At 33.9% G+C, this 72,089-nt stretch overlaps 6 protein-coding genes across 8 annotated transcripts in view; 4 read left to right on the forward strand and 2 right to left on the reverse strand.

Moving 5' to 3' along the window:
- Window positions 1–5,575: 5,575 nt before the first annotated feature.
- On the forward strand, window positions 5,576–11,007 carry LOC132068140 (protein EIN4-like). Its single transcript, XM_059461622.1, has 2 exons — window positions 5,576–8,026; window positions 9,847–11,007. The coding sequence occupies exons 1-2, from the start codon at window positions 6,272–6,274 to the stop codon at window positions 10,387–10,389; spliced, it is 2,298 nt and encodes a 765-aa protein (XP_059317605.1). The 5' UTR covers window positions 5,576–6,271; the 3' UTR covers window positions 10,390–11,007.
- Window positions 11,008–19,033: 8,026 nt separating this feature from the next.
- On the forward strand, window positions 19,034–27,505 carry LOC132068141 (serine/threonine-protein phosphatase PP1-like). 3 transcript variants are annotated; one of them, XM_059461623.1, is made up of 5 exons: window positions 19,034–19,398; window positions 23,553–24,112; window positions 24,940–25,158; window positions 26,839–26,923; window positions 27,153–27,505. In XM_059461623.1, the coding sequence occupies exons 1-4, from the start codon at window positions 19,224–19,226 to the stop codon at window positions 26,914–26,916; spliced, it is 1,032 nt and encodes a 343-aa protein (XP_059317606.1). In that variant the 5' UTR covers window positions 19,034–19,223; the 3' UTR covers window positions 26,917–26,923; window positions 27,153–27,505. The 3 variants fall into 3 exon arrangements, with proteins under 3 accessions (XP_059317606.1, XP_059317608.1, XP_059317607.1); XM_059461625.1 differs by lacking the exon at window positions 26,839–26,923 and having other exon boundaries at window positions 19,037–19,398; window positions 27,095–27,505; XM_059461624.1 differs by lacking the exon at window positions 26,839–26,923 and having other exon boundaries at window positions 19,047–19,398.
- Window positions 27,506–30,796: 3,291 nt separating this feature from the next.
- Window positions 30,797–33,931, reverse strand: LOC132066851 (phosphoenolpyruvate carboxylase kinase 1-like). The gene is made up of 3 exons (XM_059460050.1): window positions 33,407–33,931; window positions 32,059–32,413; window positions 30,797–31,363 (listed from the first exon to the last, which is right to left on the reverse strand). Exons 1-3 carry the CDS (start codon window positions 33,833–33,835, stop codon window positions 31,308–31,310), a joined length of 840 nt encoding a protein of 279 aa, XP_059316033.1. The 5' UTR covers window positions 33,836–33,931; the 3' UTR covers window positions 30,797–31,307.
- Window positions 33,932–39,418: 5,487 nt separating this feature from the next.
- On the forward strand, window positions 39,419–42,623 carry LOC132066852 (phosphoenolpyruvate carboxylase kinase 1-like). The gene is made up of 3 exons (XM_059460051.1): window positions 39,419–39,888; window positions 40,680–41,034; window positions 41,921–42,623. The coding sequence occupies exons 1-3, from the start codon at window positions 39,460–39,462 to the stop codon at window positions 41,968–41,970; spliced, it is 834 nt and encodes a 277-aa protein (XP_059316034.1). The 5' UTR covers window positions 39,419–39,459; the 3' UTR covers window positions 41,971–42,623.
- A 1,566-nt stretch (window positions 42,624–44,189) lies between these two features.
- LOC132068142 (inositol phosphorylceramide glucuronosyltransferase 1-like) lies at window positions 44,190–53,267 on the reverse strand. Its single transcript, XM_059461626.1, has 10 exons — window positions 52,724–53,267; window positions 49,823–49,943; window positions 49,430–49,615; window positions 48,342–48,505; window positions 47,762–47,869; window positions 46,713–46,850; window positions 46,528–46,635; window positions 45,475–45,742; window positions 45,265–45,388; window positions 44,190–44,539 (listed from the first exon to the last, which is right to left on the reverse strand). Exons 1-10 carry the CDS (start codon window positions 52,955–52,957, stop codon window positions 44,398–44,400), a joined length of 1,593 nt encoding a protein of 530 aa, XP_059317609.1. The 5' UTR covers window positions 52,958–53,267; the 3' UTR covers window positions 44,190–44,397.
- Window positions 53,268–69,694: 16,427 nt separating this feature from the next.
- Window positions 69,695–72,089, forward strand: part of LOC132068143 (transcription factor MYB15-like) — a 2,592-nt gene continuing 197 nt past the window's right edge. Inside the window, exons 1-3 of the mRNA XM_059461627.1 lie at window positions 69,695–70,007; window positions 70,432–70,561; window positions 71,642–72,089. The exon at window positions 71,642–72,089 is cut by the window's right edge and continues 197 nt beyond it. Of these exons, the coding sequence (XP_059317610.1) occupies window positions 69,875–70,007; window positions 70,432–70,561; window positions 71,642–72,047 (669 nt within the window). The 5' untranslated portion in view covers window positions 69,695–69,874 and the 3' untranslated portion in view covers window positions 72,048–72,089. The remainder of the gene's footprint in view (window positions 70,008–70,431; window positions 70,562–71,641) is intronic.

Consider the following 72,089-nt stretch of genomic DNA (forward strand, 5'->3'; position numbering starts at 1 on the left):
GTTGCCCTACTATAGTTCGTACAAGTACAAAACTGATTAAGTACTACTCAACATATATATGTCGACATGCATGCTACATGGGGCATGCATCGAAAATTGGATTACTTGTCCAACTTGAATTGTTATAAGGTTAAAAAATATTCGAAGCTTGAAGAAAATGGTCTCTATAATTCAATAGACCTTTATCTATAAAATTAAAATACTTTATATATTCACAAATAGAGTTTATTATGTAGTCATTTCACTCAATATTCTCCAAGATTATCAGTGGGATTAATTAATGACTAAATTCACCTAATAAATTTATAGATATTGGTAAGAGTCCATGAGTAATAGTAAACTTTTCTATATCTTTATAAATGGAAATGAAATTAAAGAAAACGAAACTATTCAAGTCCTTACAAAGTAGGCAGTCATATATTTTACATTTGACATTGAAAGTTCATAGGTATGACTGATCACTGTCAAACAATTATTTTATTAGGATATTAGACCTCGTGATGCTTTTAATCATGCAATCATTTCTACTAATAAGATATATATAAGTAGTCTTTAATATTCTTGATAAATATATTTTAAATTAAATTCAATTATGATTTCATGACAATCAGATTTGATGTTGTTTGCTTTATGTTATTGTTGCTATTAACATTTGAACCCTTGTAGTACATAAATACGAGCAAAAATATAAATGTTGCACTATTTCCCAAAAGTATAAATATTTAATTCATATATGATTATGTAAAATATGACCTAAATTTGGCCATTTGTGATTTTTTGTGTGATGGCCAAGTATTAGTGGAACCAAAATAAAATGTTCTTGAAGTCAAAGAATAAAGAAAAAGGATCAAAGTACTTTTATTCTTTTATTTATCTGGGGAGCAGTCTCGTTTCTCTTAAAAAAATAACATCTTCTACTACCTTCGTCTCTATAAGTCCCATTCTCGCATACAAATCTTTTGCCTTCTCTTCTTAAGTTAATTTGTAGCAAGTTAAATGAGTTTAATATAGTCCATAATAGTGTCAAAAATCAAATTAATAGGTTCGGAGGAACCCGTATTTAGGCGTATCAACCTTTATTTTTACCATATGAAATTATATGATAGCTAGTCGACCACTCAAGTAACCTCAATTTTGTTTGTTTGAGACGGCAAAAGTCATTTTTCCTTCAATATTCACCACTGATTAGATGTTATGACCCTTTTTGTTTGAGATGGGCTTAAAAGAAGCAATATGATTAGTAAGGCTCATGTAGCCGATTTTAACGCACTTGGAACTGAGAGATAATTGATGTTGTATGATGTTAGAAAAATAGGTTTCAGAAATGAGGAAGAAATAATCCGGTTTTGATAGAGTAATTTCTGTCCTCAAGGAATTTAAACCTCCCCCTTTGTTGCTGCATGGATAGTGGCAGAATTTCTCTAGGATTTACAAAGCCAACGAAATTCAAGTTTCAGCAATTAACTTGATTATTTCCCATAAGAACAGAATATTGTGATTTGTAGTGAAAGCAATAGAGAGAAGAAGTGAAAGCATGTAATTGTACACACTTTGTTTTGAAGCAGTAACATAGTACCTGTAGACTTTGTTCGCAGCAGACACATCTCGCAGCAGACACATCTGTTCGAAAAAGCTTTTCGCAACAGACACAACATCTTTTAGATTAATTTTTTTCTGAAAAGAAATGACTTTTTTTTCTCTGAAAAATATCATTTCTTTTTTTCTGAAAAAAGTGACTTTCTTTTCTTTGAAAAGAGTGACTTTTTTTTTTCTTTAAAACAGTAACTTACTTCTCTCTGAGTTAACTTAACAACACTAACTAATACAGTATAACATAAGATATAATGCAGTAAATATTTAGAATAGCCATAATTACTCTTCTCTTTAGCTAAAATTGTTAATATATGGCTGAATTTTGCCATTAGCTCATTGCTTAGGTCAAGTTGTGGAAATTACTATAACACTAATTTCCTTGTAAGATTCCTAGAATTGGGATGAGGTTAATAATAGTGGCTGCTGACTATCTGGAAAAGTTCATACTAGATTCAGTGTATTTGCCTTAGCTAGTTAGTTTTACATCTAGATTCAGTGCATTTGCCTTAGTTTTTACATCATGCATGTCCAATCAATACAATCAGTGTTGGAACAAGGCTGTACATAATAAAATGCGGCAATCTCGGAATAAATTGCAGGATTATTATATTCTGCGTTTGGTTGGTGGGATAAAAGATAAATTAACTTAAATGGTGCGGATTAGCTATCCCATATTGAAGGTGTGGGATGACTAATCTCATGAAATATTATTGTGTATTGCATCCTGCATGCCTAACGAGCCCTAAATTCTTACGTGCTAACGATGTGAAAAATATTTTATACACTAATTAGTTAAATTAAACAACAAAGTAATCTTTGTAATAATTATCGATTGATAACCTGAAAAAGAATGATATTTAATCTACTATTTAATATTGGTCTTGAACTATTCAAAATAAGATAACTTTGTCCATCGATTTTATTTTTGGCCCAAAAATTATCCTGTCATTAGCCAAGCAGCTCACCTTTGCCCCTTCATTTCAGATAAAAGAGGACTAATTAAGTTTGCCTTGGAACAATTCGAAATAAGGTAGCTTTTTCAGCCATTTTCATTTTTGTCCAACCGTTGGCTAAGTAGCTCACGTTTTCCTTGAAATAATTGGAATAGCATAATTTAACTTCGCCATAATGCCAAGTGTCAGAAAAGGTCCAAGAAATCTCGTTAATTAAGTCTAATATTATGGACGGGATGAATATAATTCTTTCATTCTTAACCAAAGTTCTAGAATCCGAGTTCTTGGGTATGAAAGAAGCTTGGGTAGGGAGTTCTTCCCCTTTTAATGGGCCTTATGGCGCAAATTCGAATTAGTCAGGCTCCAATTTGTATTGACAGTTTGACACTAGGTTTAAAATAAATATAAAATGTTTTAAATTTAAGTAAAGAAGGATATTAGACAAGTATATAATTTATCGAGAAACTGAAAATAATAAACTTCTTATTGTTAAAAAATCTCATATCTTAACCCCACTTTATAGTACTCACGTTAGATCATGTGTTTATAACAAGACACACACATATGATGTATATACGCTTTTGTCGAAGTTTCTGTTGTGTTGTCCTCTAAATTGATCACGTATTCCATCTGATTTTTTTGGTCATACATTGCTAAAGTTTTGCTATTGCAAATATTAAAGCTTGACGTCTTCTTTCAAAATAAAAGAATAAAAAATAAAAAGAGTAAAAAAGTGAAAGAGGACAAAATATAGCTAAAAAAGGATGGTAACAGCTGCCTGTTTCCAGAATCTGTAGGTTTCTTCCACCGTCTCTTGCTTAAACAGTACTTCTTCGGATTGATTTTAATAATAAAACTAATAAATTTTGTAGTTTTAAATGAAAGTGTATATACCTATTCAAAACAATTTTAAATCTCGTGGTCTTGAATATGTTATGACATTCTAATAAAGAAGTGTTATTAAAAATAAAATGAGAAAGTTGGAGAGAAGTCAATCAAACATATAAACATTACAGATTCAAGTTCGGAATTTTATCATAATCCATTTGGTTTATTGGATTAGAAATATATTATTCCTAGCTACTTCTTTAATCAAAGTATTAGCACATATACGATTGTACGCCAAAAACTAATAAGTCCGGATGAACCCATAAGTTATTAATTAGAATTGCTCCCATCTATAGAAGCCAAGAAAAAAATAAAATTTAATTGCATGATTCCATTCTCCTTCCAACCAGTTAGTCAATTAAATGAATAATAATTAGTAAAAGGAGTAAAATATATAATTGGTTCAAAACTTTGAAAGGCTAGATGCTTCATATTCTTTCTAGCACGATCAAATTGGTAAATAATTTGATATTTGACTTTCATCCTTGGATTTTTTTTTATGAACCAAATGGCAAACACTTCTATGTTCTGCGGCGGTGGATGTAATATTTTGTACACATGATGCATGGTTTGAAATTATATATATGTAAAATTATAAAGGTATATATTTATTCCAATTTAAACTCTAGCTGAATGTGTAACTAAAAGTAATGTTCACATTGATAGTTAAAAAGATTGAAAAGCTCAAAATAAAATATACGAAAGTTTTTAATGGCGTGAGATTTTTTTAAAAACTCGTGTTGACTTAGCCCAAAAATAATAATATAACAATATGTTAAAAATACTTTTGGACTGATTTAGCCTTGATCTAGAATTTCAAAAGTTTGAGTATTATGAATATGATGGGATGATGGCTTGGGGCTCAGTTTATTACATTTACCGTGCCAAAGGTAACTTGGATATTCACGAGCATAAGAAAAAGCTAGCTTTTAGCTTCCGTGGCCATAAATGCTAATAAGCCACGTGAAATTTAGTTGGACTAAGAGATCCATGGATTGTCATAGCAGGCTATATGAAACTAAATTTGAGTGAAAACTTTTATTCTGTGCTTTGTCATAAACGAATTCAAAATTTAAAGTTTATGATTTATAATGATCCCCAATTAATGAACTTTTTGATAGAAATATATGATGTTCGCAAAAGCTATTGAATTTTCGTAAACCTATAAACTATCTTGTAATTCGTTCGCGCCTCACACAATTGACACTAATAGTCTAAGGATTCTTTTTATTTCACAAGTTAGCAGACCAAAAACATACATTTTGAATCCACCAACTTGTGAGACAAAAAGAACTCACCCACAGTGTCCCTATGTGTGACGCAAAATAAAGTTTTTCAATTTCGAAATAGTATCAGACACGGTTAAGAAATAAAAAAAAAATATATATATAAACATGTTTAAAAATATAAAAGATTGTTTTCCTGAAATTCACACCCTTTATTGGAAAGGACAACGCATATATAAAATTTAAAAGCTACCACAATTTGACTCAGCATATTGAATATGTCTCTTTGTATTCGGTCATCAAACAATTGGAATTAAAGCTTACGTATACAGCTGAGCTTTAATGGAAAACATTCAAGCCCCATAGCCAGAAAATTGAACCTTTTTTAAAACAGCAAAGCAGTTTTGTTTAGCCCTTTGGTTTAATAAGAACATTGTTTTTGTTTTCAATGGAAAGTGACATACTCCCTCTGACTGTAACAATTTACGTGATACATTTTTTTTTTTTTTTTAGTTTCTGTTAAAAAATAAGATATATTTTTATATTTAATAATAATTTAATTTAAAAAAAATTACCTTTAATTAAATGACTTACAATCACACACATGATATTTGTGACTTATTTTATATTACAAATTTTAAAAAAAAATTATAAGTTAAATTATATCACATAAATTAAGCCGGAGTAGTTTTGGAGAATGGAACAATGTCTAGGTTCTCTTCATGTTGTGGGCCCCACCATTTAAAAACAAAAATCTTTGTATTTTTTTTACTTTTTTATTTTGCTTATTGATCTTCCTTTCTTGGTTATCTTTTCTTGATGATTTGTTCATAGATTTGAACATTAATATAAAGGTCAGTTAAAGGTTTGCATTTATAGCACTGTAGCTTACTTGAAATTGATTTTCTTACAAGATTCTTTTTATTTTTTTGTTTTTTATCATCATTTAGATTATGGGGTTCTCTCTTTTTGTGTAAAGATTAGAGCTTTATGCTCTTTTAGTTAGTTTTCCAACTAATTTCCTTAAGAATTTCTTGTTCTTGAAGTGTAGAAAAGAGGATAATCTTGGTAATTTTTTATATGATTTTGGGGTTCTCTCTTTTTGTTCAAAGATTAGAGCTTTATGCTCTTTTGTTAATTTTCCTAGTTTTTTCCTTAGTAATTTTTTGTTCTTGGAGTGAAAAGAAAAAAAGTAATTGAGGAAGAAGATAATCTTGGAGTATTTTTCTTCAAAGATCACATTTTAATGAATTTGGGGTTCTATCTTTTGTTCAAAGATTAGAGCTTTAAGCTCTTTTATCAGTTTTTCAATTTTTTGCTTTCATAATTTGTTGTTCTTAGAGTGCCAAGAAAAAGAAACTAATTGAGGAAGAAGATAATCTTGGAAAGATATTTCTGGCTGAGCAACTTCTGTTTGATTTGGGGGTTGAAAATTTTTGATGCTTTGGTCAAATGGATATGTTAGATCTTGAGGCATATAAGTATGTGAAAGATCATTTTTTGTTATTTTTTGTTTGGCAATGAGATCTCACTGGTTATTTGCCTTTCATGTTGATTGAGTTGAGGCATTGATTTGAAGGGAGTCTTTTCCAGGTTATAAATATTGTAATTATGTTAAGGTGGTTATTTCTGGGATTCTTGATTTCTTTGTTCATCATATCTGTTATAGCAACTGATAATGAATTCACCAATTGTAACTGTGATGAAGAAGGTATTTGGAGTATATACAACATTCTTGAGTGCCAAAAAGTGAGTGATTTCTTGATTGCAATTGCTTATTTTTCGATACCTCTCGAATTGCTTTACTTTATTAGTTGCTCTGATCTTCCATTCAAATGGGTTCTTGTTCAATTCATTGCATTCATAGTGCTCTGTGGATTGACTCATTTGCTCAATGGATTGACTTATAGTGCTCAACCTTCATTCCAATTGATACTGTCGTTAACAATCGCGAAAATCCTAACCGCACTTGTTTCTAGTGCAACTGCAATCACCCTTTTGACCTTGTTCCCTCTTTTGCTCAAAATTAAAGTTAGAGAACTTTTTTTGACTCAAAATGTGTTGGAGCTTGATCAAGAAGTTGGGATGATGAAGAAACAAAAAGAAGTGTATACGCAAGTTCGAATGCTGACGCGTGAAATTAGGAAGTCGCTTGATAAACATACTATATTGTACACTACTTTAGTTGAGCTTTCAAAGACCTTGAATTTGGAGAATTGTGCTGTTTGGATGCCAAATGAAAGTAGGTCATTGATGAACTTGACACACGGGTTAAGCCCCGGTTCTGCTGTAGAATACCATCGTTCGCTTCCAATTGATGATCCGGATGTGTTGGAGATAACCAAGGATAAAGGAGTAAGGATTTTGAGGCGAGATTCAGTTCTTGCAGTTGCGAGTAGCGGAGTTGGCCCCGATGATGAGCGATGTACTGTCGCAGCGATTCGGATGCCGTTGCTTTGTGCTTCGGATTTCAAAGGCGGAACTCCCGAGTTGGTTGACACTCGTTATGGTATTTTAGTTTTGGTTATTCCGAGTGGAAACGATGATTGGAGCCGTAACGAGATGGAGATAGTGGAAGTAGTTGCTGATCAGGTGGCCGTGGCATTATCCCACGCGACGGTTCTCGAAGAGTCTCAAGTAATGAGGGAGAAACTAGAAACGAGGAATGTTTTGCTTCAACAGGCTAAGGAGAACGCCTTGAAGGCGAGCCAAGCGAGGAATTCATTTCAGAAAGTACTGAACAACGGGATGAGACGGCCAATGCACTCGATTTTGGGTTTGCTTTCCATACTTCAAGAAGAGAACACGAGCTCATCTAACCAGAGGATTATTATCGAGACAATGGTGCGAACGAGCACCGTTCTGTCGAATTTAATAAACGACGCAATGGATATACCCGAGAAAGACGAAGGAAGATTCCCAGTAGAAATGATGCCCTTTCAGCTGCATTCGCTGATTCGAGAAGCTTCTTGTCTTGTTAAGTGCTTGTGTGTTTATAAGGAATTCGGCTTTTCTACGGACTTTCCAAATTCTTTACCTAATCTGGTGATGGGCGACGAAAAGAGAACGTTTCAGGTCATACTTCATATGGTGGGGCATTTATTAAATATCAGCTCCAGAAGGGGCTCCATCGTATTCAAGGTTATTCTGGAGACAGGAACCGAGGGCGGGAACGATAAGCTTCGGCGAACAAGAAGACATAGTGTATTTGATGAGCATGTCACCATAAAATTTGAGATTGAAGTTAGTTTTGAAGGTTCTCAAACAGATAGCTCATTCTCGACTACTCACTTTGGTGGAAGGAGGTATAACAGCAAAGAGTTAAAGGAAGGCATGAGTTTCCGCATGTGCAAAAAGCTCGTTCAGGTAAGCATTCTATTGTTCTGTTTTTGAATTACTCTTTTTTTTTTTGGGGTTGAAAGTACTTTACGTGATTAGAGCTACTAAACCTTATAAGATTTTGCGATTTATACTGACATCTCTGGTGTTAATATATTCGTGGAATTGAACCATGTGAAGGGATTAAGGAGTTATTCTGACTTGCATGCTATAGTTCTCACTTGTCGGTAAAAATAATGAAGTGTGTGTAGAGTTAATTTAATGGGGAAAATATCACAGCATAATATAATTCAAGTTGTTTATGGAATTAGATACAAGAAGTGCATAAAACTGAAGTTATTATGTAACTGTGCCAAACATTTGTAATATCCCAAAATGGCAAGTTATTATGTAAAAAGGGGAGAGAGGAGGGTAGGGGCGTATATATTTCTGGAACTGTACTTGAGGGTCAGATTGCTTGCAAGCTGCCTAATCAATAAGACCAAGAGTTGCAAGCAGGCTTGGTGAAATGATGCCTACTTAAGAGCAATGTAGTGGACTTACTTGTCTGTATATTTATGTGAAATAAAAAGGGTTGAAAAAAGAAGTTGCTAGGTGCACTCATACGACCTCAAACTTCTCTAATTAGTAGTTTAATGTGAGTAAACCTTTGGCCCAATGGTATTGTGCATTAGGACTATTTACTCAAATGATCCATTATCCATCTTGACTGGTGTTGTAGGGTAGTTTTCCAGTGCACGTGCTATTTCTTCATTGATTTTTCTGACCAGTCTTGACATCTTCAGATTGCATAGCTGAGGCAGGGGCGGATGTAGGTGTTGTCGAGGGTGTTCACCCGAACACCCTCGGTAAAAAATTACAATGTATATATAGGATAAATTTTCTGTTTTTATGTACATATATTAACTTTTGAACACCCTCGGCAAAAAATTACAGTGTATATTTTTTTTGATTAAGCACCGGGTGTCCGAGTCTCTTTGAGCCCAAACTAATTAGCCTCGGCAAGGAGTTTCCCGCAAGTGCACCACGGTTAATTCAGGGTTTCCCCAGTCCGATGGCCCTCAGAAATTGTTTGCACCCAGCGGGTTTCGAACTTGAGACCTTGAAAGGGAGCACCCCAAAAATTACAGTGTATATTTAGCTTCTTCTTTTTTCCGAACACTCTGAATGAAAATCCTGGATCCGCCACTGAGCTGAGGTCCTTTACAACATCACAAAAATCGAGAATTTGTTTTGCTTTTTGTACCAAACTCTCATAGGAAGTCTATGGTTTTAAATTTAGAAGGATTCTCAGCATTGCATGATGCTCCTTTTCCAGGTAAATCCTTGGGAACAAAATCCGTATTAAAGCCAAATTTTCGCTGTGATCATTTTATTGTGTTGGTTCTTCTACCACCTATCCTGGCTGGGAACTCAAAGTTCATTTTCCCCTTTTGGCATCAGGTTGTACCCATGTTGGATCCTCCAAGAATGCACTACTTTGGAGGATCCAACATGCACCCGACAGTATTTTTGAATAGCCCCAGCAACATAGCTAAGTGTTGTCCTTTACCTTAACAAGATCACAAAAACTAAGAATTTGGGCTTTATGTTTGTTTCGCTTTTTATACCGAATGGGAAGTTGATGTTTCCCCTTTGGCATCAGGTTGCATCCAATAAACTTGATTAATTTCCTTCGATTTCTGCTTATTAATCACATGATTTTTCTAGATGATGCTCATGGTGAAGAATCTGAACATGATAATTCTTTGTTCTTTTGCTTTCAGCGGTTACATCTTTCTTTAAAATGGCGAGTCGACGCTCTTGTTTATTCTGACATGCAATGTTTCTGCATATAAAATTTGCAGATGATGCAGGGAAATGTATGGATGCCCTCAAATACCGAGGGCCATGCACAAAGGATGACTCTTATTCTCCGATTTCTTAAACAGTCATCATTCCGGAAACACATGTTTGAACTTGCAAATCCTTTAAAGGAAGTAATTTCCAGCTCAATGTTCAAAGGCCTCCAAGTTCTACTCGCTGATGAAGACAACGTAAACAGAATGGTAACAAAAAAGCTGCTTGAAAAACTAGGTTGTCAAGTAATTGCTGTTTCGAGCGGTTTTCAGTGCCTAAGCGCGATGGGCCATTCAACAACTTCTATCCAAGTTGTCATTTTGGATCTTCACATGCCGGAAATGGACGGATTTGAAGTGGCTATGAGAGTTCGGAAATTCCATAGCCGTAGTTGGCCATTGATCATAGCTCAATCTTCTACTTCAGAGGCACAAGTATGGGAGAAATGCTTACAGGTCGGAATCAACGGTCTCATACGAAAACCTGTTCTCTTGCAAGGAATGGCTGAAGAACTTCAAAGAGTCCTACAAAGGGCTGCTGAAGGCTTTTGAGGTAATACTAATAGTGAAAACAAACTCGGAGTTCTCGGAATTGTCACGAGTATGTTGCAGAGCTAGATATTCTAACAAGGGGATTAAAAAAAATGTGAGAATGTCACACCAAGGAGTCAAACGAGTGTCCTTAAGCGATTTTTGAACCACAATACCACTACACTAAGAACTTCTCTCGTGTCCTGGGATCCAAACATACAAATATACAGAAAAAATTGTTATTACCCGATTTGCACATTATAATTTTTTGATGAAGGAGATTCCTTGAACCCCTTTGTTACATGTAGCTCCGCTGTTGTCTTCGCTGAACCTGTAGAGATAACATCACAGCTTTGGCAGATGAACCAGGTTCTTGCTAACCTTGTAGTTTGTACAGTTTATGTTATACAACCTATATATCAGTTTGCCATTCATTAGTGTAGTTTCTCTACTTTTTGGAATACCTCTTGTATACGGGAGTTTATCCCCATTATAAATAAAATTATTCACCCTATAAAAAAAAAAAAGTTTGCTATTCAATATTTGGTTCACAGTGTAGTATCAGATGGTGGTACTATTTAGTCCTAAAATTCTTCTGGCCTCATAATAGATAAGGTTCTATTGGTTCCTCCTTTACCAGATCTTTTGGTAACAGAATCCATATACCAGTATTATGCATGAATATCTTTACACAAATAGTTGGTCGGATTTATTGTTTACTTTTTCTAGCCGATATATATATACACACACATTGATTATATACAGTTATGCACATATTATACATGGATTCTACATCCGCTACTTAACATGGATTCTACATCCGCTACTTATTTTTATTGGGTCTTTATTTATATTCTCAACGACCTTATACAAAGTTATATATACTAATATTATTGGGGAAATGACCTAATAGTACTACTTAAGACTCTTTATTACAAGAAATGAGGATACCTTTTCTTATTTACAAAACATATCAACAAAATTAAAAAACTTAACGGATCTGGACTATTTACAAAACATATCAACAAAATTACAAAACTTAACGGATCTGGACTTTCAACATACCCACGATTTTAGGCTTAATTTAAGGAAGAGAAAAAACTGATTTCTGAGCCCCACGATTTTTGGAACCTGATTTCAGTTTCCTTCTTCGTCAAAATTCATTTTTAATTTCAAAAGTTCTTCCCTCTACACCACTATTTCAAGGTGCGATTTTCATTGAAGTTTTCATACTTCACTCAACTTCAACCATGAATTCATCTTTATCAACCCACGAATTTCCCATTGCTACGGGTATATTCAGTTTTCAGTTTACTAAGAGATCGCTTTCACCAGTGATCTAGTTAATTTGTGTTTTGGGTTCCATTTGTTGTGCGAAAAAATGACTAAAAAAGCTCTCTCTCAAATTCACCCATGATTTCATTCTACACTCTTTTTAAGTTTTTACAAGAAGTTGAAAATAGAAGAATCAAGTTACAAAAAAACTTCATTGTCAGCCATTAAAGGAGATCGAAGCTTGAATTTGAAGAATATGTATAATATAAAGGTGGATCGGGATAAATATTCTATTAAAGTTGTATTAAAATTGTATGCTGAGTTGTATGAAAATTGTATTTTAAGTTTGTATGTTGTTGTAGCTGTATTAAATTTGTATGGATATTGTATGGAAGTTGTATGCCTTGTTGTTGTAGTTGTATTAAGTTTCTAGAAACCAACATGAGCATTATACGAAATTATATAGTTATATACATATTTCATACATAATTTATACAGAAGCTATAGACGAAATTTCGAACTTCGTAACTTTTTTGATAACCAAATTCATATCAAATTGCAACAGTATCAATTGTACTCAAGAAACAAGTTTCTACTCTCAACATTATCAGATTTATACAATTTTTCAGAAATCTAAACATGAACTTTATATAAAATTAATACAAAATTCATACATGCATCCAAAACTGTATTCAAACTATATACGTGTAAAACACCCTTTAATCTTCGCCAAACACCCTCAAAATTGAGATATAAGCTCCAAAATATATTCTCAGTCGCTTGCAACACTATCCAGTCCAAACAAATAATAGTTTTAGAAAATCCGAATTCAAAATCAAAATTCAAAACAGCTGATGGTCTGGTGACAGGCGGCAATATGAAATTCATTGTTCAATGCCCTGAAGCAGCAAACAAAAAGCAGATGAGAAAGAGAAGAGTTGCAAAATCAACCTAGAATACTAGCTCATCAATTTTAAAACCTACATATTTATCTGATATACCATATATCAAAGAGAGAGACACACACACACTATGAATATATATATATACACATACTTTGTACATAATTCATACATATTTTAAGAAACAACCTTTTCGTGAATCAAATACATACAACTTTTATCCTACAACTTTATATACGTATGTTATACATAATTTGTACACGATTTAAATACATAGCCTTTTCCAGAACAAAATACACACCACTTTTTCATGAACAAGATACACATACAACTTTTATACCATATAAATACTATTTTTATACACAACTTTTTCCTTAACTACATGACAACCTTTTCTCAGATTCTATATAATGTATTCACCATTCACATATATTTACATGTTATTTATTGGAGAAAAAAAAGTCCCATCTTCCACCATGTTGTATCAAAATAGAATGAAAGATGCTATCCATCATCGTTAGTCGGTGAAAGCTTTAATCCGTATGATTTTGAAGTCGAATGGGTATGAATTCTGAAATTTCAATTGCGTACAATTTAGAATTCGACCGTTTATCGATGTTTCATTAGCCGTTTCTATCACTTTCGGTTTTTCGACAAAAAACATGGGAGAATACCTGTTGGTTTCTTTGAACTCAAAATTGAATGTTTTCTGAAATTTCAATGGCGTGTAATTGAGATTTGATTGTGTATCAATTTTGAATGTGCCGTTCTTCAATCACACTCGATTCCTCGACCAAAAATCGGAGAAAAAGAGGGGATAAAATCTCCTGCTCGATTTTTTTAACCCGACAATGGATGATTTTCTAAAATTACAATCGAATATAATTGAGAAGTTGATTGTGTATTGTTGTTGAGCCGCTTAATCAATCTGTTTGGATTCATCGAGTGAAATAAGGAGAAAATCAGGGGAAAATTTCGAACTGGGAGATAATTTTGGAAAGAAGATTAGGAAGAATACGTTTAAAGCGTGATTTCCATGAGCAGTCAATTATTGTGTATGTGTTTCACCGTATTTGTATACGTTTCGTAAGATTTTTATTATTATGTTTTTGAAAACTGAAAACTCTCGTTATGTTCCATAATATATGGTGCTTATTATGTATATATATATGTATTTTGCCCAATATTATTATTATTATCAAATTATGTGAACATTGATGGAATACTAATACCAAATTAGTGTGATGGAATACTAGTACCAATATTTCAAGAAATAAGCCCAAAGCGATGTGTTCCAATATCTCCACACTTGAGTGAAGATATATATGTAAAATCTGAAAAGTTTTACCATGTGCCTCATACAACTTACATTATAAGTTGTGTGAGGCTTCTTTTTGTGAGACAAAAAAATGGACCCACCTCTTACACTTATGGGTCCACAAATTTTAGGTCATTTTTTTGCCTCACAAAATGGAGCCTCACACAATTACGTTCAGTTGTGTGAGACACATTAAAATTTTTGGTAAAGTCTAGCTCATATACTTAAATTTGACAGGAAAAGTAATGGAGCAGTATATAAGTAGTAGAAAGATTTAAATCTGAGCTTGAGAATGACTAGAATCTGAAGTAGCTACAAATTAATATGGGGAAAGCTAGTTGAAAGCTATAAAAAAAAGAGCTAGTGAGGCCATCCAATTGGGCCTTATTACAAGTCAAATATGACAGATAAATTGATATCACTTGCACAAAATCTCGTATACAACACTGATAACTATGATGCGTGGTGATGGCTTTGAGGGGACCAACCTCCTCTGCCACTAGTGGGTAGGAGGGTAAAGTTTAGGACTTGTTACAAGTCAAATTATGACAATAAACTGACAACACTTACACAAAATCTCATGTACGTCACTGATCACTATGATGCTGGCGGTGGCATTGGGGGGACGAACCTCCCCTGCTTCCAGTGGACAGAGGGGTGGTGCTTAGGAGGTGGCGGAGGCCTTAGACCCACTCTCCTACCGTGATTCGGTGGCTCAGCACTTTCTATAGCAAAACTCATCACCTTATTGTCCATGACAACAATACTAGGTACTAAAATAAACATAATAAGCAAAGAAAAAACTATGATCTTCATTAGTGTAATGTATATGAGAAAACCAAGTACCAAAAAAAAAAAAAATCGCTCTATTGAAACGAAAGAATGACTCTCCTGTTTGAAACAGATAACAAAGGACTAGGTTCTTGAATTTTTGTGAAATAGTAGTGAATAAGTGAAGCAAATTATATATAGAGCAATGAGGGATTCAATTTCCACACAAGGGGCAATTTCTGGGAACATTCAAAATGACATTATTGATATGTGCTGTTTTGTTGACATATTGATGCATGAAGTTTGAATTTTTTTAGATATTTGTGTAGAAAAAAGTGTTCCAATGTGTTTGAAAATTGAATAAGGGACAACAAGCTTTCATGAGTACGCGTAAAAATATTTACACAATTAAATCACTTAAAAAATAAATATTTTTAAATTCTTATGATAAGCATCAACTAATAACGGTGATAAATTAACAATAATAATTAATAATTAATAGGCTATTATAAGCTAAAGTATATTGATAATATAATTTTAAAAACTGTATACTATCACTTTATATAACTTCGATCCAATTTTATTTTAGTTTCTTAAATTTAATTGGGTTTGGGGTAGATCCATGAATATTTGGGAAGAAACCTCTACTTTTGGGTGGAATTGGAATCTTAAGGCCTAACACTTAAGTGTGTTAGGCGAAATTGCAACCTTTTTTTTCTTCTTCTTGATAATAGTCGAGTCTAAATCAGTGTGGGTATACCACACACTACAACAACAAAAAATTAAGATTAGCTACGAATTTCATTGCAAATTTACCACAAAATAACTGTAGCTAACAGAATTTTTTTATAATCTTTTGCTACTGTTTAGCTATATAATTTATCCGTCATTAATTTCTATTCTTTTCAATAGTAACGGATGACTCCGTATACATATTAATAATAAAATTTTATCTATATACCATGTTTACATCAAACTATGCTACATTATTTACTTGTTTCTGGTCAAATCATACTAATTTACTAATTGTCAAGTTGTCAACTGATTGCCTAATTGTCAACCAAAACCTTTTTTTCCAATATTGTAACATGTGAAAGCAAAATATGCTATGGACCTATGGTATATATGACTTGTGTTTTGATGGAATCTTAAAAGTCAGTAGTCTCTATAAAAAAAAAATGGACTTCTTTAATAGTTTTGATTTGTTTATAAGGAGCCTGTTTGGATGGGCTTAAAAAAAGCAGCTTATAAGCTGTTCTTTTAAGCCAAACGGGCCAACTTATTTATTTTTTATTTTAAGACGAATATGCTTTGAAATTTGGCCACAAATACTCAAAAAAGTAAAACAAATTTAGCTTCTTCTTCTTTTTTTTTTTTTTTTTGCGTGGATTGCCCTTCATTTCCTTTCAAATTGGTGTTTTAAAGGTTTCTTGCCGTGGACCCTTTGGCCATGGGTTCGAACCCCCGCTCAATGAAAATTAAAAAAAAAAATTGCAAGGCAGAAGTTGTAAAAAAAAAGGCAAAATTTCTGCCTAAACTCTGCCTTTTTTATGAACTTATGCCTTGCGAATTTTTTTAAAATTTTCGCCTAAGTGGGGGTTTGAACCCATGACCAAGTGGTCCCTAGCGAAGGGCAAAACTTTAAAGACCACCAATTTGAAGGGCAAAACTTAAAGACCACCCCGTAATAAGGGCATTCCTGCTAATTGCCCGTTTTCAGCAACTTATAAGCTACGCCAAACGGGCTCAAGGTTAACATCGTACTCTCTTCAATACTGATGTTTTCCATGATATTAAACGTAGTTCTTATAAAATACCTTATCTTGTTTTTATTTTATTTTCATATTTTTGACGGTAGCTCTTTTAATTAGCAAAACAATTCAAGGTGTACTAGCTTCAAATGGGGACATGTATGATGAGGCTAGGAGATGTATCAACTATCATATATACATAAAAAAATAAAGAATAAAAATTATATAAACAATCTAAAATTTTGACAAAAGAGGTTCGGATTAACCTCCTTCTGCCTCTCGAGCTCCATCTATGCTCACAGTATCATCAAGGGGCAGATAAGCCTACCTTTTAGTATTCATTTGTGTTGCTTTTTTGGCCAAAATGAGGTCGAGGCAGATTTAGAGCGAGTTATATCAGTTCAATTGAACTCATTGCTTTTAGTTGAAATTATGTATATATAGACCAAAATAAAATATTACTCTCGTAACTGAACCATTTGTTGCTCCTCCTCCTCCTCCTCTTCTTCTTCTTCTTCTTCCTCCTCGTCTTCTTCCTCTTCTTCTTCCTCTTCCTCTTCGTCCTCCTCTTTTTCTTCTTCTTCACGTGTCTGAAGTTAGTTTTGAAACAATTAAATTTTAAAAAATATGTTCAACTATACTTTAAATAGGGGTCCTAAAAATGGCTCATATTTACAATAATGGTCTTGTCGGTGGGTGGTCTTCAACTTTTGACCCCGCTTGCCTTATGGACAAAACTTCAAATTTAACAAGTTTTGACTTCTTGATTTTGAAGGTTTGTCCATAAAGCAGGCGGAATCAAAAAACCAAGCCACCCATTTTAAGGTCATTGGGTGTAATTTTCGGACTAAAAACCGCTATACTTGTAAACTTCACCCGATCTCCTAATTTAGAATTGTTCGATGGGTCATTTGCACGATTACCCTTCAAAGGCACTGGTCTTAAATTTTGTCCCTCAAATTGGTAGTCTTTAGTTTTTACCCTTCGCCTAATATCATGAGGTTTGGGGTTTGAATCTCAGCTCAGTCCAAAAAAAAAAATCGCAAGGAGAGTTTCGTAGCAAAGTTAGGCCTAAGGCAGAGTTTTAAATGCAAAACTCTGCTTTGCGAATTCAAACCTCTGCCTCGCAAATTTTTTTTTTTTTTTTTTAATTGCTAAGTTGGGGTTCGAACTCAGAACCTCAGGCTATTAGGTGAAGGAAAAATTAAAGACCACCAATTTGAGGGACGAAAATTAAAGAACAGTGCCTTTGAAGGGCAATCCGCACAAAAAACATGTAGTTCGATCAAGTGAGCATTAGGATTCATATTTGGGCTTGGGGTGCTTTAAGCCCAATAAAGTTAAATATTTTTAGACTACCAATTAGGCTTGGTTTGTTAGTTGGTACCAGTTCACAAGTTGGGTTGTAATATAATCTACCTATCCTTTTTATAGGTCATTCTTAATGTATAATAATAATTTGATTTTGGGATTTTGCAATTTTCTGGTACTATCAAGATATAGGAAGTGTAGAAAAAACTATAGCAGATCATATCTAGGTGGTCCAAGGAGGATCAGTATCCTTGGTGGGCCCCGACTTAAAAATCTACCACTTGGTCAACTTGTCGACAAGAGTAAATAATCACTACTTGAATTTAGTGGTCTGTATTGAATTAACTAATTAAACCTTAAGAGCTAAGATAATAAAATGAGAATTCATATTTATTCACCATTGTTAACTGGTAAATTTCATTTAACACGTGCTATGCACTTACTAGTTTGTTGTAAATAGCTAAGTTTTTGTTAGTATTACTGATCCACCTCGCCTTTTTCTTCAAGTACTTAGTATTCAAAGTTCACTGACTTGATAATTCGAATATGTGCGCCCATTAAAAGGAATAAGGACATTTTCTATTACAGAGATATCTATTTTCATGACTCAAATTCGCTATTTTTGACTAATGTTAAATGGATCTCACCACACCTTTCATCCCTCTTCTCATGACTCTACCAATTTCCTACTTATTAGTTTGAGGCGTTCATTATCAAAGGATTCTCCATTTTCATAGACGAGATTTAGAAAGAAAAAAAAATAAACAGAAGATCGAGAAGGAATAGTCAACTTGTTTGATTCGTCAAGTCCTTTTGCATTTATTGCTGAACGATTAAAGCGCCAACCTAGTAAAAATGCAAACCCACATGTCTGAATCCTATAGAATGTTTTACAAGCTCAAGAAGTAACGAACAAGAGGGTTAGCTTGAGAATAAAGATCTGTCTCATCAGAGTAAATGAATCTACGACGAGGTGATGTGGTGAACAGTAATTAGGACTTCTCCACCCTCAATCAAAATTTTCGAATTCAAACCCTGAATATAAAACACGTCTTGATAGGGTGACCGTTACCCCTTCATGAGCCTATTCAACACGAAACTAAATTTATTTAGATCAAATGATTAAACTATGCAAAAAATAAATAAAAGAATCTCATAACATCCTTCATGGTCCCACCCCCTGTTCTCATGACCTAACAAATTTCTATATAAAACAAAAACAAAAACAAAATGCCTCATCTATTGAAAAAGAGTTTTCAATATTGAGGGGTTTTAAACTTTTATATCATAACCATTGGTCTTACTAAAAGAATGTTTCACAATTATTCTCACCAAAACGACACAACATAAAACACAAAACGACAACCCCACTCTCCAAATAGCAACCACCCATATATAGAAAAAAAAAAAAAAAAAAAAGCGAATCAATCAATCAAATACCAAGTCCTTCACATCTATACTCAAAACTAAAAACCCCATCTTTTCATCAGTACAAGTAGGTAAAAATTGTTAGTGAAAATTGCAAAAATGGACCAAAATGTGTTAGATGATATTATAACTAGGCTTCTTGAAGTAAAGGGTAAACCTGGGAAACAAGTTGTGTTGACTGAGGCTGAAATCAAACAGTTGTGTTTGATTTCTAAAGAGATTTTCTTGAGACAACCTAATTTATTGGAACTTGAAGCACCAATCAAGATTTGTGGTAAAGTTTCAATTTTTATCCTTAATTCTTGATTAATTAGTTACTAGTTCCCCCTTTTTTAATTATTTTTTTTAGCTGTTTTGGGGTTTTATTTTGTTTGTTTCTTGTAAAGTTGAATTTTTTAGGTGATGGGTTTTTTGTATTAGTTGGTAAGATTGGTTATTTTCCTTTGGTTTGTGTTATGTGGTATGTGTGTGTATATGGATATCTGATGCCCATCTTTTATATGTACATGTAGTTTTTTCACTAAATATTTAGTGTGTTTTGAAAAATTCGAGCTTAAATGATGAAGTGGGGATTCATATAGGCGACCCCAACTTGTTTGGGACTGAGGCGTAGTTGTTGTTGAAAAATTTGCCAATGTTACATTGGTTTAATGCGAGTAGGTCAAGGCAAATAATATTCGGATAACATAACTTTGCTTGTGCTATAATCATGTTTTCTTTGGCGTATAGTATATGTTTGTTGATCAATTTAGCTTTTATTGTGCATTTGAGCTGACCAAACTGTCAGTTATTAATATTTTGTTTGCAATTAGCTTCGTTTTTTGATGTGTTTGAAGAGGAGTGTAAATCATGCTTTAAGAGTCTTGTGGTTTCTATTTGGTTTATAAGTGTTGTCGTTTCCATTAGCTGGAGAAAATTGTATTTTGTTTTCTGTTGTTTTGTCGTGTTTGAACGATTCACTTGTCTTTTATTGGGCTAATGAATTCCTGGCGGCGCTGGATAAATTTTTGTGGGATTATTTTATTTCCTTGTGTTACACTTACATTTAATCTGGTGTTTGACGGTGTCCAAGTATGTTTTGAGTTTAATGCAAGATTTAGAGACCTCTAGTTGTAGTCAACCTGTTTCACTCGTTTTCAGCTGTTTTTGGGTTTTATTTTCTTTGTTTCTTGTAAAGTTGCCTTTTTTAGATGATGGGGTTTTTGTATTAGTTGCTAAGATTGGTTATTTTCCTTTGGTCTATGTTATACGGTGTGTATATGGATATCTAATACTGATAATTTTTATCTGGTAGATGTAGTTTTTTCACTAAATATTTAGTGCATTTTGAAAAATTCGAGCTTAAATGAAGAAGTGGGGATTCATATAGGGGACCCCGACTTGTTTGGGACTGAGACGTAGTTGTTGTTGTTGAAAAATTCACAAGGCAAGCCTGTGTTACATCGGTTTAATACGAGTAGGTCGAGGCAAATGAATATTTATATAATATAACTTTGCTTGTGGTGTATGTTCAGGTTTTCTTTGGCTTGAAGTATATGTTTGTTGATCAATTTAGCTTTTACTGTGTATTGAGCTGACAACCTATCAGTTATTAATGTTTCATTCGGAATTAGCTTCGTTTTATGATGTGTTTGAAGAGGAGTGTAAATCATGCTTTAAGAATCTCCTGGTTTCTATTTGTCCATAAGTCTTGTCTTTTCCATCAGCTGGAGAAAATTGTATTTGTTTTCTGTTGTTTTGTCGTGTTTGAACGATTCACTTGGCTTTTATTGGGCTAATGAATTCCTGGTGCCGCTGGATAAATTTTTGTGGGATTATTTTATTTCCTTGTGTTACACTTACATTTAATCTGGTGTTTGTCGGGGTCCAAGTATGTTTTGACTTTTGAGTTTAGTGCGAGATTTAGAGACCACTAGTTGTAGCGAGCCCTACTTTGCCTTGAAGAAAAACTACTTAGTATCGGAATGGAATAGGCTTGAATAGAGCAGAAGAATAAGATGATTCATATAACTGACCCTAATTAATTTCGATATGAAGTGTTTTGTTGTCAATGGTTTTTATCGTTTTGAATTATATGCTTGGTACTGGTTGCTTTTATGAATGTGTGATGCAACTCTGGAAAAACCCTGTTTACTTTTAATTCGCTGCATTACTATCTTCAAGTCCATCTCTACATTCTTAGGTGTGGTGGTTGGGCTTTTATTGTCTCACTACATCTATGCTTTCCATTTCATATGTTGTTATTAGTTTTCAAACATTAAATAGCTGAATCTACTTTTCTTTTCACTCTCTTTAGCTTATTGTTTTCTGATAACCGTGGTGTCTGGGCCAGCTTGCGCGCACCTCGACTAATTCCACGGGTACCTGCCACTTCCCACCAGGACCAGGTAACTTTGTCCATCAAGGCTAGGACAATGGGACGAAATCACCTAGTGTTTTTGTCTATGCTGGGATTTGAACCTGAGACCTTATAGTTTTCAACCCACTTCATTGACCACTAGGCCACACCCTTGGATCCTCTCACTCTCTTTAACTTGCTCCTCAAGCCTTTAGTTTTCCCTCCTTTGATGAGCTTATGTGTTGGTTATCTACATGAATTTCCTTTGTCTGCTTAGTATTTATGCGTCTTGGTATACCTAGCTGGCAGTCTCTTATATTTATAGTTCCACTAATTTCTTGGAATGTAATATGTCATGAAGTCATTTCCCACAACTAATCGATGTAGTGTTTCTCCACCTCTTTCTTTCAATTGATGGTTTATAGCTGTGAATTATGCCATTAACTGAGCATGTAAGGTCGTTGCTACTCTTGCAAAAATTAAGACTCGTGGTCTTCAATTAATGTCTTCAATTTTAGTACTAATATTGGTTTTGTCACTTTGGTTATCTTCAGTATTTTTGCTGTCAGTATTTTGCTTTTCTTCAATATTTTCACCATAGCTTCTTTACTCTTGTATTTTTCAAACCTGTTTTGAAACACGTTTTTCTTGAGCCGAGGGTCTATCGGAAACAACATCTCTACCCCACAAAGGTAGGGGTAAGGTCTGCGTACACTCCACCCTCCCCGGTGCACCATTTGTGGGATCAGCGGGTATGATGTTGTTGTTGTTGGACTTCAATTATGGCTTTAGTTACGCTCTTGTTGTGTCCAGCACTCCACCTTTTATGGCTTTGTAAAGTCACCTTGGAAGATGGGTGCAAGCAATCTGAGTTTAGTTGGTAGATGCATGTACCTTAAGCATGTATGTCTAAATATGGACTTACATTATATATATGGCTCTCACTCTTGAGGTTATTGAGATAGGTCATTCGAAGTCAAAGTCCAATCTTGAAGCTATATGAGTGAGTTTGACTTTGAACAAAGATATTTCGCTACGTAAGCCCAAAATGGAGTAGCTGAGAAGACACCTTAGTTCAGCAGCACCATGTTTCTCAATTCTAAGCTATGTTACAAAAATTGAGGTACAATTATCAGATATGCAACCTAATCCAACAGAGGGCTGTTCAATTTTTCGCTAGTTTTTGATGGAGTATATCTTTTGGTATTTATATGAAGGCACTTTGAGTCTATGGCTTGAAGAATGAGAGATGTCTTGGTGTTGGTTGCTTTCTATGCCAACTTACTAGTGTTAGAACAAGCGCTTAGGATTTATAGTACCCGTTATCGCCTTCGTTCATAGCTTGTAAAAAGCCATAAATTTATGAATTTTGATCTGCTCATACGTAGTTTAGTGATGCTTTTTTCTGACTGTGTTTAGAATCTTAAAATTTTATATTTGGCCACCAAGGAACAGAAGATTTGATAGTGGAGTCACGCCCAATTTGGTTATTACGGATTTGTGGCAAAGTGTGATGAGGCAAACTAGGATTGAGCATTTCCAAGAATAGGCTAGTTCTACTTATGTGACGTGTAAAACAAGACCCTTAGCGACTTACCAACTATTTAGAGATACAAGAACTTGACCAAGCTATGTGTTACTATACGATGGCTGTTATTGATATTTAGGGTAATTATGTCCCAATATTCATGTGAATAAGCTGCAAAATTTTGAAACATCCGTAAATACCAGTTATAATATAGATGAAACTGATCCACGGAATTGGTTGTGACTTGTATGAACTTTCAAGGAAGCAATTAGTTTGTCGGTTTTTGATGACTTCAAAACTTCATCTTAGGAAAAAGAGGGGCATTTGAATCTAAGAGTCAGAACGTATTACTTCATATTTAAAGTTCGCTATTTAGGAAACTTTTTGTGTAATTGAGCAAGCTTGGTTTACGATCTTTTTTTTTCCATCTTAGTAGAAATGTTTATTCTGTTTTGACCAGTGCTTAAGTCAATCTTTTAACTAGGGAAAGCATGTTCTGGGACATGCACAAAAAGTTGGTTTCTTAATGTCTTTTTGACAGTTTATCCTGTTGACTTTTCAGGTGATATTCATGGTCAATATTCTGATCTTCTACGACTTTTTGAGTATGGTGGATTGCCTCCTCAATCAAACTATTTATTTTTAGGGGATTATGTTGATCGTGGCAAGCAGAGCCTAGAGACTATATGTCTTCTACTTGCCTACAAGATAAGATATCCGGAAAACTTTTTCTTGCTTCGGGGAAATCATGAATGTGCTTCCATAAACCGCATTTACGGATTTTATGACGAATGTAAGAGAAGATTTAACGTTAGGTTATGGAAAATCTTCACAGATTGCTTCAATTGTCTGCCAGTTGCTGCTTTAATAGACGAAAAGATTCTATGTATGCATGGCGGCCTCTCTCCTGATTTGAACCATTTAGACCAAATTAGAAATCTCCAGCGCCCAACTGATGTTCCCGATGCTGGTTTGCTTTGTGATTTGCTTTGGTCCGATCCTAGTAAAGATGTTCAAGGATGGGGACTGAATGACCGGGGAGTTTCATACACTTTTGGTGCAGATAAAGTGACAGAATTTCTTGAGAAGCATGATCTGGATCTTATTTGCCGTGCTCACCAGGTCTAACCCACATGCTGTATAATTTTCTTTAGTATTTAGGTTTGCGTAGGCTTATAATCAGTTGATCGGTGATCTATAAGTTGATATATAGTCTATGGGTGTAAAGGTCAATCACGAGGTTCAAAAGTTGAGAGTGTGCCAAAAATGGCCCTTATGTTTGAGAGTAGGTTCAAAATAGTCCTTTAAGTGTGCACTAAACAGTTTTGGTCCTTTAAGTTTGTCAAAAGCTAACGCTTTTAGTCTACATCAAATATTTAACAATTTATGTTACTTAGATTTGACGGAAATTGTGGGAAAAAAGATTTAATATATGCCAAGAAATTCCCATTAAACTTAAAATATGCAACACAAATTACTGCCCTAGACACTAAAACAATATTCAAAATAGCAGGAATTGTTTATAATCGTAAAAAAAATAGCAGAAATTGTACATAAAAAGCTACACAAGACTCTAGAAATAAATAATTTTGTTGCAGAAACTACAAAAATTGTACCTCTAAATTTGAGTTCCCACTAATTTCCTTTTTCTTTCATAATTCTCGTCAAATCTAACAAACAGAGTTTGTAAGTATTTGACGGAGACTAAGAGTGTTGACTTTTGAAAAATTTAAAGGATCAAAATTGTTCAGTACATATTTAAGGGAATATTTTAAATCTACCCTCAAACACAAGGGACCATTTGTATCATATCTTTTCAAAAGTTTATTCAGCTATTCTGCTTCTGTTCTCTATCTGGCTGATTAAGTGAAATTCTATAAGTTGAATGGGAGGTTTCCTTGTTTTCATTTTTCTATTAAATCTCCTAATGCTTTTGAAAGTTCTTACAGGTTGTGGAGGATGGGTATGAGTTTTTTGCTAATCGGCAACTTGTAACTGTATTTTCTGCACCGAATTATTGTGGAGAGTTTGATAATGCTGGTGCTATGATGAGCGTAGATGAGACTTTAATGTGCTCCTTTCAAATATTAAAACCTGCTGAAAAGAAGCCCAAATTCAGCTTTGGAAGTACAACTACTACTAAACCCGGATCTCCTACTGGAATGAAGGTAAAGAAAATAATTGCTGTTCAATAGACATAAATTGGTTAGCTCTTTTGTTCTGTTGGAATTACAGAGACTTGGAGAAACATTATGCACTGAACAACTTGCCTTTCCAATACTCAAGGTTTCCAATACATATTTATTCAAATAGAAAACGTTCTTACCATTTAATGGACTTTTTTTTTTACGTGCTCTGTCATTATTGGTGGGCTTTGGGGAGGAACTTCATACGGATTTTACATAAACTCTTTTAAGATGATATATCACCCAAGGGTGTGGCCTACTCGTCAATGAAGTGGGTTGAGAATCATTAGATCACAGGTTCAAATCTCAGCGGAGGCAAAAACACTAGTCATGTCTTCCCATCTGCCCAAACCTTAGTGGATAGAGTTACTTGGTACATGTCTGATGAGAGGTAGCATGTGCCCCGTGGAACTAGTAGTGGTATGCGCAAGCTGGCCAGATACCACGGTTATTAAAAACAAAAAACAAAAAAGAACTCTTGTAGATGGTTGATTTGGGTGGTGCTTTTCGTTTAAGCCATGAGTTACATGTCCAAGAAACACTTTATATGCTCATGCGACATTATAGATTTCCTACTCTGCCTGTAGGTATTTTTTTCTTATAACACCTTAGGAGACTCCGCACTTCAAGTTTCGGGGTCTTACCCTGTGCGCGCCCGAAGGGTAGCGTCTGCGGGTTCTCTTGTCATAAAAAATAGTGAAATGTTGTTATAGAGGATGGTTGTTATAGATAGTTCTGTCAAGTGAAAATATAGCATGATGCTAAATTCTTGGTATGTCTCCTTGAAAATGAAGTTTGGTGGTAAACTCTTCTTAATAATTAATTTTCATAAAGGAAGAAGAGAACTCTCCTTAGTATAAAACATCCAACTATGTCAACATGTTATTGCTGTCTATACAACATAGCCAGTGTAATCCCACAACTATATATTGCTGTCTATCTAGTGGGAAAATCTGGGAAAAATCGAACTTGTACATTTATGTGTGATAGTTTGGAGACAAAGTTGGTATTAGTTTGTTGGGTGATTCGAGACTTTCTAGGAGCTTAAAATTTTCATTGGTTCTGCTTCATGGCACTGAACTAAGCAAATATGCTTGATTTAACGTGTATCATATCCGGTTTTGGTAATTGTAAGTCCTTTGGTAGTTGAGACATTTAAATGATCATCTATCTCTTTATGGTTTCGAAATGACCACACTATCTTTCAGCGTTCTCATGTTGGAGACATCTTTAGTTTCCTAAGTTTAAAATCCTAGTTGGTGGTCTAAATCCCGGGATATTATGACATCTAGATTTCCTGCACCCTTTTTTTGCACTCGAGTGTGGCCTAGCCAGTGGCAGAGCCATGATTTTCACTAAGGTGATTCAAAATAAAAAAAGGTAAACAAACGAAGAAGTCAAGAGGATTCAACATCTATTATATATACATAAAAACAATTTTGACCTCGTATATGCTGTATAATTTTCCGGCTAATGGGATTCGGATGAACGAAACCCCCCCAGCTCTGCTCCTGGGCCTAGCAGTGAATGAAGTGGATGAAAATCATAGGAAACTAGGTTTCGAATCCCATCAGAGACAAAAGACACTGATGTGGGCTGAGTTACTCGGTCCCTATTTTGGTAGGAGGTAGCAGGAACTTGATGGAATTGTCATGCGTGCAGGTTGACAGGACACCACCGTTATCACACACACAAGAAGAAAAATGTCCTCACCCCTTTTTTAACGGATATTTCCTTTGAAACATTAGTAAGTTGATCTACTAATGCTACCCATTTTGAATGTTTTTAGTCTGCTTGTCTACTGTTGACCTGCCTGGTGAAGTATATGAATGTGTGTCTGTTAGTTAACTTGCTCGAGTGTACAGACGTGAGTTTTAAACAAGAATATTTAATGCTTGCAACTATGTGTTTACTGCAGTCCTTTCTTAATGCCAAAGTATGAGAACCGGCTTGACGGAAATTGATGTTTATTGCAGTCGTTTTTTAATTCCAAAGCATGAGAAGCAGCTTCACGAGGGGGATTAAGCAAGAACTGTTAACGTGCTTGAAATTACCGTTTTACTGCAGTCTTTTCTTAATGCCAAAGTATAAGAGCCAACTGCAGAAGTTGCCTCAGAAGGCTTAGAGAGAGAGATCAAAATTTGATGATCATTTTAACCAATGGTGGATGTGTAAAATAGTATGAGAAAATGATGGAAAACCATATTTGGTCATTTTATTTTTTGGGCTCAAATTCATCGTTTTAATTTAATTGTAAGCTATGCAGCATCTCTTTATTTTGTGCAACTAATCCATAGCAAATGGTAATGGCTTCTCTCTCTTTCTCTCTCTTTCACATTGAAGTGAGATCTCTTTCTTACGTTTTGATTGATTTCTAGCCTGTCAAATACATTTGCTAACAGTTCTTGCATTTTGATGTTACCCGCACTGGGTGTTTATCAGTTAACCATGATAAATAAGTATGGTTTGGTTAAACACCAGGTGAAGATTAGTTTTTACCCGTTTTGACATAGTAGTGAAAATGAGAACTTATTTTTGGGTGCCACTCGGTGCCTCATACTCGCCTTGGGACCGAATTCCAGTTGAGAAGGTGAAGCGCTCAATACTAAAGGCGATTTTATTCCTAAGCTTGAATCTGAGACCTCTAGCTAAAGATAGAGGAATACTTACCAATTCACCATAACTTTTGGTGCCGAGAGAACTTATTATTCAAAAGGGTACATACATTATGCCTCACTATTACGATAATGGCCCTCATTATGAGTTGGTGATAGAGTCATTAGATGTTGTGATATAAGGTAGCAGATATCCAATCTAATGGGCACTTCATTGGTGAGAGAGTTCTTCTGTGTTGTGACGTGAGATTATATTCAATCTAATAGTTAAAATGCACACATTGATTCGAGCACCATTCTAATAGAAAGGTGTGGAGGTCGAGGATTAAGCTACATGATTAGTAGGTAGCCTAGTGGCCTATGTAGCAGTAGTATTAGGTAGTAGTCGTGTAGTTTCGTTTCTTCAATTTGTGTTACTATCTGTTACCCCATTTGCTTTTTATCGTGCTATTTTGTTACCATACTTCTCTTGATACCATGATTTTTACTTTGATAATTTGCTGTCACATAACTGTTTCTTTCGAGCTGAGGGTCTATCGGAAACAACCTCTCTATACCATAAAGGTAGGGATAAGGTCTGCTTACATCTTATCCTCTCCAAACCTCACTTATGGGATCACACTGGGTATGTTGTTGTTGGGTATGTTGTTGTTGTTCGGTTTCATCTCCACATGTCCTTAAGAACACTCGGCAGTTGACTTTTATTCTCCAATAATTGATAAAAGTTTATATAAATGACGTTTAGCAAATAAAGTAAACTTATCTTTTAATCAAACTAGTTTTGTTTTTGTTATGATTGTTTGTTATGATGATGATATTGTACTGTTACAAACTTTACGGTATATGTGGTCAGGAAGTGTGATAAATAGTTAAATGAAAGTATTCAAGTGCTTTTGTTTACAAATTTTTCTAAAATCTCGTATATACATACTTTATGTCCTCGACAATAAAGTCGAAATTACTAATTATATATTCCATGCAATAGGATAAAAAGCTTGTCTCCACGTACCCCTTACACACGTTACTAGATTGAGACTGTCACCTACTTTATTTAGAGTAAAGAATAATAACCGACTCCACTCACTAAAAATATGTGTCGTGTCAATAAGGGTAAAAATAAATTTAGGTAATTGGGTTCATATCAATGTCACATGACTCAATTTGACATGCTAATACACTTATCTTTATAATATATTTAGACCGATTCTCTGAGCATAACACATGATGTAACTGACATATGTTAAAGCTGGGTGCAAATAACTTTTTTTTTTTGTGTGTTAATCCTATTAATGTTACCACATGATGTAACTGAGATATGTTAAGCTGGGTGCAAATAACACTTCTTTTTGTGTGGGTTAATCCTATTAATGTTACATTTCAATTTTCTCACCCATTTCTGTTACAAAAATAGTTTGTTTTGCGTCATTTCGGTTCGAACTCCTGTCTAATGTATTGTCTAAATTAGAAAAATGTCATAGGGATTACCTTTCTGTTGATCGTTCCAAATTTATGTCTGTTTTATTTAAAGAAAATTTTACTTTCTTAGTTCACTTTGATTAGACGACTACCAACTCCACATGCAATTGCTTCTACCTTTTGATTTCTTCTCCAACCCCCAGTTGCTAAATAAGTAATGAAATATTTTTCTTTTTGTGTTTTAACTTTTTCTATACTAATAATGTATTCTTTTATATCGTCAGATTAAGATAACCTACAATAACAAGTAGTAATTCTTTATAGTAAATTAGTTTAGTAACATAAAAATAGACTAAATAACATGCTATAACCTAAAAATCAATTACGATGTGTTTATATAAGTTGTATTACGATGTGTTTGTATGAGTTATCTTTCCGCTAATTTTGGGCGTTTGTATTTTGTAGTAAGCTCTTGGATGACTTTTGTTTGCGTTAATTAGTCTTTCTAAATGTTCTATTCTAGAAATATTCCAAACTTTATGTGGTTGTCAATAAAGTGAAGTGGAAGAAACAATGTCACATGGCTCAGTTTGATAAGCTTCTTAACATATCTATATATGTGGCTTTGGACCCATTTTTCATTGGTAAAAACCAAATTATAGTAGTTTATTATGGTTAAGTTATAAATTAATGTGATAATATGTGTAAATGAATTGGATGCTATGTCAATCCCATATCTGGAATTGATATTCATATATATCAAGATAATATTGTAGATTGATCTATAGATCCATATCAAACGCAACTTCTATCTTTATTTTATTCCAGGTAGTCTAATTTATGATTATGAAGATTCTTATCTGAATAATAATTACGGGGAATCCAGAAAATTTTAAATTGCAACTGCTTGATAAAGAAAATGAAAATAAAGACCTCTTCGGCTTTAAATACAATTTAGTGATAAGAGCGTCGGTAAAGACGTGTGTCATGACTTATGAGAAAGTGAGAATGTGTATAAAGTTAAAAACAGAGGCTGATATAGCATGTTTGCTACGGATCAATCAAACTCAATATTTTCAATATAAAAGTGTATATATTTATGTAAAAGTTATGCTAAAGTTTAAACATATTTTAAATTTTGAACCCATAACTTCAAAAATGTAATAGATTCAACGATAAAATCTATTAAGTTTAAATCATGGATCCATCGATAATATCAACGGAGTACCAGAAAAGAATCAGTACAGTCAACTGTACCTTGATCCTTTTGCCTTTTCCAATTCTTCTTCAAGAAAGCTAAAATTCTAAAGCATATGCTAATAATATACCCCTTTGAAAATTCCAAGGACTGCCATCTTTCTTTCTAGTTAAAATTCCAAGTTCAAGAAACACATTTCAAATTCCGGGATATTTCACCATCGATAAAGAAGAGATAAAGGATATTAAACCAGATATGCTTTTATACGTATAGTACTTCATCAAATTGCAAGGAGTATTTTATAAGGTCAAAATTTCACAGTTTCAAGATTCATATCTGTAAAAAGATGCTCAAAACACACTTCTCCAGTACTGATTCCAGACACAAAGTATACAGTAAACATAAAGATTCATATAAGATAAGCAGCAAACTTTATACATATATGTGCTTTTGTAAACAAAACTCTAAAAATAAGCACAAGTTCTTCCCTCTTCATATATAGCTAAATCTTTTATTCTTTTGCATATAGGCAAAGCTCATTATCCTCATATATTTACAGTCTCACATTCTTGATTCTCCTCCACAAGGCAGAATCAGGAACTAAATAAACTAAAGTTTTAGGCCTCAAATGGCAGAGGAGAAGCCATTGTTGAAAGTTCCTGACGGATTCTCATTGTTCTTTTCTTTCACTTGGACCCTTAAATTCCATCTGCCAATCCAGGAATTTCCCCAAGGATGTTCAAGATTTAATACATACGTACAAAAAGTATTAATATTTAACCTATATACGAGTATAATAAGGGATGCCGACTTGATCTTTTGTGTGTATATGTACAGCAAGACCTTTCACACTTGTTCTGGTAGTGTATTTAGGATAGTTAGAATTGAATACTAATGTTACTTCAGGTTTGATCAGCCATTGATATGGTCTCGCCACCATTAATGACCCATGGATGCCCTGCATTTAACCAACAAAATTCAACATCAGATGGAAGCTAAAAAAATCAAGACAAAGAGAATAAAAGTGTAACTTTTGCTCTAAGTTTTTATCTAGTTCTAGTGCAACCAATACAAAGACTTTACAGGCTGTATAGAGAAAAACTGAAAACAACTTTTCTATAAGGGAGAAATTCCCGAGCACCAGCTGGTGCACGATTCTAAACTCGGTGGATAATAAGCCCCCGCCTTTCTACCTTTCTCCAATTAAATATTAGTTAGAACTCGTGACGTGCCCGATGCACAGAGGCAGATCCAAAATTTGAATAAGTTCAGGTTCGAAATTCTACCACAACCTATTCGATTTACAGGGTTCAAAAACTACTATTTGTATTTATCTAGTGAAACTTTTAATACATATATAGGGCCTTACCCAAAGTTATTGGGTATGGATGAACCTGTAACTAATGCCATGCACCCCTGACAGCGTGGTCTTACCGCTAGACTAAACGGTGCAAAACATACAGCAATTCGCTCTATAATTCCGTCCTTGACACCGTGCTCTTACCACTAAACTAAACGGGGGAACATAAAGCAATTTGCTCTACAATACCCGCAGCTGACGCCGCGGTCTTACCACTGGACTAAAGCAGAGGGCAAAACATAAAATAATTCATCAAAATAAGGGGACTTTGATAGTGAGGGAAAACAACTTACTCAGAACTTGTTCTGCTGAAAATCTCCTGGAAACATCTTTACATATCATCTTCCTCAGCAAATCCTTTGCTTCAGTTGAAACTGATCTAAAAATCCTGGTGGGAAATCTCAAATTTCCCCTAAGAACAGCTTCAAATGTCTCAGTTGGAGTATCACCATAAAAAGGAGGAACTCCAGAAAGCATAATGTACAAAATAACACCAGCACTCCATATATCCACTTTCTCATTGTATTCTCTCCCTAACAACACCTCTGGAGCAACATAATATGGTGTCCCCACCACCCCTTTCATCATTTTCCCGTCGCATCCCATAAACCACTCTGCAGATCCAAAATCAGCAAGCTTCAAATTGTCCTGTTGATGTAACAGAAAATATAAAATTACTAAAAACGATTAAATATTAACTCAGTCTTCAAATCTTGGGAACGCGAGAAAATCAGAACAAAAACTTTTTTTAGTAACAATATAACTACAACTATGCCTCTGTTCCAAACAAGTAGGGGACGACTATATGAATCAATACTGCCAATGTTGCGCAGATTCATATAAAATAGCTAATTAGCAATTGAAAGAGGGCAAAACTTGAAATTAGTTTAAATATTCAACTAGCAACTTAATTCCACTTCTTAAGTTCGTCGCGCTCCAACGTCATAAAAGAAATAGTTTCTCCAGCACTAAAAACATTTTACTAACATAGTATCTTGCTATATAAATCTTTTTCTTCCATTCAATATTATTTTTTACTAGGTTTGCATGAACCAATAAGGTAGTAATAAACTAATAATAGAACAACTACTAAGTCTTAGTATCAATTTATTTAAAAGTTATGGGTTCATGTCTACTATTATTGCAATTTTGATAGATTTTTACGTATAAATTTATACCATCAGAGGCGAACCCAAGTCTACATACGCCCCTGGTAATAATAGAACAACTACTAAGTCTTAGTATCAAACAAGTTGAGCTCGACTATATGAGGGTGCTTACCATCAGAGGCGAATCTAGTCCTCTAGGTAAAGAAGCAAAAAATGTATTAAGTGGTAACTGATCCCTAGTCCTCAAGATAAATAACTCAACCTTTTCAAAATGCACCATTACCTTGTGGGTCGTGCAGATAATATTAAATCAATTTTAGAAAATATATACATAAAATACGTAATTTTACGAAGAGATCCTGGATTCACGTGCCCCAAATGTAATACACGAATTCACTCCTGCATCTGAGCAACCCCTCTGTCAAATCATGATCACTTTGTATATAGGGATGTCAAATGGGCAAGTTAGACTAAATTTGAACGGATCAAAATGAATTGAGTTAGTCATGTTTTCTTGTTAATTTTACATTACCTGGGAGTCAAACAAGATGTTATCTGGTTTAATATCGCGATGGGCCACTCCCAATTTATGACAATGTCCAATTGCTAAAACCAATCTGGTCAAAATCAAGGCAGCATATTTCTCATCCAACGGCCCATTAGAAACTCTCTCATAAAGATCACCATTAGAACAGAGCTCAGTGATTATATGAACATAATTATCATCTTCATAAACCTTATATATTTCAAGAATGTTTGAATTTCCACTGACAAGTTGTAGAATCTTGGGCTCTTTATCGAGACATTCACGGTCAGTGGAATCAATAAGAAGATTTTTTTGAATAGTTTTGCATGCGAAAAATTGAGAAGTTTGTTTGGAGAAACAACGGTATATTGTACCGAATTTTCCTTGTCCAATTTGTTCGTAGATTTGGAATTCAGTTTTTAAGGTCTCAAACATTGTTTTTGTTGATGTTAATGGAGGTTGAAAGAGAAATTTTGGTTGGTTTGGTTATGGAGTTCTTGTTTTTTTGTGAGTAAAAGAGTGATGATGATGTAGTACTATTTATAAGAAGAGAAGTACTTATTAGAATAGAAGAAAAATACTTAGAATATAAGAAGAGAATATTCCCAAACAGTGTGTGGTTGGATGACAGAGAACGAGATTCAGGAGTTGTGTTTGTTTTTTATGGATCCGTTTTTTATTTGGTCACGGATTCAATTTGGTAAAAATTTACCCGCACCCAATGTTTTCACGATTGCAATAAATATATTGACGAAGTATGTGCAGGTAGGATGAGTAAGTAGTGTTCGGCTTGTATGGTTAGGCTGAATTATTGAATAGTAACATTTGGTCTCACATGCCATTTCAGACACTGCACAAGCAGTAGCTGATCCAGGATTTTCACTCAGGGGGTTCGAAAAAATAACAAAAGCTAAATATAAAATATAATATTGTTTGCGATGGTAATCCAACTGTGATGTAGTATAATTTCAACATTTTGGGCCACTTTTAATGCATTTAACATTTTACATTTATTCAGGGTGTTCAAAAGTTAATATATGTACATAAACACAGAAAATTGATCCTATATATACACTGTAAGATTTTGCCCAGGGTGTTCGGGTCACCCTCGGCATCACGTAAATCCGCCCCTGTGCACAAGTGTAGCTTAGGATTGTTCGAAGTCAGTTTTTTATGTTGCATACTTAATGCCTTGGCATTATTATCGATTGCCTTTTGCCGCTCTAATTCAATGTGCGACAGTTGTATTCCATGTTTTCCTCGCTTCGTCGTGTGATGGCGTGCATTATTCACAACTAGCTGCTCAAATTATTATAGGAGTATTTGATAAATGCAATGGGCATTGGGTTTTATTCCTTCCTATATGTCCAAAAGTTACTCTTACGAATAACGGTCGTGCTCGTATTGGACTCTATTGTGTCTTTTTAAGTTGGTCAGAACTCATACAATGTTGATGTCAATGAGGAATGCTACCTAGTTGATTATGTCAGTCTGTCAGTAGTCATATGCTTGCCTCAAATATTACGTAATTAGTGGAATAATTTATATTCTTAACTTGCCATTTAACCATAATAAATTAATATAGTTTGAAATACATATAAATTTTTACCAATTTAATCATGAATACACACACTGGTGACTATGAGAGTCAAAAATGTTCAAAAGCAGATGTTTACATCAAAACCAAGTACTAATACTATTTATTACTTGGTTATATTACTTTGATAGCGTAAGCAATTGGATCACCCTACATTTCATGTATAGTTTTACTATTGCAAATGGCAAGAAGTTGGACTTGTTTTAATTAATTAATATCAAATTTCTTCAAACAAGCAGCATTTTTATAAAAACACTTCGATGAAACCGAGGTTTTAATATTAACTTTTCTTAAACAATCAGTTTTTTTTTTTTTTAATACTTCAATAAGACCAAGGTTTGAGACTTGCAAGTTGCAACATGAAACTTGCTGCTATTGGTTTTTTAGGACAACGTAATCACAAATTCCAGGTTTATGCAAGATGTCAAGTTTTTCAATTTCTCCTTATATTCTTATTATGGTACTAATTTTTTTAATTAATTCACAATAGTAGTATATGGTATTCCATTTGTCTTTATTTTTGTGGTCCTTATCGTTCATACATTTAATGTCAATCATATAGTCTCTCACAATGGATGACATGGATCCCTCATATTTATGTCCCTTTCAATCCCTTCTTCTCTAATGAGTCATGACCTGTCCAATTTTCACGAAAAAATAATTATACTAAGAATTTAACCTATATAAATTATTAGTATAATTTTTTTATATTACTCGTAACTTCTAATAATTAGTTATAGCAGGTTATTTACTACACATTTTGATTACTGAATTATGATAATTAATCATAGATGATTACATATTATTGCAAATTATATTAATACATAAAAAAATTATACTATCAAATCCATTAGGGAGTGCATAAAATAATCAAAGGGCACCATAAGATTGCAACAGAATGCAGCAAAAACCATGCCATGTGGTTGGTCATTAGTGTTGTAAATGTACCAAGAGATTTTCCTACCAATATCAATAGTGACAAGTCTCATGTTGTACTTAGTCTATGTCTCTTTTGAAAAATAATAAGAAAAGAGTGACTTCAAGTATCCTAGTTATTTATTATATTATCTTCTTAATTTATGTGACGAAATTTGATTAATCATGAAGTTTAAGCTTTTATTTTAATTTAAGGTATAAAATATACTACAAAGCTGTTCAAAATTAAATTATTTTCAAATATAAAAAAGGCGTTTCTCCCTCTGTCCTATTTAATATGACAAACTTTTCCTTTTAGTCTTAACCAAAAAGATACTATTTTTATATTCAGAAATAATTTAACTTTAAACTTCTTGTTTTATCCAGTGGCTCCAGGATTTTCATTCAGGATGTTCGGAAAAAAAAGGAGCTAAATAAACACAATAATTTTTTGCTGAGGGTATTCAAAAGTTAATATATGCACATAAACACAGAAAATTTACCCTATATATACACTGTAATTTTTTACCAAGGAAACACCCTCGACAACACGTAGATCCGCCTTGTTTTATCCTTAATGAGATGATTTACAGTCATACAAATCATGTTTAAGACTTATTCTAAATTACGAGTTTAAAAAGAATTCTTCTTTTTCTCCTAAACTCTGCATATAGTCAGTCTCAAAAATTGGGATAAACTCTTTTTGAAACAACTTAAAAGCTAGTGTTGCCGCAGAACGAAGCTTAACTGTCACTTGAGGTCTCACCGGGCTTCATAAGTCAAATCACTCTTAAATCAATATTTCTTATGAATGGTAAAACATTGAGGAAAAACCTTATCAAATACAAAAAAAGTTGAGGTTTATGTTGGAGAGTCCATGATGCACGCCACGAATCAAATGAAATTGAAATACTTCTTTGTATATTTATATTTATATTTAGAAATAAGGTGGTATCTCAAAAATGCCGCTATTCGATTCAATCACAAAACGATTCGAAAATCCTGAAAAAATGTGCCACATGGAATGAAGCAGACATGGTAAAAGAACTCCAACTTCACCAGATTCATTAATTAATTCCCTTTTCAGACATTTAAGTCCAACTTCTTGCCATTTGCATATAAAACTATAGTAGTTGACATGAAAGAGTGACACAATTGCTTAAGACATCAAAGTAGTAAACCAATATCTCTAGTCTTTCCTTAAATAGCTAGTACTGCATGGTTTAGACATGTTTCTATAAAATAAATAAATTAAAATTCTACATATTCGCAGATCTTATGTTCCTTTTATTTATTAACCTTATAAAATATAGTCCATTACTTATGAGATATGAAAAAATCAATTTAAGATTCATAAATTTAAGTCCTTTTAAATTATAGTCCATTACTTATTCAACTCAAATGCAATGCAGATCAGTCTAACTAGCAAATTTTAAAAATTGTTTAATTAAATCCAACAACAACAACAGACTCAGTTTCATAAATGTATGCGATCGAGTAAATAACTCTATAAAATTAGGGGAATTGCGTCCTTAAAAAATCAGTCTCTACTTTATGAAATCAGTCCACTTCTCACATAGTTTGGTAGTCATTGTGGACTGTGGAGTCCATAGCAAATAAACAAAACAAACTAAACTGAACTGAATCTCTCTCTCTTTTGCCCTCCAAGTAAAACTAATACCAATCCAAGTCATTTCATGAATAAAATATGAACAATTAATCAACCAACAAAATCACTTGTTATAAATAAGATCTTGTTATTGCATCGAAAGAGATAAATGTTGGCTAATCTGGCTAACATTGAACTTGGTAAAATGAAATGATTGAATAATTGAAAAATGAGATTATTCAGGAATACACATTGAATGCGTGATTACTCATTGAATTTCTAGTATTAGCCCCATAATCAAAGAAGTGTTTGTGATTGTTCAAAAGAAATGAAACAAAAGATATGATAGAGCTAGGACAGTTATCGTATGAGGCCTACCCAATGCTAGATGTAGGCGCATAATAGATTGATATGAACATCATGAGTTGTCCCGTAATAAAATCAGTACTACCTATGAATATTCTTTTTGGAGTAATCCCTCTGTTGCAATAGACAAAACAAAAGTTATCTTAAATATAATAATTAACATTCACGAATTTATTAAAGAAAAATAAAATGGTGTAGAAAACATAGTTAAGTGACTTTGGTGAAAAAAGCAATAATTAAGTGACCATTCATGAAATTTACCCTGAATTCTACCAAGTCGATTGGCTAACGCTTGATCCGTAAATGAGCACACTTCAGCTGAAATACGTGTCAAATTACCCATAAACTTCTCGACTAATAAAAAAAATAAGGGAAAAGGTGTTAATATTATCCACCTTTGAGATTTAGACTAGATATCCTCGATAAAAAGTGGTGCATATATAACTCCTGTTGTTACACAAATGGTGCAAATAACCCTTTCGCAGACAGATTTTTTTAGAAAATCATTTAGCTTATTTTTTTGATTAAAAAAATGCCATGTAGCTTTAAAAAAAAAAATAAGTCTACCATTTTTTAAAGTCATGTAATAATTTTTTTCTGGTGGGTCGGGTCTGATTCGTCTTAAAAAATGGGTAGACTTATATTTTTTTAAGCCAAGGAGATTTTTTTTAAAACGAACCAGACAACCCACTGAAAAAAAATTTATCTCGTAGATCTAAAAAAATGGGTAGGAGTCACGACATTTTCTTAATTAAAAAATAAGCTAAATCATTTTTTTAAGTTCTTTCAGTAAAAATGGAATATTTGCATCATTTGTGTAACGATAAGGGCATGTTTTCACCATTTGTGTAACAACAAAGACATATCTGCACCACTTTTTAAAGCAGGGATATATTTGTTCTAAATCCCAAAATTAAGGGGTATGTTTGCACTTTTTCCCAGAAAAATAATCAGTATTGTTCCCTCTGTCTCAATTTATGTGATACATTTTGCTTGCAGGTAGGAAGATAGGCTAGGCTGAGTAGTCGCTTTGGAGCAAGTTCTTCGACTGGATCAATGCATGTATGAACCCTTAAAATATCCCAAAGGTCTAGTCTAGAAAAAATCCGGATTTTATTGGGTTAGCTTTTTGGCAATTTGACTAAACTTTGAAGCTAAATTGGATTAGATTAGCTCTATATTTTAAGATTAAAATTTATATATTTGAAAACTAGATGAAAAGTATTATACGTTGCAACTTTTCTCATATCAATTTGGTGGAAAAAAATATCTTAAAATGTTGGTCAAAGTTGATGCAGTTTAAATTTCGGGAAGCGAAAAAATAAAAATAAAACACCTTAAAGTATTGGTCAAAGTTGATGCAATTTAAAACAAAAAATATCACATAAATTAAGTCAAGGAGTACATAAATTAAAATGGCGAGAGTATTATAAAATGGCGAGAGTGTTATATTCTGTTCGTCTCTTCCCCTTCACTTATAAATAGTACATCATCATTCTTACTAAAAATCAATAACTAGACCTACAAAATTTCTCAATCAACCTCCATTAATCATCATCAACAATAACAACAATGTCCGAGACCTTAAAAAATGACTTCCAAATGTACGAACAAATTGGGCATGGAAAATTCGGTACAATATACCGTTGTTTCTCCAAACAAACTAACCAATTTTTTGCATGCAAAACAATTCAAAAAAACCTTCTTATTGATTCCACTGACCGTGAATGTCTCGATAAAGAACCCAAAATTCTACAACTTGTCAGTGGAAATTCAAATATTCTTGAAATATATAAGGTTTATGAAGATGATAATTATGTTCATATAGTCACTGAGCTATGTTCTAACGGTGATCTCTATGAGAGAGTTTCTAGTGGGCCGTTGGATGAGAAATGTGCTGCTTTGATTTTGACACGATTGGTTTTAGCTATTGAACATTGTCATAAATTGGGAGTGGCCCATCGTGATATTAAGCCAGATAACATCTTGTTTGACTCCCAGGTAATACAAGTAGGACGACAAAATTAACCCATGAAAATATGACTCCCTTATTTATTAACTCAACTCATTTTGACACCAAAGTGACCATGATTTTATATTTGTTATAATACAAACACTGAACTTTTCGCCCTTTTTTATTTTTTTATTTTACCTAAAGTATGTTTTTTCCTATTGTTAGTACTAGTCAATGGCATGAGATATCGAGCTGAAATAGAGTAACATGGTCAGTGAAAATTCATATAGGTGGCCTCAACTTGTTTGGGACTTAAGAGTAGAAATTGCTATTTTAGTGTTACTACCTTATTGTTCCATGCAGACCTAGCACAAAAAAAAAAAAAAAAAAAAAAACAGTACTACAAAATAAAAGAAAAAAGATGTATATAGGTGGAATACTAATTAGTTTAGTATAGTACATTTGCTCCAGGTTTAACAGCTGCTAAATCTTTTTAGTTTTGTCAGAGATTTATATGTAGAAAAGTTTAATGTAGGATACGTTGGAGTGTGATGAACATAAGAACTAGCAGTAAGTCGCTAGTCAAATGTTTAGACTAATCGTAATTTATCACTATCTTGCTCGCTTCCAAGTGATAACTGGCTGCTATGTATAAACGTGCACGACATTGACAGTGATGATTCATATAGTCGTCCCGAACTTGCTTGGAGCTGAAGCGTAGCTATTGTATTATTATTACTAAAAAGAAGTTTAGTTTGATTTTTCTATCGTTCTCGAGTTTTGAAGACGAATTCGTTAATTGTTTCTATTAAAATTACATCTTCTGTTACATTAACAGGACAATTTGAAGCTTGCTGATTTTGGATCTGCAGATTGGTTTATGGGGGCCGACGGAAAAATGATGAACGGGGTGGTGGGGACGCCGTACTATGTTGCCCCAGAGGTGTTGTTAGGGAGAGAATACAATGAGAAAGTGGATATATGGAGTGCTGGTGTTATTTTGTACATTATGCTTTCTGGGGTTCCTCCTTTTTATGGTGACACTCCAACTGAGACATTTGAAGCTGTTCTTAGGGGAAATTTGAGATTTCCAGCAAGAATTTTCAGATCAGTTTCAAGTGAAGCAAAGGATTTGCTGAGGAAGATGATATGTAAAGATGTTTCCAGGAGATTTTCAGCAGAGCAAGTCCTGAGTATGTTGTTTTTTTCTCACTCTCAAGGTCCTCTCTTTTGATGAGTTGTTTTATGTTTTCCCCCCTGCTTTGGTCTATTGGTAACACCACAGCATCGGGTATGTAGAGGATATTGTTTCTTGGTTTCCCCGTTTAGTCTAGTGGTAAAGAGTGCGGAGTCAGGAGGGATGTTGAGAGAATTATTTTAGGTTTTCCCCCATTTAGTCTAGTGGTAAGAGCGTGCTATCAGGGGCGGATGTAGAGGGAATTGTTCTATGTTTCCCCATGTTTAGTCTAGTGGTAAGAGCGCAGTCTCAGGGGCGGATGTACAACATTAGTTACAGATTCATCCAAACCTAATGACTTTGGCTAAGACATGTTCACTAGATATATATAAACAGTGGCGGATCCAGGATTTTCATTCAGGGGATTCGGAAAAAAAAAATTCTTTTGCTTTTATTCAGGGTGTTCAAAAGCTAATATATGCACATAAACACAGAAAATTTACCCTATATATATAATGTAATTTTTTGCCGAGGGTGTTCGGGAATCCGCCCCTGTATATAAATAGTGGATTTCGAAACCAGTTACTCAAATGGGTTGTGGTAGAATTCTTCACTCGAACCTGTAATGTTCAAAGTTTGTGCCTTTGTGCAACGTGTGCGTCACAAGTTCTAGCTACTAAGTATTATTTAATTGGAGAGGTAGAAAGGCGGGCTGATTATTCACATAGTTTAGAATTGTGATTGTGACAGCTGGTGCTCAGGAATTTCTCCACTATAAAAAAAATTGAGCTAAAGTTACATCTATATTCTTTAGTTTTCGCCTTTTGATCAGCCTTCCCTTTACCTTGTTTTTTTTACCCTTAGTTTCCATCTGATGTTAGAATTTTGTTTCTTAAATGCAGGGCATCCATGGGTAATTAATGCAGGAGAGACCAACCATATCAATGGCTGATTAATCCTGAAGTAAGATAGTATATTTTTCTAATTATCTAAACTACCAAAACAACTAGTGGCTAGTTATGCTCTTAAAACAAGACCAAGTACAAGAATGGACCTTTGGGACTTCAACGATAGCAATTGAAGATGTAATAAAGTAAATAAAAGTGAGCTCTCAGATGAGATGTGGTCGAGCCACACATACTTCAACTTGGTATTAGAGTAGACAGAGATTATGGGTTCGAGCTTTTCTGCTATCCATTATCAAAAAGAATTTTCACGTGCTTGGTCCATTAAAAAAAACAAATCAGCCCTGCATGTGAAGAGACATGTTAAATATATGAAGTAAATAAAAGTCCTTGATTCTGCCTTGTGGAGGAGAATCAAGAATCTGTGACCAAGCAAAAGAAATTAGAAGTTCAGGATATGAAGAGGGAACCACTAGTGCTTATTAATTTGAGTTTGTTTAAAAGAGCACGTGTATGTATAAAATGTGCTGCTTATCTTATATGAATCTTTATGTTACACACTACATTTTTGTGTTCGGAATCAGTACTGGAGAAGTGTGTTTTGAGCATCTTTTTACAGATATGAATCTTGAAACAATGAGATTTTGACCTTTTAAAATAATAAGCAATTTGATGGAAGCATATCTGGTTTAATATCCTTTGTCAATTCTTTATTTATGTGAAATTTGAAATGTGCTTCTTAAGTTTGGGATATTAATACGAAAGTTGGCACTCCTTGGAATTTCCAAGGAGGTATATTATTAGCATATGCCTTAGAATCTTGCTCTGTTGAAGAAGAATGGGGAGGGCAAAAGGACCATAGTACATTTGAGTGTACTCATCTTTTTCTTGTACACTTTTTTTCTATGACAAATGTTGTCCGGTCAGTTTGCATACACTTCGACTATTTGACGGAGTACATGTTATCTCTCACTAGCACAGTTACCCTGAGCAATTTTGATTAATAAAGCTTAAGGATAGCTAGCCTTATGAAGAAGTTGGTATGTTCCTCGCCGTCCTAATAAATAAGTCTAACCATAGACTTCCGGATGATTACTATCCGTTAATAATAAGTTGGTATATTCCATGCGAGGCTAGGTTGTCTGGTAACCTAGAAATAAAGGTTATTTTCGACATTTAGCTTCTTTCCATTCTTTAAGCTATGGTGGAGAAAACTATCCCATGTTTATGCTGGTGTGATCTAGTTAATATATGCCTATTCAGTGAATAAGTTGAATTTCTGGACTTGTTGGTCTGAACACCACTGTTAGATAGAGCTAATCATGTCAGACATAACAATTAAATGACCATCAGAAAGAAGTTGATGTTAGTTTCTTATTATCGAAGGAAACTTTATTCTTTAAATCGAAGATACAAAGTTATACTGCACACCATTTCGAGTGGATTGTGATTTGTGAAGTATAGTGCCCAAATTTTATAATCCAAATGCCAATAATAATGGTTAATTACAACTTTATTCAACTTTCCTTGATTCGACCTGTTCACAAAATTTTGTTATTTTCACGAAATGTATAATTTCAAAAGGATTCTTGATTACCCATCAATAATTTAATCAAGGAAGTCGTTAATGGAGAGTGTCGTATCAAATGTTACGTCAAATTTTATGTTTTGCTCTTATCCAGCTTGGATATATTTAATCAAAATACTTAATCGTTGTTTTAATTCTTGTAAGGAAAAGGATATATCATACACTAGAGGCATCCAAATCATACCTATATAGGAATGACATGAAAAATCTTTCTATGGCATTATGGCCTTTAACACAGGATATTGTACATATATCAAATTATTTCGTAAATTAGATTTTACTTGATGGTTTATGATTGTGTTACGTGTGCTCGATATAGAAGTTATGCCGGTGCACCAAGTTTCTGCTATGAGCAAAGTCCAGAAAAAGGTAAACATAGTATTATCTTGCAATTTCCGTCAAGGGAGTTTTATTAAGCATTTCCAAAATTTTGTACAACCGTTGTGCCCAAACTAGCTTGTATGCATCTTGATTGTTCTATCGAGTACTTGCTATCTATCACCAGCAAAAGTATCAAACCAAAAAAAAACCACAAAAAGATGCTCGTCTCTTATGAGATTTGGACCTTGATCTCCCATGATTTTCATCCGCTTCCTTGTCCACTAGGTCACACTCTCATGAGTACATATGTCCAGTTTTTTCTCAAAGTAACTTGTCATTATGCTTGAGAACATGAACAGGAACATCAAGTATTCTCACATTGGTTAGATTTTAAGAATCATATACAGACGCTTTACAAAGAATTACACCTCAATCTTTCTAAAACAAGCAAGTGTGAAACCCAAAAAAGAAGGACCTAGCATATTCTACACATTAGTGACAAAATGAATTGCAAATGCAAGAAAAGAGCTTGGATTAGTTGGCTGAGAACTTGAATTTACCACAATCAGCACAAGAAACATATACTCCTATTCCTGTGTGTATCTTTTTCTTCAAAGCCTCTCATAAACGATCTAATCGATAGATGCTCCGCAGCATATGTCATGAACGACACCAAAACAAGGCCGCCTACAACCATCAAACCTAACCTGTTGGCATAAATTATTTATGACAGTTAATCAACTATTAATTAGTCAAAAACAAGCACAGAATAAAGCATGAAGTTCAAGATTTTCCAGTGCCTAAGCACACGAATAGGTCCTTCTAAAGAAAGGAAAAAACTAAAACGACAAGGGAGGAATAACAAATTGGATGACCAGGCTAAGCCATCCTGTACTGTATGCATGATTACCAGATGACACATGCATTGGAAAGTCGAAATGCATATGGTATAATCAACTAAATGAGAACAAATCCGGTTGCTGAAGATGGTCTATAATAACGTAGTGTTTCAGAGTCGCAATGCTATGAGGGCTTCAATACCGTTTAACACTAAGGGAAATGACTGCATAAAGTTTAACCACACTGGTTTACTACTGCAAACCATCTTTTAGGGCCATAAGTGTCCTATTTCTGAATATCTAATTTTCATCTTTTATTCAATGTGCTCACCCAATAAAACATTTGTTCCTTAGTCATATTAAAATCCATTCAAACTTATGATGTTCAGTGGACTCCAGTGTGTCATATATGAATACTAAATTCAAGATTCAAATATCTTTACGGAACCAAGACACAAGCGTGTAAACGCTAAATAGCATGGTGTCATTCAGATGCAGCCATTAATACACATAGACAAAAACTATTACAGTAGATGACATGTAAACCACAGTAAATTGCTTGAAATGAAGAAAAAAAGATTATTCAGAAGTACCTCAAAAACAAAGCAGTGATTCCGAAAATACTAGGCAATGCAGGGGCTAAAATTGCAAGAAATGCCATCCCTAATCCATAGTAGCACGCAGCAACATTGCAACATGATTGCTGCCGCTGATGACCTACAAGGCAACATAACATCAGGAACAATGAAACACTGCACGTAAAATTTAGTAAAACGAAAACTACTGATCGTATGGCAACCAACCTTTTCGAGATTCATGGTCCAAAGATGAAGGATCAGCCCGAAATTGCCCAGCTCGATTTGCCACAGCCTTTCCCCATTGATAAACTAAGTGCAAATAACTTCCAAACTGAAGAAAGAAAAGTGTAAACGTCCACTCGTACATCAGGAGGAGACCAGTCCATGGCATTACTTGGCGGGGGATAATTACAAGTGAAAGCCCGAGGGACACCAGAACAGCAGCAAAACAGACACATACAGATATCCCACCCAGAAAAGCAGGCACCTTTGGCTGCATAAAATTTGTGAACTTGTTTCATGTTAATATCATTTAAGAACAAGCAACATAAGCATATCATGAATTGAAAAACAATAGAAAAAGGGAAAAAATGACAAAAATAGTCCCTTATGTTTGAGGTAGGTTCTTAGTAGTCCCTTAAGTATGCACTTGATAGTTTTGGTCCATTAAGTTTGTCAAAAGTTAACACTTTTAGTCCCTGTCAAATATTTACCGAAACATTGTCCGTCAGATATGACAAGAACTATGGAAAAAAAATGGCGGGAACTGACATTTAGAGGTATAATTTTTGTAGTTTCTGCTATTTTTAATATATTTCGAGAGTGTGGTGCAACTTTTTGAGGTGTAATTTCTGGTATTCTTTTTATATCTTTTTAGTGTCTAGTGTTGTCTCTTGTGTCGCATATTTTAGGATTTGATGGGACTTTCTTGGTGTTTATAGTTCTTTTTCACTATTTCTGTCAAATCTAACAGATATAGCCAGTGATATTTGACTGAGACCAAAAATTATAATTTTGGCAAACCTAAAGGACCAAAACTGTTAAGTGCATGCATAAAGAACTATTTTGAACCTACCCTCAAACATAAGGGACATGAGAGGTAAAAGAAGTAAGACTTTGCAAGCGAAAGACCTCATGCTTGAAATATAACCGAAAACCATTCTGCAAGTCATGAGAGGCGATTCATTATTTTGCAATCTCATACAGATTAGAGAAAGGGAAAGCAAAAAAAATAAGGACGTCAAAGTTCCAAATATTGACACGAAGGAGCGCAAATACCTGCTGATCTGAAATAATGGTGGATGAAGGAACGGAAGAATAAGCTAGGACACCTCCAGCTCTGATCTTGTAGTATAGCTGTCTAATGTGGTCAAATAATGATCGTGTCTGCAGACAGCAATCTTTTTTCAGTATGAAAGATACTTAAAATGCTAACAACTATTAAAGTAATGACATCATTTCACCTGTAAACATGACTGATAGTAACAAAAGACTATCAGAAGTAACGGAAGCAAAAACAGAAATTTGACAACAAGTTCATCTCTAGGATTTTTGCCCCCTCCAGTTCCAGGTAGAGATTCTTGAAGACGTACCCTAACATTCTGCAGCATGAGCAAACATAAGGTCAACTCATACAGTTATTACAGATACTTAAACAAAATCCTCTCTGGCACACTAACATAGAGCTGGCAAAGTCAGCTCCAACATAGTAGCAGCAAAGTGGAGAAAATGACAAAAATGGTCCCTTATGTTTGAGGGTAGGTCCAAAATAGTCCATTAAGTATGCATTAACAGTTTTGGTCCTTTAAATTAGCCCACAGTTAACATTTTTAGTCTCCATAAAATATTTACCAAATTGTCGGTTAGATTTGACGCAAATATTGGAAAAAGAGAGTCTTAACTGTAAAGTTAACATTTTTAGTCTCCATAAAATATTTACCATACTCTGTCAGTTAGATTTGACGCAAATATTGAAAAAAGAAAGTCTAAACTATAAACACCAGAAAGTCCAATCAAATCCTAAAACATGCAACACAAAAAAACTACACTGGACACTAAAAAGATATAAAAAGTGGCAGAAATTACACCTCAAAAAGATGCACTAGACTCTAGAAATAAATTTCAAAGAGCAAAAAAATTACAAAAATGGACCTCTAAATGTGAGTTCCCGCTAAATTACTTTTTTCATAGTTCCCGTCAAATCTAATAGACAGAGTTAGATAAATATTTGACGGAGACTGAAAGTGTTACCTTTTGGAAAACATAAAGGACCAAAGCTGTTAAGTGCATACTTAAGGGACTATTTTGAACCTACCCTCAAACATAAGGGACCAGTTTTGTCATTTTCTCCGGCAAAGTGCATAAAATGGGGTTTATGTTGGGTAGGGAGACAGAGCCGTGGAACATGTAAGCGGGGAAGTAAAATATAGGATATTTATAGAGAAAGAAGACAACAATATTGAACGTAAAACGACTGTGGGCAGTGACTAGAGCACATGGAGAAGAAAAATACCTGCCATACGTCAACAGGTTTTAAAAGCCAAGATGTCCACCAATCCCACGGTTTAAGTGGTCCAAGTGTGTAATGAATAACTCGGAGTTCTTTCTCATCTACCATCCACTACAAATATATTAAAGCAAAAAAAAAAAAAAAAAAAAAAAAAGTCAGACCAATGAAGGAAAAATTAAAATGCCTCTAATAAAATCAAGGTCTTGCAGCCGAGGTATTTCTGTTCTAAACATATGTACTCTAAAGTTTACCTTTTTATCAAAGATTTTTACATTTATTTTCTGATAAACCCCTTACCCCATAAAAAAGAGAAGAGAAAATAAAATAAATAGCCGCCCACCAAAATAATAGCCAGCAAACGTATAATTTTTGTATATTAATGTATAATATACATAAAATAAACATTTTTGATACATAATAGTGTATATTTTTTTGTATATATGGCTAGCGAATGTAACTATGTTTGGCCAAATGTGTTACTTGCTCACTACCAACAATATAAAACAAAAGTTAAAAGAACACATAAAACACACAACAGCCAGAAGAATTCAAACAAAGGCAGTCCCTTAATCCTAAAACAGACCTTGTTAGCAAGCATGTAAAGGCCAACATCTGCATTGTAAAGAGTAGAAAGTCTCTCCATTTCAGGGACCTTTCTAGAATTTAGGACCTCTGGAGGCTGGTTTGGTTCATAAACACGCGCATTAGCAAACCCAACATAGTAGGAGTTCAGAAAACCTTGATCACCTGTCAGCAGGAAGAGTAAAAGAGAGACATTTTCCACATTCATTGCCAAAATAGGAAGACTTTAATCTACACAACGAAAGCTCCTAACGAGAGTAAATGACTTCCATAATTAGTCCATAATTAGACAACAAACTTCGTAAAACTATTAGACGACTTAAGATAGTATGTATCCTTCCATACAGATTATATATGTCAGACTAATCCGGTTGGACCGGGATAAACTCAGAATTAGTAGGCATTTGTCCATGTAATTTGGAGCTCAAATTTGAAGTTTTGATTTGACATCAGTGTTTGTTTTTAACATTTGAAAAAATTTCATCTTCAATTTGAAATTTTGATTTATCCTAAATTCACCTAAAAGGTAGGATTTCAATTCCAAGTTTATGATTTCAATTTTTTAAAAATTTGATACTTGACCGATAAGTTTTGATTTCGCAAAAAAAGACCCATAATTTTAAATTTTGCAAGAAAAAACCCACGCTTGATGTGAAGAGATTGTCCATGCCACGTGGGAGGAATATATTAACTAGTTACTACTATTGTTGATTTATTGGACCAGTGGATCTTTGTAAAATTATGTGTATTTGGAAGTTTGTATATAGAATGTAATCACAAGCATTTATTTATAAACGGAACATGATGGTATGCGATTTGTTAATGCGGCACCTTAGCATATTCTGATAGGTTGTTTATGAATTATAGTTCGCACATTTGGTAAGATTGTACGAATTGGGAAGTTTTGATAGTCTTAATAAGTTGTGGAGTTTTCATGTTTATGAGAAAAACTACAACTTTTGAGATCCAAATTGCATGTCCAAACAAAATTTCAACTTCAAATCAACCTGATTTCGAATCAATAATTTCAAATCATGATTTGGAATCATGGCCAAACGGGCCCTTAAACAGTTAAGAGAAATATCATACCTCCAGTATAAGAAGGCAAAGTGGTCACCTTGCTCATCAAATCCTTAAAAACCTTGTCTGATGGTTCAATGACCATTACTCCAGAATTTAGTTTCTCGGAATGTTTCAAATTTGCACAAAACTTCCCGCATTTAAATAGATCTTCAATGCTCTTTACTACAATTGTATCAGCATCAAGATATACCACTGCCAAAATAAAAGGAGAAATTCCAACATTAAGGACTAAAATTTAGAAAATGTGTGCACCTCTACTTAACAAAAAGAAGGCAAACAATTCACTATGACAACATTGAAAAGCACTCAAGAAAGTCTTGAAATGCAGGAGTATATTATATCCCTTTCTTCCTTTCTGTCCAAACTTAAATTCAAGCGCTGAGCTATAGAATATATTACCTTTCTTGTACTTGGTCATGTTAAATACTTTTAGCTTTGTGTAAACACCCCAAAACCTCGTCGGCCTCACTTGATTTGGATTTGACAGTAAACTAATCTTTTCCACAATCCAACCATCAGCCTGCACAGAAAGAAACAAAGACGAAATCCTTCAATAAGATTATTAAGCCACGTCTAGAACTGCCTTAGCGTCAAACACAAATATAAAGATCGAAATTCAGGTCAACTGAAAAATATTAGCGCGCGACTAATTGAGGAAACCTCAATGTAGAATAACAGCTACTACCACCGAAAAGAGTTTTAAAAAAATAACTGAAAAGTGAAGCAGCAAAAGGACATGAATACGTTGTTGCATTTGTAAGTACATGTTCGAGTCTATCTTCAACAGAAACCAAGCTACTACACCTACCTATCAAACTCAATCTTCTTAAAATGAAGAAGCAAATGATACTTCAATTTAAGATCTTTAGTATTTACTGACTCTACGAAATTACTATTAATCGATCAATCATCATTGCCTCAACTCCAAATTATTTAGAGTAGACTATATGTATTGTTTGTATTCTTGTCCTTTTTGAATCACATACATACATGTTTAGGGCATACCTGATGTATAAGCAGTGGATTTGTCCAAAACATTGCTCTTCACTCCGACTTTTATATATAAGTGAAACTTTATATATAAGTGAAACTTTATATATTAGTATAAATCGAAGAACTGGTTCAAGAGAGCATTGCCTCCTCAAGATGGTTAGAACTCCAAACCACTTACTCAACATCCTAGGTCCATCCCTATACATGGGCATAGTCCTTTTTTTCTTTTTCTTGTAGCAGTGGTGTCAGGTTAATTTCCACGCACCTCAACTAGTCCACCGAATGCCTCCCACCTCCCACCTCCCACCGGAATGCAGTTAACTCTGTCCACCAAAGCTTAGGCAGATGGGAAGATTCAATATAGAGTAGCAAGTGCTGGGATTCTAACATTGCTTTATCACCTAACTCTTCGATCACTTGGCCAGAGGCGGAACCAAAATTTAGAGTTTATGGGTTCTGGACTTGCTCTCGAATCAATAGTCGTCATAGTTACTAGTTTTGTAACTAAATGTTTATTCATATTTAATGGATTTCCTAATACAAATACAAGGTCCAAGCAAAAGTTATTGGGTTCTTCCGAACCCGTAACTAGCACTCTCCCTCTGCCCCTGCTGGCCACCCTCTTGGGGGCTAGGTGTGCCATGTTCATTTCAATTCAATATTTGATGGCACTCCACCTCCAGCCCATATTTTGGAATCCGGACGGTTTCTTGATCTTTTTGCTTGGTGTAACCATTCAAATGTAAATAACATTTCCGTGCACTTTTAGGTTTTATCAGCTCCTTTAGTTTTTAGATAGACTCGAATGAATTTGTACTGGAGCTACATCATAATTTATCTACTCAATTGCATCCTCTGTATACTGATTAAATGAGAGTTCATCAACCTGGTAAAACAGCATTTAGAGGATTCATTATAACTAAACTACTGGTGTGAGCGGATTCGGCAAAACCTAGTAGTTTTGGTTCAAACCCAGTATTCTTCTTAAGAAATCCATTTAATATGTAAAAATTGTTAACTAGAACCAGTAGCTCAATATGACAAAAATCCCGAACAAATAGGCTTCAAATCCTAGCTCCGCTTCTGTTGCACTATCTTCACACTAGTTATCTACCTACTACAAGTCTACAACACTCATCAATTACCCGGCTCGAAAACAATTAGGGGTCGTTTGATTGTTGGTAGTGAATTCATGTATTAAACTAGTATTATGTTAGGTAGCATTTTAGTTGCTAAGTATAAAATTCAGCACACCAAGTACGGTGTTTGGTTACCAGTTAACAATCTCGCATAACGAATAAATGCACTCTAAGTTATGAGGAAATCTATGTAAATTATTTATGCAGGATAGAAGATGGAATAACTAATACATGAATAACTAAACCCTCCATAGGTAATCCTTACATAACTAATAGTAATCCCTGCATAACTAATATATGCATTAATAATACTTGCAAAACTCTAACCAGCAACCAAACAACCCCTTACTCCACAAAAACTAAATATTTGCATGAATCAAACTACACTAATCAAAAATGACCCAAATGAAAGCACAAAGTAAAAGCTAATGCTAAGCAAAAAAAGTACATACTCGAAGGAGGTCACTGGCATATTGAGAAACTCCATCAGAGACCTAAATAACCATATCTCTAGTGGACCCAGTATCGCTAATTGATTTTCCAAGAACTCATCAGCCTAGAGAAGGGGCAGAGCTAGAGCACAGGAAATTGGTTCGGCAGAACCTAGTAATTTTGATGCAAACCTTGTATTGGTCTTAATAAATTCATTTAATATGTACAACTTATTAATTTAGAACTCAATACCTCAAAATGACTAAAATCATGAACCCGTAAGCTTCAAACACACACACACACACACACACACACACACACACACTATCTTCACACTAGTTATCGACCTACTTCAAAACACTCCTCGATTATCCGGCTCGAAAACAATTATTCCCGCCGTTTCAATTTATTTGTCCTACTTTCCTTTTTCCTTTTAACCTATTTAAAAAAGAATGTCACTTACGTTTAGTAACTCTTTACACCAAACGTCCTACCTGGCACATTATAGACCACAAAATTCAAAAGTGCATTTTTATACCTTACACACATCTTTAGTTAAGACAACAACATTCAAAAATCATTCTTTATTTTCTTAAATTCCATGCCGAGTCAAACTAAGAGAAACAAATTGAAAACAATTACTCCATAGCAACTAAAATTTTGCATGAATCAAACTACAATATGCAACAAAATAACCAAAATGAAAGTGACTGCTAAGTATACAAAGTATACATACTCTTAGGAGGTCATTGGCATATTGAGAAACTCCATCAGAGACCAAAACAACCATATCTTTAGTGGAACCACTTTCCCTAATTGATTTTCCAAGAACTCTAACACCCAACAAGAACTCATCTCCATATAAAAGAGTCACATATGCTTCTTCACTTGATTGAGATTTGATTACCCAATTACATGATACAAACATCAATAAAAATAGAACCCCATATCTAAAATCAATTACTTTCATAGTAATCTTTCTCAAATTAAAATCTCCAGCAGAATTTAGTCAGAAAAAAGATCTTTTTTTCCAAGAAAGAAAGGAAAAAAGGGGATCTTGGGGTTGCTTGAAAATGGTATTAGAATAGTGTATGAGATATTTAAATTTTAAATTCAGGATTTGGGATTAGTATATTGTTTGTTCTTGTGTGTGTTTAGGTTGTTTCATCATGCTGGTCTATGTTGTCATATTCTACTAGGCTGTCTTTCTTGAAAGTGAGAATTTTCAAAAATCAAAGCTTTTCCAGTTACTGCTATTATCCCTTTATTTTTTGTTCTCTCCTTTTGTTTTGGTTGATGAGCCTTTAAAAAGGTTTGTGGCTTTTTTTATTACTAGAAATAGCTTAATAAATTTTACAACACTTCAATAAAATTAAGTGATTTTTTTATGATAAATATTATTTAGCGGTCTTAGTTGGGACATTGAGGTTTATATATAAGTTTTAGGGACAAAGGGGTCGTTCGGTAGCTGATTAGAATTATGCAGGTATTAGTAATATATAGATTAGTTATGAGGGAATTTATGTATCATTTTATGCACGATTTAGTTATTCCACCTTTTGCCCTGCATAAAATTATAGATTCCCTCGTAACTTATACATGTATTAGTTATGCGTGTTTCTAAATTACAAACCAAACACCGTATAATTTTATACATGAATAACGCAACTCACCTCATAGCTAGCTAACAACCACAGTAAGTACTTGTGCATGATTTTAATACATGAATAACTTAATCCTAACCAGCTACCAAACGAACCATAAGGGTTCGTTTGGTTTGAACATAAGTTATGCAAGGATTAGTTATGTTAGATTAGTTATCTGGTAGTATTTCTTATTGATTGTTTGATTTGTTATATTAAAAGTAACATGCATTGCATAATTTCTAAAAAAAAAAATTGTTCGTTTACAAAAATAGCCTCCATCTTATTTAGTAGAAGGGTTTGAGGGACCTCAGAGCTATCTTTGTCATTTTTATTGTTTTTATTCTGGAATTGATATTCCACCCTATGCTTCTGATAACTTATTCTGGTACTATTCTAATCCTGAATAACTTATCTCGACCAAATTCAGGACGATTTTTCCTTATCCATCATATCAAACGACTCCTTAATCTTATGAAATATGTATGAATTTTTTTCATTAGTGCTAATGACCTACTACTATATTTTAAAAATAAAATAAAATATTAAGTTCGTTATTTACATGAACCTCCTACTCTTTTTCTCGTCAGTCCCATCCTTCCCTCTCCTTTCCTTCTGCTTACGCACACACTTAGTGCAAGGCTGTTTGTCATGATTGGTTTGGCACTCTCTTCGTCTGAGGTTTTAGTTTGGTAGCTCAGTTAAAATTTTCTTCTCCTCCACCATCTCTTCCTGCTTCTTCACTATCATCATTATTTTCAAATAATTAGCAGATGTTTAATTATTTCTGAATATTTAAACATCTTACTCGATATTTAGCATCGACAACCTGAAGTTGTACTTTCCACTGTTTAACTCTCAGCTGTTTTTTGATGTACCACAGATTATTATTTTTCCCTGTTTAAAATCTGATCTTCAAGAAGAAGAACAACAAATGTGATTGAAGTTTGTTGGACAAATTGACGTAGTTCGACATAGTTCTGAGCAATGTCAATTCTGAGCTGCGTGCAGCTCCTTTTAAATTATACTACAGTAGTATTTAAAAAGTTTACGGACAAATTACTTCAATCACTGATTTCCTTGACATAAAGTTGAAGTTCTCCATACTATTCCTTTAGACAAAAAAATTGTAATGGAACTTAAGGTTTATCGTGATTTGTCCATGTTTTGTTTGGGGTGTAATAAATAATACAACCAACAATAAAACTTCTCAGCACCCATAAAATTTAATTTAGTTTTTTTGAGGTCATTGTGCAAAAACCATGTACTTAAATCATTACTAAAGAGAGTGGACATTTGAATATGCATGTACTTACTCAAAAGCCGTCTAATAACTATATACTATATCTTTTCAGCCACGCACTTTCTTATATGCTTTCACCAAAGTATACGATAACTATGGATATGAATATTTTAAGAGAGGATACGATAGTAATTATCGCTTAGACCCCTAAGATTGGAATAAGTGGCACTTAGATTTTAATATACAATTAAGGTAGATAAACATCTTACAAATTCAAAGGATAAATGGAGAACTTTATATATGATTAGTTTCGAAAGATGTATATATAATAACTGTATATTCTGAACATATTGATTTTAATTTTTAGTTTGCATGTAATTTCATTTTTCTCCTCAAAGTTTCATTGTAGAAGTAATTGAAGTTTTGTGTAACATCATGACTGATCTTTTCCGATATACCAAAAAATTAAAAATTAAAAGTTTTGTGTACATGACTGTCGCATCTAAAAGTTAAGTTGTTAGAAAAACATCTTTTTATAGTTACTTTATTATATTCGTAACATGTTCCCCTCACGTGCGGCCTGTTTTTTTATTTTCATGGGTCAAACATGTGAAACTCGAACGAAGTACCTTTGTATGTTATGGTATCATGATCAGAATTGAACTTTGGATGTAACTTAACCTCAAAAGCTAGTTCATGAAGTGAGAATTTAATTTCAAAAACCAAATAAGAGATGCGAGATAAACTCAACACCACCCATCGCACACACAAGTCTACCACAACTGGAGCGTGAACAACATAATATGAGGGTCCAATATTATCGACTAAATAAGAATTGGAATAAATCGGGTTATGATATCATGTAAATTATGTAATTATCGCATTATTTAAAAGCTTAAGCTATTAAAAGAGGTGATCAAACAATCACTGATTTTGTAATTAAAGTGTCCCTGCTAAGGTTTGAATTATATCAACAATTTTGAATTAAGCAGGAATTTTTTTGTTAAAATAAGATGCAAATATGCCGTGTATTATACTCGAAGTACAAGAATAGTTCCCTCCATTTTTAAATATCTTAATCTAAGTGATAATTATTCAGATCATGCGGAAAAAGGTTTAGATGAAAATAGTCAAATATATAAAGTATTAAAATAACCAAAATGATGACTCTTGAGAGCTTTAAATTTAAATTTGTAAGTTCTGACTCTTATTCCACGAGCACATTTTTTCACTTTCGCGCATGAATGTCAAGATCTTAATCTTTAAAAAGGGCTCCAGTTATCTTGTCTCCACCTTTATAAGATGTGCCAGCACTGACATCACAAATAATTGTACGAAGTTTCAAATGAAAGCTTATAAAAGTTTTCTACTAATGCTTATATGTTATAAAATGAAGCTAAAAGAGTAACAATATTAATGGATGAAAACCATAGAAATAGAATGACAAAAGAGGAGAGATTTTTACTATTCTTCCAAATGTGTTACAAGTGTCTTTCATATGAAAACATGCCTCTATTTATAGTGATACATATACATTTAATATATGAATTAATGGAGGAACCATTAAGATGGTGGAGGAAAATGGATGAGCCATTAAGATGGTGGAGGAAAATGGAAGATCCATTAACATGGTGGAGGAAGCATTATATTTGTGATATGGACATCCATAATATATTTCATATTGATTGGATGTCCGTAGATGATGTGCGTCGTTAAAAACCTTATTGGGAAAAACCACTTGTGGAAAAAGCCTCAATGAAGGAAAAGAGTGCACGTATCTAGTAATACGCTTTGAGAGTTGCCTCTAAAAACCTTACCAAGAAAAAACCCAATGGGACAAAACTTGATTAAGGAAAAAAGAGTACAACGCGTATTTCACTCCCCGACGAAGACTAAGATTCGGATGTCGGAGTCTTCGCATTCCAATCTTGAATATCATCTTCTCAAGAGTTGAAGTTGGCAAAGATTTGGTGAACAAATGCGGGATTGTCACTTGAACGGATTTGTTGCACATCAATATCACCATTCTTGGAGATCGTGTGTGAAAAATAACTTTGGTGAAATGTGCTTCGTTCTATCTTCTTTTATAAATCCTCCCTTTAATTGAGCTATGCGTAAGATTATCTTCATATAATACGTGGGTATTTTTGTATCACACTTCAAGCCACATCTTTCCTCGATGAAATGTATCACCGATCTCAACCACACATTCTCTCTCTTGCTTCATGAATAGCTATTATCTCAGATGATTCGGAGAAGTAGCAACAATGGACGCTGCTTTGTGGATCGCCATGATATAAGCAGATACCTCCGCATGTAAACGGATAGCTTTGTTTGAGATCGAGCTTTATGTGGATCAGATAAATAACACTACATCGCATAACCAACAAGATTCGTACTACCTTTGTTAGTATAAAACGGACCCATATCGCTAGTTCCCTTCAAATATCGCAATATATGCTTAACTCCGTTCCAATGTCTTCGTGTAGGAGAAGAGCTATATCTTGCTAGCAAATTACCAGAGAACGCTATGTCGGGGTCTTGTAGCGTTAGCAAGATACATAAGTGCACCAATTGCACTAAGATATGGTACTTCAGGACCAAGAAGCTCTTCATTTTCTTCTTGAGGTCGGAACGGATCTTTACTCACTTCAAGTGAGCGAACAATCATTGGAGTACTTAAAGGATGCGCATTGTCCATGTAAAACCGTTTTAAAACTTTCTCTATATATTGATTGATGGATAAAGATCCTTTTGTGAAATGTTCAATTTGCAGACCAAGACAGAGTTTTGTCTTTCCGAGATCTTTCATCTCAAATTCTTCCTTCAAATATTCAATCGCCTTTTGGAGCTCTTCTGGAGTTCCAATGAGATTTATGTCATCAACATAACCAGCAAGTGTAATGAACCCTGATTTTGTTTTCTTAATAAAAACACATGGACAAATGGCATCATTTGTATATCCTTCATTTATCAAGTACTCACTTAAGCGATTATACCACATGCGCCCTGATTGTTTTAAACCATATAGTGATCTTTGTAATACGATTGAATACATTTCCGAGAATTTAAACCAAATGCTTCGGGCATTTTATATCATCAGAATCTTCATATAAATTTCATCAAGTAAGCCACATAGGCTGTGACAACATCCATCAGTATAAATAATGCGACATTTTCTGATGTTTGGACTGCTGGTCCAATAAACATTACGTTTACCAAGATGCATCATTTTACTTGGTAATTATTTCTACGTCAGCATGCTTTAAGAAACGTAGAACTCGAATCCTCATAATTTTATACAATATTGCGCGCCATATTGTATCAAAGATATTGTCGACAAGATATCATTTTGTATCGGTTCGCAATTCGACATAACTTACTGAGATCTCATCACTTCATTATAGTTCGAACCTCTCATAAGGTTTATGAAGTGTTATGTCGTAGCTCTTCAAGAGCACTTTGCCTCCTTATTATGATCATTTGCTCCTTCCTTTTTCAAGGATTATTATATTTGGAACCGATTGGTCTACCATGCTCCATGCATGTTATAGACTACGTCCTTCGGGGACATTAGAAGCATTTTGCAGATGAAATATGAAATAGTTGGGTCAAGAAATGCTTCAAAGATTTGACTTGAATTATCCGAGGATCATACCGATGATAATTTACAACATATTTCTTAGCCGCTTATTCTCTCCTTATTTTAGTGACATATGTCCCCATTTTCTTTGGGAAAATCCATCTGTGCATCATGGTATATCCATTAATCATGTACCGCACATCAAATGCTAAAAGATGTAAATATCTAGTTCCCGACCCCGAACCAAATATGAGGGAGAATTTATCAAAATTTATTGATCCGAAGCATACAAGTGCTTGTATGCAATATATCATATCTCAACCAACATCCGAAACTACGTTCTCATAAGCAATGGTTTAGTCAGACATGGAGGCATCTAGTGCCAAACCAACTTAGATATAAACCAACATTATCAAGATGATTGTCTTGATTACATATTCTGAAAATTGTGCTTCCAACTCAATCATTTTGAGCGAGCAACTTCGTAAATGTCAAATCATTGACAATAAACATACATGTGACCGTCTATCGATGCATCTATTTAAGACATCACATTACGGTGAAGGGGCCCACATTCACCTTTTATATTTTTCGAATTTTGGGGATTCCCCAACATTAGCCGGTGTAATCAACTTATCATGAGAACAAGCAACACAAACAAATTCTTGAAGAATCTTCTAGTTCTTCAATATGTTTTTAATACTCAATTAGCACATCGCATTTAAATCAGACGATCAAATGGTCTTGTCAATCGATAAAATTATCCGTACTCGTAAACTTCAAGTTTACTATGACGAGTGCTATTTCTTTTAATAAACTTCGGTTTACTATTGCATGAAATTATATATCAATAAACTTCTAGTTTATCGTGGTATGTGATCTCATCATAGTAAAATTTCACGTGTATTTCTTACCCGTAGTAACTTGAAGATATTTAATATTCCGATCATTTGTAGTCTCAATATGATAACCATTTTTATTGTTAGTAAACTTCTGTCTACTACGGTTGTTCCGATCGTATTAATTACGATCTACAATGAATGGTATTATCATATATAACATCTTCAAGAGACTTCAATTTATTTATCATGATCGATATTATTTGGACATCGCTAGTGTCATGATACTTGCAAATAAATAATTAGCTCTTCGGGAGCCTTTGATCATTAATTTCTATTACCAAATATTTCTTAAATACTTTTGGTACCATGAAAGTAAATTTCGACATTACTGGTGTCACGAAATAAATATTGAATTCTAAACTTCAATATTTTAAACATCTCCTTCAGGGAGATTCATCCTTCATAAAAAGATACATTAATTGTTATTTCCTTCAAGGAAATCAATAACAACTAACCATAATGTATTAATGTGGTTATAGGAGAAAGCATTCTAGTCTGCTTCCTTTAGCCTTAGAATGGTACTTTAATATGTGTCGACGTACGAAAGGTACGTGTAGCAATGTCTGAATTCCATACCACAAAAATATAACATCTACATTCCTTGTAGTTTATCCCTTCAGGAGATAGGTTGTGGTATTTGTTCATTCACTTCGGGGAACGAAACTTGATTATTTAAATGTGCTTGAAATACGACGTTCATCAATAGCTCGCTATTTTGCTCAAACACAAGAAGACATTGCTTCAGGATATTTCTCAGATATTTTACTAATTTAGGAGTAAATTTCAGAATTCTACTATTTCGGGAGTAGATTTCAGAGTTGTACTATTTCAGGAGTAGAATTAAAAGCCTTACTACTTCAGGAGTAAAATACATAGGCTTACTACTTCTGGTGTAGAATTCAGAGGCTTACTATTTCATGAGTAGAGCTCAAAGTTTTACTGCTTCGGGAATAGAGTTCAAAGTTTGCCACTCGAGGAACAAATTCATGAGTTTAGTACAATATTCAGAATATTTCTTCTCAGTTATTCTACCTCTTCTGGAGATGAATCATTATATAACCCTAAATCAAATGCACATTCATATTTATAGGTCTTACTACATACTGTCACATTCACTTCTGAGAATGGATCCGTATTTGCAACATTTATCAAAAGTTTTCATTCTTCAGGAATAAAACATAATTATTTGAACGTGCCTTAAGCATATCAAATCGTGATAGCTTATAACCTCTTTTAAGATATTGCTACTTCAGGAGCAAATTGAGACATACATATTTCATGTAGAGATTTTTTTTTTTTTTTTTTTCTAACATATCTTCAATTGTAGCCACAACAAGCCTATGAAAACATTACCACTTTTGGTGGTCTGCGTAAATGAATTTAGTCCTAACGAGACTTAATAAATATTATCACTTCTGGTGATCATGTATATCTCGCAAACTCTCATTTAGCCATTAAGAGATATGAAATTAACATCATAATCCCTCTTAGTATTATTGTTCTTCAGGAACAAATTTGAGGCATAAATAATCCAGAATCAATTAGGTTCTCATGGATCAAATGAACCCAACGAATTGTACCATTAGCAGCAAACTCGTAATAGCCATACATATTCTTTGTGGGTTATCCTTATCATTAGCCATAAGTTCTTGCCAAAAAGAATAATCTAGTCACAACGTAATTTATGAAATACAGTAAGTGTAGAATCCATACCTGATTTTAGATGAAACTACACAGAAACTGCGACAGGAAGGCTTAACATGGATCCACAGTTAACTAATTTAGTTATATAAAAACATAGTTCATATAGGATCCTATACTTGTAGTATAACCTTATTCTGCAACGTGTCAAACAATCTTTTTTCATAATATTACTGTGATATGTATATATATATATTAGCAATTAGTAACCTATTTGGAATAGTAAGAAAAGTGACGTAATAATTATCACTACCAATAAATTGGTCATGATATCCTTTTCCAGTGAGCCATAAAAGAAGCTTGCCTTCTTCTCAGGGTTGGTAGAGACCTAAAAGAAGCAATAGAAAACTGACCGGATAAGTCTTTCTTCTTCTTGTTAAACCAAAGCTTCTTTTCTATTATCATGACATCTTGTTGATAACTTTCACTCGTGTAACTCCAAAAATTTTACTTGAAATAAAAAAAATTGAACTCAAAATGGCAGAGTCTCGTGCCGATAACGTGTTATAAAATGAAGCTAAAAGAGTAACAATATTAATGGATGAAAACCATAGAAATAGAATGACAAAAGAGGAGAGATTTTTACTATTCTTCCAAAATGTGTTACAAGTGTCTTTCATATGAAAACTTATGCCTCTATTTATAGTGATACATATACATTTAATATATGAATTAATGGAGGAACCATTAAGATGGTGGAGGAAAATGGATGAGCCATTAAGATGGTGGAGGAAAATGGAAGATCCATTAACATGGTGGAGGAAGCATTATATTTGTGATATGGACATCCATAATATATTTCATAACATTATAAAAGTTTTCTGCTATCTTTTCAGGCTGAATAGCTTGGTAGGCATTTTAACTCGTTCGGTTTTGCCACACTATGGTTTCTATTTTAATATAAAGGTTCAAACCAGACACCTCAACTCAAATAAAATAAGTATTTTCACGCTTCTGGGCGTTCACCGGGCTTCCGTGAATGTGTCTGAGTTGGACAAAATATGTGTTATTCAAACAGTGTTCAAAACAACAAACGTTGTTAGTAAAATAATATTCAAACGATGAAATAATATTTTAATAAAACCGAGAAAACAAAATGACATAAACACTATCCGAGTCCACAGAATTCACTGTGTTTCCTTAAGGAATTTAATCCTCAAGTACCCGAGGTTATGGATTACTTCCTCCCAGAATAAAACAGATATATCGTTGATGGAGTAGCGATACCTCAAACCCCACCAACTTCGTCTAACGCAAATTCAGCAACAAATCACGCGACTTTACTATAATTTTGTTTCGAAAACAAATGCAGAGAATAATTTAGAATGGAGAAAAATTCAGATTTATGGTCTCCTATTTTGAGGCAAAGCCTTTGAATTTACAGACAATGAAAGGGTGAGATGGAGAGATGCAATCCAAAAAAGTATCTTTTGGGTACACTCCAAAAGCTACCTTTCCTCATTTCCAATTCACACCTTAAAATCCCAACAATCCCCCACGTGAATGGGGAATGACTCTATGATTAAAACATGCATAAAAAAATGTGTAATTGATAAGCAAAAAATAATTGCATCTGGATAAGTAGGTTTCCCTCTGAACTTTCTGTAGTGAACATATGTCGGATATACTCAGTCAATCAGTAGATTTGATATATTTGAACCGTTGAGCTTTGGTATATACCTAGACAACCACATGTCACACAATTAACCCTTTAACCGTCTTTGGTTCTCACTGTTGTGCTTGTTTCAGCCATGAACACTGCCTGGTTCATGAGTGCGTAGAGCATAGGCCTCTACCTAACATACTCCTTGAAGCGGCTTACACTTCACACTCACATGAGCGATTCTTAAACGTGCCATCCCGTAGATATGCTATCTGGTCATACCTTCCAAACTTAGATATCATTAAAAAGCTTAAGCTTTATTAACTCGTTAAAAAACCTTAATGCTTTATCCTTTTTTCTGAACATTGTCTTCATCATGAGAATAGGTTGAGTCATTTGAAAATGCTGAACCGTCATTTATAACTTTGTTTGATCTCTTTGAACCTAGTTGTTGGGATCTCCAGTCTACTAAGTAGAGTTACCGCCATGATGACGTGTCCTAGGCCTTAAATTCATTTCCTTCGATGATCTTTCAACCGTCTATCTAGTTAGGCCTTTTGTAAGTGGATCCGATACGTTATCTCTTGACTTTACATAGTCAATTGTGATAACTCCACTAGAGAGTAGTTGTCGAATGGTATTGTGTCTCCGTCATATATGACGAAATTTTCCATTATATATAACGCTCCCTGCCCTTCCTATAGCAGCTTGGCTATCATAATGTATGCATATAGGTGCAACAGGTTTGGGCCAGAAAGGAATATCTTCTAAGAAATTTCAGAGCCATTCAACTTCTTCACTGGCTTTGTCAAGAGCTATGAGCTCCGAATCCATTGTAGAGTGGCAATACACGTTTGTTTGGACAACTTTCATGACACCGCTCCTTCACCAATCTGAATGCATATCCACTTATCGATATGGATTCTGTTGATCCGGTGATCCAATATGTATCATTGTATCCTTCAATAACTACATGATATTTATTGTAATGCAAAGCAAAATTACGGATATGTTTTAAATATTCAAGAACTCGTTTCATTGCCTTCCAATGTGTTTGACTATGATTACTCATATACCGACTTAGTTTAATTATAGCACAAGCTATATCTGGTCACGTACAGTTCATGATATACATTAAACTTCCCAATACCCTAGCATAGTCCAATTGACACTCACTTTCACTTTTGTTATTTGCAAGAGCAAGGTTTACGTCAATTGGAGTTTTTGCGCTTTTTGAAATCTAAATACTTGAACTTCTCAAGTAATCTTTCAATGTAATGAGACTGAGATAGTTCTAGACCTTGAGGAGTCTTGTGGATCTTAATTCCTAAAATTAAGTCGGCAACTCCTAAGTCTATCATATCAAATTTTCTAGCTAGCATACGCTTAGTGGCATTTGTGTCAGCAATGTCTTTACTCATTATCAACATATCATAAACATACAAACAAACAATGACTATATAATTCAGAGTGTTCTTAATGTGAACACATTTATCACACTTATTAATCTTGAATTCATTGGCCAACATCGTTTGGTCAAATTTTGCATGCAATTGTTTGGGTGCTTGTTTTAGTTCGTAAAGAGACTTAACAAGTCGACATACTTTCTTTTCTTTCAAGGGAACTTCAAACTCTTCGGGTTGTTCCATGTAGATTTCTTCATCTAAATCTCCATTTAAGAAAGTTGTCTGAATGTCCATTTGATGGATTTCAAGACCATACACAACAACTAAAACTATTAACACCTGAATAGACGTTATTCTTGTTACTGGTGAGTATGTGTCAAAATAATCAAGACCTTCTCGTTTTCTGAATCCTTTAACAACAAGTCTTGTCTTATATTTGTCAATAGCACCATCATCTTTCATCTTCCTTCTAAATATCCATTTGGAACCTACAGGTTTTGTTCCCGGTGGAAGATCGACCAACTCCCATGTATGGTGGTCCAATATGAAGTCATCTCACTATTGATTGCCTCTTTTCAAAATTGAGCATCCAATTAGGACATAGTTTCATTGAAAGTTCGAGGCTCATTTTCCAACAAAAATGCTAGAAATATGGTTCAAAGGAAGTAGATGTCCTTTGACATTGGCTACATGTTGGATTTCTCTCATCAGGAACATCTTCCTTTGTTTCTTCCCGAGGTTGTTTAGATCCTTCGCTAGACGACTCACATTCCTTTTTATTCAGATATATATTTTTAAAGAAGTCAACATTATTTGATTTAATTACCGTATTCACATGAACATCGGGATTTTCTGGTTTGTGAACCAGTAATCGACATGTTTTACTATTCGTGTATGAAAAAACAATCAATGGTTTTAGGTTCTATTTTTACGCTTTTGGGTTTAGGAACTTGCACTTGGCCAAACACCCCCACACTTTGAAGTATTTCAAATTGGGCTTTTTACCTTTCTATTTTCCATACAGAATAGATTGTGTTTTGCTATGGAGTACTTGATTGAGTATTTGGCTAGCCGCTAAGATAGCTTCCCCCCACAAGTTCTAGGGTAAACCAGGACTTGTTTATAAGGCATTTACCATCTATGTTAAATTGTTCCTTCACAGTGCAACATCATCATTAAAGACCTATGCACTTAGTTCTAGTGAATCGGTACTAGTACGTACTAGTCACTCATTGGTAAAACTTGAACTAAAGAAATCAGCCCGCAATAAAGTTTTACAAGAAATCATTAACATAAGTGTCAATTGTCACTATAATCTCCCTATTATATATACAAAAACTATATGTATATCATTTACTCCTGCTCCTTGCATCATAACCACTTTATCAACACTTAGATTATCAATAAGAAATTGATGGCCTGAATCTCTTTGAGATTGTTAAGGAAATAGGGAACGAGAGTGATGAAGAAGAATTTGCCATGAACATAGATGACACGGACAGATTTAATGTCAAGAAATTAATATGATCCTCTTCATATAAATCCTTATCCACTGAATTTTGTAATAGTAAGGATAATCACAAGGAGTTATAGAAAAACTTGCCCGTTCACACTTTAAAACTCCATTAGAATTTTTCTTTAATTTCCATCTCTATCAGCCATTCATGCCACATAATGCAATGAACATCCTTACGATTATAATCTTTCTCTTCTCTTAACTAGAGAATAAAACAGTGAAGTTTTTACATCTTCAAACCGAATAATTTCTGGCACAAGCAGATTTTGATAAATCAGTGAAGTTTTTATATCTTCAAACTGAATGTAGAAACTTATATATAGTCGATGTAGTTTTTATATTTTCAAATCGAGTAACCAAATGAGTAGAAAGTTACGGAAAGTTTAGTCTCAAAACTTGAGTAGAAAATTCAAAGATTTTAGTTTCCAAAGAAGTAACTTTTTATTCCTGAAAAAAAAATTCTTTTTATCTTAGGAAAAAGTACTTTTATTTATGCAAAAAAAAGTATCCTTCAAAACAATGAGAATCATCGAAGATATTATTTCTTCAAACCAACACAATTTACTAACTTCGGCAAAGTTTTAATATTCTTTAAACCGAATTTACTAACTCAATAAAAAAATTTATATTCTTTAAATCGAGTGGTAACTTAGAGTAGAAAATCACACAGATTTTAATCTCCAAACAGTGGAGTAGAAAACCACAAAATTTTTAGTCTCCACAAAGAGTACTTTATTTTCCTTCTTTTTGAAAAGAGTGATTTTCTTTCTAGGTAGATTATAAAGGAAAACACTTCCACCATTGGATTCCACACTTTCTGAAAAGAGTTTTTTTTTTTTTTTTTTCATTTGTGTCTTCCATTGACACACTTAAAATAATAAATATACACACATGTACATTTCAATCACACTGCACAATACTTTCTTAGACCACTGCTAGAGATCATCACTTAAAACACATAGAATGAGTTTTTAACTTTGAGATGTCTTCACTGTTAGATTACATGGAGAGAAAACAAACTAATTTTCAAGCAAAGGAAAAGAATTTCTTTTGATTTTCTCCGTATAATGACGAGTGCACACAGACAAAGAAAACATGCAAATTTGTCATATAAACCTACAATTGGATAAGCAAGCAGTTCTCATCTCTCAGCATTGCCGACAGGGACAAAGATCGAAAGCCAAATCCTTGCATGAAAAACTATTCCATTTTTTAGTCCAGAAAGGTCTTTCATTTTTCCACGCCACATGTCACGATTGTGCCGATAAATAATTCTATTTCTTGTTTAGTCTCCAACAAACAGAACACAGAAAATTAATACCAGTAAAAAATTAAATTCGTTAAGCTTGTTATTCAAACGGTACCCAAAACAACAAACGTTGCTAGTAAAACAATGGACGACGAAACAATATTATAATAAAATCGAGAAAACAAAATGACATAAACAATATCCAAATCTACAGAATTCCCTATGTGTCCTTAAGAAATTTAATCTTTGATGCGGTTATGTAGATGCACGGAGAATAAAATGAATATCTTATTGATGGCGTATGTGATCCTCAAACCCCACCAACACATAATGCAAATTTAGCAACAAATCATTTCTCATAATTTTATTTTGAAAACAAATGCAAAGAATAATTTAGATTGGAGAAAAATTCAAATTTATGGTCTCCTAAATTTGAGGCAAAGCCTTTAAATTTATACACAATGAAAGGGTGTGATGGAGAGGTGCAATTCAAAAGGTGCCTTTTGGATACACTCCAAAAGATAGCTTTCCTTATTTTTCATTCACACCTTAAAATCACAATAATATGTGATATAGAGTAAAGAATGCAAGTAGAGGTGGTACTATCAAGATTGAAGTTTGTAGATCCAAGATTTTAGTTCTTTTAAGTTATTATTATATTCTAAATTAATAACTTTATATATTCAGTGAATTTATTAAGATAAATAAATATAGTATAGGATGTCAAAATAGAATAAGTAAAGGTGTCTATCGAGTCATTCGGCTATCTTTTCATCCCAAAAAGTCTTTAGGTAAGCTTACTTTGTTGAATTCAATTAGTGTCGGCAAAAATATAGATTTGCACAATCTGGAAAATAGCAGTGTGCTTTTCATAGTGAGAGTGATGGGTCTACTTTTTTTATAGTCATATATATAGACTATATAGTGCTTTACACGGGACATTCTATGGTACACATTCGAGTCAAATATTGATTATGGTTCGTTGACCTAAATGTCATTCCCTTTTTTTTTTTCTTTTTTTTTTTCTCTTTTTCTCTTGTGGTCCTAATCTAAACTACTTATATGTCAACATTCAAATACTTTAATAATGAAATTTTGACAATGGTATTCAAGCTGGCTTTTTACCTCTCAAATTTAATAATAGAGTCGGAATTTTCACTAATAAAAGTTAAGAAAATAAAGAAATAAAGGGACGAAAAAGTTAAGTGTTTATAAACATAAAAAGTTACATATTTATACAATGTAACTTTCTAACGAAGGACTAGGAGTATCAATTGGACCCCTTGGATGAGGGTGGCTCCACTATTGCTCGGACCATTCCACCAAGTATATGTTACCTTCTACTAAGGTAACTCGCTCACAATGCTAAGACAAATCGTAAAAAATTGCCTATAATATCTTTTTACGTATAATGAGATTTAAGCCCTACAATTTTCATCTAACTTTCTTGGCCGCTAAGCCACACCTTTAAATTCACTACTGCTGCTTAAAAATAATACAAAACAAACATCAATTTGGGACATAAACTACTGCTTAAAGTCCCATAAGCTCAGCCTTGAATCATATATGAGACGAGGTGTGACACTATGTTGACATAGCTTGCGACCTCATGTCCTATGCCACTCGAGTAAGAGTAGGGGTGCTAAAAAAACAAGTAATAACTTTTTGTGGATTTCATAATAATTATATAAAATCTATCAAAATCCTCTTTAAAACAAAAGGAAAATATAACACTTTTCTCTTCTTTTCACCAACAAGAAGAAAAAGAACACATGAGTCACAGAACCCGTTTGGATTGGCTTATCGATTCTTGCCTATAAGTTGTTTTCAGTTTTTTTTTAGTGTTTGATTGGCTAGTTTAAAATTATTTTATGCTTAAAATAAGTTCAAAAAATTAATTGAATTCGTTTGGCTTAACTTATTTAAAGTAGCTTATAAGCCAAAAAAGTAAATTAAACTATCCCAATTTATTTTTTTGACTTATAAGCTGTTTTCAATTTATAAGCGGCTTGTTTTAAGCCCATCCAAACAGGCTCTAATGTTGGATACTTTAGACAGGCGGCAGAATGAGAAAAATATGGCTTTGTGGGCCGAGGCGCACGCAAATTTTGACTCATAACACATCGAAAAAAGTGTTACTAATGGAAAGGACATTTGCAGCCCAAAGAAACAACCAAGAAATTGTCCAGCATGTGAGAAATATATTTAGCTCTTACATAAAAAGCATTTAAGTTATGTGCAGTTGCACTAACAAATTGTGTAAAATATTATTTCATAAAAATTTATCTTATAATTAATTTGTTCACGGTGTAAATCTTTTTTATATACATTGCACTTATAGCCTGTTTGGTCAATCTTTCAAAATCTACTTAATTTAAAAAGTGTTCCGTCAAAAGTATCAATTTTTATTAAACTATCAATTTGAAAAACACTTCTAGTTCTATCTCCACGAGAATAGGAATAAAGCATGCGTACACTCTACCCTCCCCATAACCCACCCATGGAAAAACACTTGGTATGTTGCTGTTGTTAGAACATAAGTTTGCGCTTCTCTCGGAAAGTGCTTCGGGAAATAACGATTTTTTTATTTTTTAAAAACAGCTTTTCCTACTATTCAATTAGAAAAGCTTAATCAAACACCTTAATTTTTTAAAATAAATATTTTTAACTTTTCAAAAACTTGATCAAACAAGCTATTAAACTCGATGAGGAAACTACTGCCATCTTTCTCTATGTAATAATTAGTTTGAGAGGAAAATCCAATGCCAAATCTTAGTGATAAACGGTCACAAATAAAAATAAGAAGACAAGAAGAATTGCTTGAGACAGAGAAATAGACACACAGTACCACTGCAGTAGAAACTTTTTGCAAACACAAAAGTAGACCATCTTTTCCACGTTTTAAAGTTTTTATATGTACTAATTATAGTTGGCCTTTTCTTTCACCCCCTTTTCATTTAGCCTTGTTCTCCTCATCATAATATTTGTATTATCTAGAGAGAGAGCAAGAGAGAAAGGGTGATATTAAGCAATTAGCCAAAATGGTGAGGGCACCTTGTTGTGAGAAAATGGGATTAAAGAAAGGGCCATGGACTCCAGAAGAAGATCAAATTTTGATATCTTTCATTAAAAAATATGGACATGAAAATTGGAGGGCACTTCCTAAACAAGCTGGTGAGTACATGATAAATGATTCTTTTCAACTTGGCTTTCTTGTGTAATTCTTTTTCCTTCTTGATTTGTTTTGGAGTAGTTTAAATTCTATGCACATATGATAATGTACAAGAATTTTCACACCATCAGATTGTTAACTGGATAATAGGTTATTACTTACATTATAATCGTTATAAAGAGCTACTCGTTGTTGTAAGATCAACTTAACCTAATGATATGTGCAAAATATATTCCTACATAGTATCAATGAGCAGAACTTATTTTCTTGATTTTCTTTGCATTTAGAAGGACGGAAGAATAAAGATTAACTAAATTTCTTCTAAAGAAGATTAGTTTTCTTTTTTATTTTAGTTTTTTTTTTTTTTTTTTATTGAGTATGATCTATATCTCTCTTTCCATTTTTTGGTTTACAACTTTTGTTTAGGTTTATTAAGGTGTGGAAAAAGTTGCAGACTAAGGTGGATAAATTACTTAAGGCCAGACATCAAACGAGGAAACTTTAGTGAGGAAGAAGAAGAAACCATCATTAAGCTACATCAACTTCTTGGAAACAGGTACAAGAATAACAAGAATATTCATTCTCATATTGTATTTCTTCAAATTATATCATCAGACAAAACTGGAGCACGCTTCTTTTGAATTTTTTCACTTTGGGCCTTGTTCCTTTTTGTAGCCTTCCTCGTAATTTCTTGTCCATGCATGCCACTATATATATACTAGCTACTAGCTGGCTAGGAACTACCTAATAGTGTAAAAAATTTCTTACTCTGACAGTATATATAATTTAGATTCGGTAAAAATATGCATTTCATGGCACGGCATGGCTCTAGGGTTCCTTGCTATTGTCAACCTTCCCTAAGGAGAGGGCGGGAGGGTGGGGGGGTGGAGGGTGCTGGGGCGAAATCTACTTTGTTATCTTATGACAAGGTTACTCTCACAGTCAAAGCTTTAGTTGGCGCAATAAATTATTCTCATTGGATTTCGAGCGTCTACTTTGTTATATGATGACAACGTGTTCGCGTGCATATATTTTTTGATATCTTATGTTACATGAATTTGAATCTAATGTAATTGATAGAAACACCCTTTAATAATTAAGAGGTATCATCCGACACTACTACTACAACAACAACATACCCCGTGTAATCCCGCAAGTGGAGTCCGACACTCTTGCACAAAAATTCTTATCTATTTTGATTTGTTTTCAAAACAATATATGCGTGTGTGCACACACACTGACCTGACATCGCCTGAAAACAATAGAGAGCTAAAATCAATTTAAGATAGTAGAAATTAAAGCCTTAAGACTATCATAGTCTTAGACCTACACTTGCTATAAAGTCGAATTGTGATAATAGGCCGACATTACTTGCACAAAATCTTGTGTTAGGCCGCTAGCTATCTAATCCTAGCACACGTTCGCACCCACACATATATCATCTTCATTTAACACAACTACGTCAAGACAAATGAAGGGGTGCTAACATCATAACAACTATAGACAAATGAACATTTCATAAAATAATAAAAAAAAAATATAAGCAAGAAAAAATTGAGAGGTCTGGCATATATTTTCGTATGTTATGTTGCAATAAATTAAAAGTGAGTTTTTCCTATTTGTTTCTTATTTTCAGATGGTCAGCAATTGCATCAAGGCTGCCTGGAAGAACAGATAATGAAATAAAGAATTTCTGGCACACTCACTTGAAGAAAAAGTTGGAATTAATACAACAAAATGATCTACCATCTACTACAACTACCAAGAGAAGCCATGAAATGATGCCTAAATGTTCAGCACTAAAAATTGAGCACCATCTTTCTTCAAATTATTATCAAGATTCTCAAAATATTGTTGCCCACCATCCAACTTATTGTCATGATGAAGATCTTCAAGAGAATAATTCAAGTTCTCATGACACTCAATCAAACAAGGAGGAGAGCATGCAATATTCTACAAATGGACATGGGGACATGACTAGTTTCAGCAATGATATGGTTTTTTGGTATAACATCTTCATGAATTCAGGAAACAACGTTTGAGAGTCAGCGTCGAATCCAGTATCTATAGTCAGTAGTAAGCTA

The sequence above is a fragment of the Lycium ferocissimum genome, chromosome 8, assembly GCF_029784015.1.
Source record: "Lycium ferocissimum isolate CSIRO_LF1 chromosome 8, AGI_CSIRO_Lferr_CH_V1, whole genome shotgun sequence".
Lineage (NCBI taxonomy): Eukaryota > Viridiplantae > Streptophyta > Magnoliopsida > Solanales > Solanaceae > Lycium > Lycium ferocissimum.

Coding starts and splice junctions, on each gene's coding strand:
- LOC132068140 (XM_059461622.1), top strand. CDS start 6,272: ATGTTAAGGTGGTTATTTCTGGGATTCTTGATTTCTTTGTTCATCATA. Junction 8,027..9,846: donor TGTGCAAAAAGCTCGTTCAG/GTAAGCATTCTA, acceptor TAAAATTTGCAG/ATGATGCAGGGAAATGTATG.
- LOC132068141 (XM_059461623.1), top strand. CDS start 19,224: ATGGACCAAAATGTGTTAGATGATATTATAACTAGGCTTCTTGAAGTA. Junction 19,399..23,552: donor AGCACCAATCAAGATTTGTG/GTAAAGTTTCAA, acceptor TTGACTTTTCAG/GTGATATTCATGGTCAATAT. Junction 25,159..26,838: donor GATCTCCTACTGGAATGAAG/GTAAAGAAAATA, acceptor TCATGCGTGCAG/GTTGACAGGACACCACCGTT.
- LOC132066851 (XM_059460050.1), bottom strand. CDS start 33,835: ATGTTTGAGACCTTAAAAACTGAATTCCAAATCTACGAACAAATTGGA. Junction 32,414..33,406: donor ACATCTTGTTTGACTCCCAG/GTAATGTAAAAT, acceptor TTACATCAACAG/GACAATTTGAAGCTTGCTGA. Junction 31,364..32,058: donor TTCAGCAGAACAAGTTCTGA/GTAAGTTGTTTT, acceptor GGTTAAATGCAG/GGCATCCATGGGTCATTAAT.
- LOC132066852 (XM_059460051.1), top strand. CDS start 39,460: ATGTCCGAGACCTTAAAAAATGACTTCCAAATGTACGAACAAATTGGG. Junction 39,889..40,679: donor ACATCTTGTTTGACTCCCAG/GTAATACAAGTA, acceptor TTACATTAACAG/GACAATTTGAAGCTTGCTGA. Junction 41,035..41,920: donor TTCAGCAGAGCAAGTCCTGA/GTATGTTGTTTT, acceptor TCTTAAATGCAG/GGCATCCATGGGTAATTAAT.
- LOC132068142 (XM_059461626.1), bottom strand. CDS start 52,957: ATGAAAGTAATTGATTTTAGATATGGGGTTCTATTTTTATTGATGTTT. Junction 46,636..46,712: donor ACTATCAGTCATGTTTACAG/GTGAAATGATGT, acceptor TGCTGTCTGCAG/ACACGATCATTATTTGACCA. Junction 45,743..46,527: donor CCATTATTTCAGATCAGCAG/GTATTTGCGCTC, acceptor AATTTTATGCAG/CCAAAGGTGCCTGCTTTTCT.